The sequence below is a fragment of the Schistocerca gregaria genome, chromosome 2, assembly GCF_023897955.1.
Source record: "Schistocerca gregaria isolate iqSchGreg1 chromosome 2, iqSchGreg1.2, whole genome shotgun sequence".
NCBI classification, from domain to species: Eukaryota; Metazoa; Arthropoda; class Insecta; order Orthoptera; family Acrididae; genus Schistocerca; species Schistocerca gregaria.
This window is the reverse complement of record NC_064921.1, coordinates 551,513,584-551,585,672: the sequence shown is the minus strand read 5'-3', so window position 1 is coordinate 551,585,672 and position 72,089 is coordinate 551,513,584. Positions and strand designations below refer to the sequence as shown.

At 40.4% G+C, this 72,089-nt stretch overlaps 1 protein-coding gene across 1 annotated transcript; it reads right to left on the bottom strand.

The window, feature by feature from the left end:
- Positions 1-33,226: 33,226 nt before the first annotated feature.
- Positions 33,227-56,591, bottom strand: LOC126336207 (uncharacterized). Its single transcript, XM_049999714.1, has 3 exons — positions 56,550-56,591; positions 47,257-47,421; positions 33,227-33,527 (listed from the first exon to the last, which is right to left on the bottom strand). The coding sequence occupies exons 1-3, from the start codon at positions 56,575-56,577 to the stop codon at positions 33,292-33,294; spliced, it is 429 nt and encodes a 142-aa protein (XP_049855671.1). The 5' UTR covers positions 56,578-56,591; the 3' UTR covers positions 33,227-33,291.
- Positions 56,592-72,089: the final 15,498 nt, after the last annotated feature.

Here is a 72,089-nt window from a genome sequence, read left to right as displayed (position 1 = left end):
AAATATTGTCATCAGAAATGTACTCACCCTGACACTTTACCAGAAAAAGCTACAGCCTTAACGCACATAATATAGCCTATTCCAGATCCTAAGGAAATTATGAAGCTGATAATGGTCGTATTAAAAAAATGCTGTTTACCTTATTCTTCGAAGAGAGTAGTTCATCTATTAGATATACATAATACAATTGCGGAAAACACAGTGGTATCAAGCTTGATTAATGCCTGTATAAAGTACTTAAGATGTTCATTGCTGTCCATATAAATGATGTATTTTCTTGGATGTGGAAGGAGGGGGTTTGGGAATTGCTATAGGCAAACTTTCACTCTGTTGTAATTGAGTCCACTGGGGCAGGGAACTTTCAGTAAATAAAGTGTTTGGGCATGTGTAGTAAACAGTGTCTATTCGCCAGAAGTGAGCAGCCAGACTATTGTGCAACGCAGATAGCCACACTTTGTGTAGCATGCTTTTTAAGGCTCTGGGAATTGTCACTCCTCAATACGTATACTCCTTAATGGTTTCTTTCACAGACAACGGTTTCTACTAATTCAGAAGAAAATTATACTTAAATTCGTCATTACTTTTATTACTTGAGGATGCAGATTTAATAATTAAAAACTTCTAATGATTACTTGGTACGAACGAATGTGTGTTGTAAGGCTGTAAGTCAAATAATAACGCGTTGGAAGCAAGACTAAGTCTTCACATATATAAGCAGCTGTTTTGTTTGAAAAATTCAAGTGTAATCAAGTTAGTATGAAGCTAAGAGTGGAAAGGAAATAGCACGTATTTACTGTAACAAGGATGCAGCAGCTATTTTCAAAGTAGCAACTTTCTTTTTTACTTCAGTTAATAAGCTGCTGAAGGTATGAAGCTATGCAGTACAGAGATAGGTACTTTAATGTTAACAGAGACTGTCTACAATTTGCTTATTGGCACTGTAGATCTTGACTCGTTCGACACCACTGAGGGTTCTCCATTAACAGTGTAATTTAGTTACAGATCAAACTTTGTGCTTTGTGTTAGCAGCGTAATTAATTACCTCCATAGATGCAGAGAAGTCTTCTTTTGACCCTGTACAATTCATAAACAGATGAAAATCTCATTCGTGAAAGGGAACTACACGTATTTCAAAATTCTTGCCGAGGTATTTCCACGAGTTGAAAGTTAGTGTGGATATCGATCCTTGGATGTAAAAATTAAAGAATGACTGAGAATCTGAGACGCCATATTGTCAGCATCTAGCTCAATACCTGAGTATAATCAATGTTTTGTAGTACATTACGCTTCCTGTCTTGATATCATTTCGGTATTGTACTGGATTAAGCACAGATTATAAAATATATGCGTTTATTTCGTGTAAATGCCTGACATTATGCAAATAAACGAATGTCCTTTCTGACAAAAGCATACTAAAACATTTTACACATATTCTCGTTTACTCGTTAAAAACATATGCTGCGTGCGAAATTGTTATTTTGTCTTATAAAAGCGATGAACTACAAGAATTTACAGTGCAAAAATAAGTATTCACTAAAAACAGTTATTCTGTCTCTTGTTAAAAAGAACTGGCAATATGTTTCAATACGACTAATCCAAAAACGATAACAATTTCATTACTATCAGGAATTTCAGAGAAAATAGGTTCATAGCACTGCTACATGTGTAACATTAGTACAACAGTTCGTTGGATTGCCATAAACAATGCTAGATTTCAACTACAAGTGAGAAAATCTGTAACTGTCAGATCCACTTCACACAGCGCGGAATGACAGGAACTGGGTTTCCTGCCCCCTGTCACGTAACTTAGACGTTGGTTTCAAGCCTTAGTACGGAAGAGATCGGGACATGCATGATCTGTGTTATATATGGTCTATGCTCCTAACTAAGAACAAAACTTTGAAGGCTACCCTCTTTTATTTCTACAGTTAACGCAGACAATAACTTATCAACTCTTTGGTGACAAGCCTTACAAGGAACGTTAGATAAAAAGATAATTTTTAGCAAGGGGTAACATATGAGTCACATTACTGTGTTGCGGCGTACATTTATTTTCAATGGCTAAATTCATGGTTTTATTATCTGGCACTAGAGAATTTGTATTTCCCCTAACATGGTGTTGTGAATTTATGTAAGTACATGACATTTTATGTGTATGTTTTCATTAACATATACTTTAGTTGACAGATTCTGGACAGTTTAAAAGGCTAGTCACGAATTATTTTAATTGGAGTACAATTAACTGATGAAAGTCAGTCAACAGAGTGCCCCCTGAATGAGAATGAGACAATTTGTTGCTTCCGCTCAAAGGAAAGAAAATATTCAGTTCTACATGTTCGAGAAAGAACAGTCCAATAGAACTAGTTCCCGACACTAGCTTGTTCATCAGTATACTTGTGCATCAGTATACGTTAGTATGACGATTAAGAAACTGTTGTTCTGTGTGCGAGGTCGGAATTCAGACAATTGTCGTTTTTACATATGACACAATGCAGGTCGTAAGTTCAGTGGACGTCAGATTTGGATGAAATTAACAGGCGGCGACAAGCTGGCCGGTATTATCTTCCTCAGTACTGCCCGCGGCCCATGTACACAGCACTGTTTTATTGTTTTTCACCCCTGCGTCTTCTCGGAATTGTGCCCCACTGGTTACGCTCAGGGATTCATGAAACTTTTGGACCAAGTTATCAGTGCCTTGAAAAAGAAGCACTACTACGGTGTATACAGAGTTAAAATATATCTCATACAAAAATAGATATACAAGACATAAAGCTTGAATAATAAAAGAGTTTGGAATTTTCATATTTTTTTCAAAATGAATTATTTCTTTCACCTTTATTTTACTTAATGGGGAGACTTGGACATTGCGCGATGTAAGAGTACAACTTTCGTTTAAATAAAATTAAGTGCTCATTTCTCCTTTTTCGTAATTAAAGTACTCTGCTTATGTACAAACGTAAAAAGCCGGCAAGTCCAGGCGAATATTTTCCATAATACTGTTCGGCGATTATCAAGTTTTACTGTAGACGTGAACACTGGACGCGGTGCACCGTGCTTTTATGATATGAAGTCTTCTCATCGGGGATTAGTGTCTAAGACGTGTTTGAGTTCCTGTACAGTAGAATCCAGCGATACCCCTCGGTTGCACATACCCTCTCAGGGAGCAGCTCCAGTTTCTCCACGATTTAAGTGCACACTTTGCGTCTGACAGAAATTCTGTTTAGCTATCCTGTTGTTCGAGTAGCACCCTCCATGGATCGAGATTATCCACAGGCACTAATTCTCCAGCAGAACACACGAAAGGGTACTGTTACTCAGACACGAACTACAACTTTATTTTCACAGTGATAGAACTTCAGGTACTAACATGCTCATTCGTTACTTACTGTACGCTTTTCTAGTTACGGACTTTGTTCAAGTTATTTTATCTAGTAAATTATTTTTTAACCAAGTACATAGTTCTTAAAATTTTCGTTTATCCTCTTTGTATATTTTAAAATATGCCTTAACATCTGAGTGTAGTTTTGATATATCGTGGACGTAATATTTCATTCACTTTTATACCCACAAAGTTACGTCAGACAAAAGTCACCACAACACAGCAATATGTAAAGTAACTGAGTGCAAAGTAGCAAAGCACCTACCAATGGCATCGATTCAAGTGCAAAACATACGGATGTTCACCTACAAGGAGTAGTAAATATATCACAAGTTTCGCGTCAGCATTACGGTACTATCTACGACGCTTGGTAGAATTTTTGTGTTAGTGTACTACTGATGTTTGCAATTGGAGTGATATAGGACCCGTGATACACCTAGATACTACTTGACAGGTGATACGTTCTTAAGAATCCTGTCTGATCACCTGCATCAGTTCATGTCCATTGTGAATTCTGACGGATTTGGGCAATTCCAGGATGACAATTCGACACCCCACACACCCAGAATTGCTATACAGTGGCTCCAGGAATACTCTTCTCAGTTTAATTCTTCCGTTGGCCGCCAAACTCCCAAGACATGAACATTATTAAGGATATCTGTTATGCCTTGCAACGTGCTATTCAGAAGAGATGTCCACCCCCTCGTTCTCTTACAGATTTATGGACAGCCCTGCAGAATTCATGGTGTCAGATGCCTCCAGAACTATTTCAGACATTAGTCAAGTCCATGCCACATCGTGTTGTGGAATTCAGCGCGCTCGCGGGGCCCTACAGGATATCAGGCAGGTGTACCAGTTTCTTTTTGGCTCTTCAGTGTATAATGCTCATTCCAAAACGAAGTCAAGATACGTGATATTTCAAGTGTTTTAATTCATCCAGTGATCTGGACGACGAACTTGCTCTTTCGTGGTAGTTACCCTTCATAATGTTTAATTATTGGTTTTTATGTTCACTGAAAGTTCTTCAAACATTTATACAGGTACAAACCTTGAAACGTATTGGTTCTAAGGTTTTTTAAGTAAGTAACACCCTGGCTGTGAAATGTTTTGCATGGTTTATGGTCCTCCTTAGGTAGCGCCCACTTACTGTTTTTTTTTTTTAAGATATGCATTGAGCTCCGAGTGAAACATTTTCCTGCTTCATAATTATGTGTGTCTTCGAGATTCTCGTCATACGGAGAGTTTCTAAGCTAAGCTTGACGAGAGAGTGCAATTAACTCAGATCTTACCTTCATTCGTAGGATTGTCCTTGCCTTCGTAATTTTAGAAGGTGATCTACCCACATGTTGCTTTCTTCGACATTCAACATCAAGTCTGCAGGAGTGCATGGTGTGTCACAAATAGGTAGGTGGTTGAATATCTGCTCAGACTAATCAAGATACTGCACCCAGCAAATGTGTTGCTTTTTATGGATAAGTGTCTATGAATCTGAATAATTCGCACAACACTCGTTCGCAAGAATTTGCTTGCGGTTTAAACTGTGATTTTACAATTGTATGCCATTTGGTCGTAAAAGCTCTCTCCGTTTGTAGCCAATGAAGTAAGATGTGTTGTTCGTCAGCAGCCACTTGGGTGATATGATCATCTGAAATTCTTTTGGAAACTACTCAATCTGTAGCGAACTTACGGAGTATAACTTCATGAACTTGGGAAAAAGTCATATAAAGCAATGACGTATTTAATTCCTCCAGGGGTGGTAGGATATGGACCGTCATTATCAACAACATGGATCTAGGCACTATGAGACTTAACATCTGAAGTCATCTGTCCCCTAGACTTAGAACTACTTAAACCTAACTTACTCAAAGACATCACACACATCCATGCCCGAGGCAGGATTCGAACCTGCGACCGCAGCAGCCGCGTGGTTCCGGACTGAAGCGCCTAGAACCGCTCGGCCACCGAGGCTGGCCGTAAGTATCAACAACTACGAGTTCAAGTGGTTTGTTAGTCATAAAAGATTGAAAATAATTCTCACTAGCTAACGTGATGGATGTTGCTTTTCGACAGATGCACAAGTGCTTACCTCTTGGTTTGCTTTTCATCGCATACTTGTTAAGTAACAACATAAAATAAGTTTCCTTACACACTTTGTTGTACCTTAGTGTCCCAGGCATGACGTATATACAGAATAAGTTTAACAAAAACTTTCTGGCAGTATGTATACACACCAAGTGTTCTTTTGTGGTACCATCTACAGGACAACACATTATTGTGTAAAATGTAATGTTGATGCAAATCACTTGCATTATTCTGTTCCAGCTGTCTTCTCACCTTATAGTAATGCGTCATTCTTTTGGTGGTTTCATGTTTCTGCACATGCCGGTATAGTATTATTGGTAGCATTGTCTTTTACGAGTAAGATACTATGGTCTGCTACTTGTACTAGAGTTTTTGCGTTTTTGGCTAGACCTTGTGGCAGTCTAGTCTATGCGTCAGGTACAATGTTTTGTTTTTCTGCCATGAGAATTACTCGAAATCAATATCCTGTAAAGATAATGCCCAGAGCAGTGCTAGGTGTGTGCATAAAATTTGCATGGCGTCAAAAACCCTTAAGTTTGGTGAGATGTGTATAGGTTTATGTCCCCACCACGATTGTGGTAACTTAATGTTTTGAATGTCTACACAGTTGATAGTGTTTCTAATCCTGTCGCTGAGTAAGATCGCTCACATTCCGTAAGTATTCCTATTGCAAAGATAATCACTCTAACTTCTTACTTACCTAGTTTTCATCAGTTTGAAACAGACACGACCCCAAGCTTGCGTATGGGGCATCTGTAACAACACAAACATCTTTTCTCATATCAGGGCGACATAAGATATCTGAATTAAGTAACACTTCTTTGATTGCATTAAAATCACTGACGAATTCCTGTGATAGAACCCATAAGGAGTTCTTCTCAAGTATAGCTACTAACTCTGTGATTTTTAATCTCAGAAACGAAACACCGGAAGAAAGAACAGAGAGCAAGAACTGCTTTTGACTGATTTTTGGTGTTTGGACCTGGAAAATTCTTGATTGGGCTGATTTTATCAGGATATGGTCGTATTTTCTGTGAGCATATCATATGGCCTAAATATTTGACTTCCTCCTTTAGATATCTGGATTTCTGTCAATTTGGAGTCACTCCTGTTTCTTAAAACTTCCCTAATGTTCTTCCTAGAGTCTGTTGGTATGAGAATGTCGTCATCAAAAAGTGTTGCACTCTCTAGCAGAACTGGACCTAGTATTCGATCCAAATAAGTGATGATCACTCCAGAACTAACATTAAGTTCGAAAGGCATGAGGCAAAACTGATAACTCCTATGTCAGAAATAAATTCTATATATTCTGAAGATTCTGGCAGAAGTGCTATTTTTGCACGTTGGATGCGAGCTTCTGTTAGATTTAGAAGATAGGGGACGAGGTGCTGGTGGGTGTAAGGTTGTTAAGATGGATCTTGAATCGTGCTTTGGTTCCTCAGCCGGTAGACCATCGTTCCCGAAACACTGAGGTCCCGAGTTTGAATCTAGTCCATTAGACAGTTTAATCTGTCACGAAATTTCATATCAGCGCACACTCCGCTTGAGACTGAAAGTTTAGTTGTGGAAAAATCTCGCAGGCTCTGGCAAAGCCGTGTCCCCGCAACATCCTTTCTTTGAGAAGTACTAGTCAGGCATGTTTTTCAGAAGGATTGCTGTGATGTTTGGAACCTAGGAGATTCTGTACTGGCGGAAGTAAAGCTGTGACGATAGCGCGTGAATCATGTTTTGGTAACTCAGTCAGTAGATCGCTTCTCCGTGTAACACAGAAGTCCCGAGTTCGAATCTCCCTCTGGTACACGGTTTTAATCTGCCAAAATGTATGACTATTGATATTTCGATAGTCACATATAGCTTTGTGGATTAAATCCAGTGAGTGAAGTACTGACAGAAAATATTATACGTCTTTCTCTGGAACTCGTATAAGATATTCACGTATCTTGGACGGTAGTTTTGGTTTTACAACCCGCAACGCATCAAGTTTGGAGACAGGACCATCCCAATAGTATGTCATATACAGATCCTTTCCAAAATAACGCCTCAGGCTACTCTGACGTGGATTAAAGAATTCTGGCTTAAGAACGTGTTTCCTGAATCTGTCCTGCGCTGAGCCTGAAAACAATTTCTTCTGGAAAGCCGCGCCAAAACTGTTTATAGTCGAAACAGTTATCGGCTGTTTTGTTTCTCCATATGGCGACCTCACCCTATATGTAGCCTAATACATAATCAACTATTTGTCAGTCAGTCAGAGTTACAGACGAAGCTGTTTTGAATGATTTAAGACAATCCAGAGTGTGGACAGTCGTTTTCTCTGGAGTGTGCACCTGAAATTGACGGTGTTTTAGAAAACTCTCGTCCAGAACACGGTTCACAGGTTAGGTACTGTCCGCGAATTGTACATCATGAGACAACCACACACATTCTCATAACCAAAATGGGTATTTTTCACATGATTTGAACTAGTTTGCGCACGTACAGCTGTAGGTGAGGAATGTGTTACAATTTCCTGTGCTTGCCTTAGTTCCTTCTTCAAATTAGAGAACTCTAAAAATACATTTTGTTGCCAAAATGGCAGATATTTGTCAAAAGTTTCTTTAAGTTGTCAAATTCATTAACTCGTTCTGGTTTTTCAATCTCACTGCTTGCAAAGTATTCGTTCATCGACCGTTGCACGCCTCGCGGTAACACTCCACTAACACATTTATCAACATGTCTATTTTTGCTCTGTGATAATATAATAGTTGCTGACGGAGGAATACATCTGGTCATCAAACTGTAACTTTAAACTATTTCCTTTTAGTAGTGAAATTTCTACTTGAGACCGACATAAATATGCAGAGCTATGGAGTGTGGTAGTTTCGCCAGTGAGTTTATCAATGTTAGTAGATAAAATCTGTCAATCAGCTGTTAATTTTGAGACATTGGTAGCTAACGTTTGTTGTTGTTGCTTCAAATTTTTATTCTCTTGGGATGTTTGCCTTACATCTAGGGCGTTGTTACTAAGCTGTGACTTTTGATCAGACACAGCCGATGGAAGCTTCGAAATATATGTTGTAATGATTTTTGTTGCTTCATCTGACCTTAAGATCATTTCATATGATATCATTATAGCAATTTAAAGTCTAAGGCTGGTCATTTCATCCTTAGTGGACACAGTGGACGTATTGGTTAATACGTTTTGCAACATTTGTCGAATATTGAATTCACCTGAAGCTTGTACGGGCGGGGATGCAGGGCAGTCAATGTGCGAACTATTGCGTGCGCGATCTGTTCATTATTAGTAGTTACTGCACCTATGATTCAAATGTATCACTTACAGATTGCATATATGTTCCACACACAGTAGCATTAATACTCCCTGTGTCAGTTTCTGCTTCCTTATTTTCTTCTTTAGAACAGATGTTACCAGAATTTGTTTTTCCCATTTATTGTCACTTACCAATTTTTACCATAATACGGAATGATTTAAAAAGCGCAGTAACTCCTTTTTTGACACAAATAGCATTAACTGACAATGGAAAACATTAACACAGCTGCTGAATGACCACAATACTGATTCATTCACTTCTATAATGGAATTCGATATTACACGCGAGATGCAACGATGTCATCCATCCTGGACCAACTGAACTCCATATTGTTAGATTTGCTACTGTTTACTGTATTATACCGTATGAAATTATGAGACTAAGTAAGGCAGAAAAAAATTTACTGATGAATTATTTAAATAAAAAAATATAATACTGCATCCTTACAGTCATAAATCCAAACAGTAAAGCACATTAATGCATTTTCTTTAACCTTAAATGTTTCCATTCTCCGTCGGCTTGTTAATTCTCCTTACATGATTCTTTGTCTTTTCGTTTGGTCTCCAATTCGCTGGGTTTTAGTTTCCAACTGATCTATGTATCCTTAGTGACGTTTTGAGAAACCGTTCGACAGTCAAAGAAAGACAAAAAAATGAACAGTGTAAAGAATTACAGTTTTATACATTAATAGCTGTATGAGGGTGGTCACCATTGTGAGTTGGCTTCCACCTCCGCTCACTAAAAGAATCACCGAAGTGTTTTTGAATGGGCGATGTGATTGTCCTAGGTGGTGTTCGAAGCAGCGCAACTAAAGATGTGAATCGATAGAATCTTGACATGTAAATTGCATACCGTGACCTGGTAATCGCTTCATGTTTTGAATTAGTTGAAATATTATAGAAGTGACCGCAATGGCAGATAGGTACCATGTCGACATTTTACGTCTCTCCCACAAAAGTCTGAGAAATGAAGTTGATAATACATGGTTAATTTTGCAGAAACAGACATAATGCCCGATGGGATACCGCAATCACTAGTTATACAATATTACTTATAATCCGTCTATATTGCAAAAATGTTTATTCACATGATCGGTTTCGGTTCCTCTAGAACCATCTTCAGATCTCAAATGATAATGATAATAATTTACCATTTCTCAAATGTAAACCTTTTTCACCCTATCCGATCAACGTCAAATGTACCAGAACGTACCTGCCATTTCGGTTACAGGAAAACCTGTCCACACACAGCAAGCTTCACATTTTGCGTTACATTAAATTGGTTGGCATAATGCATTTATATTAATTATAAAACTATTACCGACAGGTGGTGTCTGGTACATTTCTTGCATTAGATATACACATACTGTATTAAGTAGATTTTTCTACTTTACTTTTATGTCTAAAAATACTTAGTTAAAATCTGTAGTTGTCAGGGTTAACATCTGTGCTTGTCAAAATTAAAATATATAAATAATTATCATTTTTGTACGATTGAAAACAAAGGGTGATTTCTATATCCATGGCGCTTTTGTAGACTTATTTTCCACCATGGTCAGCTTCCGTGGTTGCCACTATTTCGGTGTTGTGCCGCGAGACGTTCAGTCGTCAGATGTCCATCGCCGTGGGTAAGAGGGCCGTCAACGACGTTAGGCACTGCACGCATCTTCCAGCTGTTTCACCGTGCCACATCTTTCTTCCTTCGGCTTGGACTTCTACACGCAACAATGATCATTTCAGTAAGTCGTCATACATACCAAAATAGTCGTTATAATTGAACTTTCTTTGCTCGTTGAGGATAAAATCCGGATCTTTATTTTTGTGGGTGTTAATTTTAACTTCTTCCAAAACATGAAGAAACTGTCCCTTATGAGCTCTCGTAGGATGCCTGTTTTGTTCAATGTTCATGACTGAGTTCTTTAAGGCAGCCATATGCGCCCCAAACGTTGTTTTGTTTTGAGAGTAGGTGTGCACCCTGAATGTGATTAAAAGTTCCTACCAGTCTGCCCTATGTATTGTTTACAGCAGTCATCACATTTGATGTTGTATACGCCTGAATCCTGAAATGTGTTCTTCGTATTACATAATTTGTGCCGTAGCTTCGATTTTAGCGTGTTATTGGTTCGGAACCATACTTTAACTTCGGATTTACGAAGGCATCTTTCACTTTTATCTGTAATTCTTCCAATGTAAGTGAGAGCCCTGTATTTCTTTTTTTCTTTTGGTACCTCTTAACTGCGACTTGACTTTCTTATGATTCTAGGCTCTCCAGTATGAAAGCGCGCGCCCGCTACATGGATGTGTGCTCAGAGGCATTTTTTCTTATTCTGATTGTTTCATTTGCCTCTTCTTTATGTTATTATAAATATTCATCACCTTCTTACACTTATATCCTTCTGCTGCGGCCGCTTGCTTTAAAATACTTAGTCCTTTTTCTACTTCCTGTTGGTTTAACGGCAATCTGAGTAGTCTGTGTGCCATCGAAGTAAAATGTGCCCATTTGTATAGCGGTGGGTGACAAGAGCTCTCATTAATAACAAAATCTGTACACGTATGTTTTTTGAATGTGTTAAATTCATGTTTCCCAACTTTCTCTGTTAAATCTAAGTAATATGTACGGTTGTCTCCTGGAAAGTCCAAAGTCAATCTAATTTTAGGCTGTTGAGAGCTCATTTTATTGTGCCACGTTTTCGATATCGTTTTTATCTCCTTTGTATAATAAAACAGAGTCATCTACATACCTCCTGTAGTATACAATTTTCTACGCATATCACGATTTGCGTCAAAGAATTCGCTTTCCAAGTGATTTACAAAAATGTCAGCCAGCGCCCCAGCCAAACGTTTACCCATTGCCAACCCGTCTTTCTTTTCATAAATTTTACTATTGAAAGTAAAGTAATTAAACGACAAGACATGTTCCAAACACTTCGACTAGTTCAATCACTTCTCCCAATGGCAATTTACCATGAGTGAGGAGATTATTCTTAATGATCTCAATCGTTTCTTTTACGGGGATGTTTTTGTACAGATTGGTGATATCCAATGAAGCTAGTGACGCCTCCTCAGGTATAATTACGTCTTTAATTTCCTCTGCAAATTCGTAGCTGTTCGTAATGTTAAAAGTCCGACGATATATATACGCCGCCTTCAATCTGTTATTTAGCTCTTTATTTAATTTATAACTTGGGCTACAGGTATTATCGATGATCGGGCGAATCGACTTTTCAACATTATCTAGCTTTATTTGTGACCGTAATTCGGGGATTCGCGGAATCATTACTTTCAATTTAAACTTCCCCACCTGCGCGACGAGAAGTACACTGTCATGTATTTGTTTCCTTATTCTGTTTGAAATTTTCTGGTTGGATCTTTCTTGACCTCTACTTTTCCGTTCACCATAAAGAACTTTTAGGTTTTCTGTATATAGTCTTTATCATGTATTATAACCACAGTGTCACGCTTATTTTCCTTTGTGGCGACAGACTTTTGCGATTATAACTCCATTTTCAGGCCTTTAAGAATAAGTAGTTCGTTTCTGTTCTTGTGAGTGACTATATTTCATCTACAATCGACTTCTTTACTTTAAATGCCATGTTGGTCTGTTCGTATCTGTTCTTATTTGCTATATCACATGCAACATTCATTTCTGCCACAGACTATTTTTTTATTGTGTTACAGTTATCTGCGGGATTTAGGTTATACTGCAGCCCTTTATTTAAAGCATTCTGCTCATCCCTTGTTAATTCTATCTCAGTTAATTTCACGTCAGTCTCACAAAATGTATGCAACTTTTTACGCACCGTTTCGCTATCAATATTAAAAATGACACCTAGTTTTAAAGGCTTCTTCTGATGTTTGTTTAGAGTTAATTCTGGCTCCCTGTCAATTCTGTTTTTAGTCTCTCCGAATACCATGTGAACTGCGGTGGAGATAAAATAATTCCTAGAATCAAGTGAAGATTAAAAGCTTCTCTATTTAACTGATCTTTCGTTTTATATACTTATCGAATTTGAGTTTTAACCCGTAATATTTCACTTTAAGTTTTACGATTTGTGCTACGTTTGACATATTCGTGATTTTTACTTTAGCATAATTAGGAGTAACCTCTGCATCTAAGCATGTTTTGTTTAACTTTATTTTTTTCTTCCATTATCTTTGTCCTAATACGTAGGCTGGTAGGAACATCGAAATCAGATTCAGGGAGCACAATCTACTCTCAAAACAAAGCAGCGTTTGGGGCTCATATTGCTGCCTTAAACCAATCAGTCACGAACATTGAACAAAACAGGCATCCTACGTGGAGCTCATAAAGGACGTGGAGCTCATAAAGGACGGTTTCTTAACATTTTGGAAGAAGTTGGAATAAACACCCACAAAAATAAAGACCCGAATTTAATCCTCAACGAGAAAAGCGAGTTCAATCATAACTCCTATTTTAATGTTTATTACGACATACTGAAATGATCATTGTTGCGTATAGAATCAAAGCCGAAGGATGGGAGATGGTGCACGGTGAAGCAGCTAGAAGATGCGTGCAGCGCCTATCATCTTTGGTAGGCCTTCTTACCAACGGCTATGGACATCAGACGACTGAACGGCGCCGGCCGGAGTGGCCGCGTGGTTCTAGGCGCTACAGTCTGGAGCCGAGAGACCGCTCCGGTCGCAGGTTAGAATCCTGCCTCGGGCATGAATGTGTGTGATGTCTTTAGGTTAGTTAGGTTTCATTAGTTCTAGGCGACTGATGACCTCAGAAATTAAGTCGCATAGTGCTCAGAGCCATTTTTGAACTGAACGGGTCGCGGCACAACACCAAAATAGCGGGAACCACGTAAGCAGACCAGGGAGGAAAACAAGTCTACACCAGCGCCATGGATATAGAAATCGCCCTTTGTTTTCAATTGTACAAAAATGATAATTTTTTGTGTATTTTAATTTTGACAATTACAGATTTATTTTATCCTTTGCAACTAAGTATTTTTAGAGACAAGAGTAAAGTAGAAAAATCTACTTAATAGAGTATGCGCATATGTAATGTAACAAATGTACCAGACGCACCTGCCGATACTAGTTTTGTAATTAATATAAAAGACGTGCATTCTGCCGACCAGTCTAATGTGACGCAGCATGTGAAGGTTGCTGTGTGTGGACGGGTTACTCCTGTAATCGAAATTGCACATACGTTCTGGTAAATTTGATGTTGATCGGATAGGATGGAAAAGGTGCGCATTCGTGAAATAGTAAATTTGTATCATTGTATTTCAGATCTAAAGATGGTTCTGGAGGAACCGAGACTGATCGTGTGGATAAACATTTTTGCAAAATAGACGGATTATAAGTAACATTGTTAATTAGCAGAAATATGTTAACCGGTATGACAAGAAATTTTTGGAACACATTGTGATTGAAACTTAGCTTAATGTATATTACAAATCACACAGAGCTACAGAGCAGGCTGCTTAAATGGTGAAAGTGAAATGGCAAAATATGAAAATACGAAAGATAATAGCTAGGCATCTCCTATCTATCCATGGAAAAGTGAAGAGCATGTTTCCTGTATTTGTTATTTGGACATATAACGCAAACATTTTCATATCGACTCTTTGGTCAAAATTTTCGCAAGGAATTTTACATTTTTTTTTTTTTTTTTTTTAGAAGGATACTACATGAGTACCATATGGCGTTGATGATTTTATATTTCGCCTAAATTGATACTGTGAATACTTTTATTTGAGTAGGTGACATTTTACTGTTAGAACTTTAAATTAACATTTACGTTGGTTAACAGATTTGTGTACAGCAACTTGATGGGGATCAGTCAACAAAAACTTGTTGAGTGAATAAGGAATTTTATCAGCGACTCATCTCGGCAACATGACATTTATCAAACAATTAGGAGCTGAGGGGCACCTGTACTTTTGCCATCTTTCCCTATGTTACCCTTTTCTTCCTTCTAGCCACATTGCACCTGTATTGCACTTCCAATTCTCCTAGAGGGCATTGAAACGTTTCACTTTGCTCTGAATGGTTCTTTTTTTCGTATTTCTTCCTCCATATTTACATTTACCTCAGTTCTGCGTTGACTTCTTTGAACTATGTCATTGGGTTTCTGAAAAAAAAATTAAATAATATTTGAAGTTATTCTTCTCGTATCTAATATTTTTAGGTGTCCATAGAATACAGCTTTTCTCTTCATCAGTGTATCTAACAAATCGTTTCGTTCTCTCAAAGAAAACATTATTTCTTAATTTCTATTTTACATTATCATATTTCGGTCTGTAAATAACGACGACATTCTAGAGCATGAAAAGAATCTGGTTTAATGTCAGTGTTTTAGAGCCAGAATTGTTGATTTATGGACAAAAACTTCTCTTTATGCAAGTTTCTTGTCAATTGAGAAACCACTTCCACATTTATCGTCCTTTCACCTAGATGTTTACAGTATGTAGCTCTTTTTATGCTGCAAAAATCATTTCCCACGTATTACAGTGCCTCTTTGACGGGAGTCATATTCTGTGTTTACTGCAAATGATGTTCATAAACCTTTCTTTGAACCTGTCTCTAGTATGAGACTTAACTGCATTGCTACATTCCCTATAGATTCAACTAAGAATGCAAGTCAACCTGCAGAAGCCAAGGAGTCTGTTCTAATAATGTCCACTCCCCCTCCCCCCAACTGTATACCTTTTTAATTTCTTCTTTTTCTTTGTCTTCTCCTCATGCGTTTTTCCTCCATTCTGTAATTACCTCTGCTAGTACGTAAATGAACAGCAGTGGATACATAACATCTGCTTTCTTACACCAGTTTTGATCTGAAATGCTTTGAAGGTTTTGCTGTTTCCTGCAGTTTCTTCAAAGTACAGCAAAACACCTTACTCTAAAAGCAAGTGAAGTAGAAGGTGACCTTCCAACAAGAGCCCCTGTTTTATTGTCTCCTGACGATCTTCAGCATATAAAACACCTTTCGGTTTTCTAAAAGATAGTAAACTATGTAAATTAAACTTTTTTCTATCTATGGCTGTATAACACTCTAATCTCCAGGGGTGTGCGTCCCAATCTCTGTTGAAGTAGCTTTGTTTTCTACTTTGTCTCCAGTTAATAAGTCAGGTCCCCTTAGCTATATGTGTTGTACCTACAAGAAAAAAGCCAAAAAATTATCAAAACCGTCCACCGCGACGCTTGATGCCGCCCGGTGGCGTTGCGGACACATGACGCGGTAACAAAAGTACGGAAGTTCGATTGAGATAAGCGACTTTGACAGAGGGAAGATTATTATTACGCAGAGCCTGTGAACAAGTATCTTGAAAACTGCAAAGCTGGTAGAATGTTCACGTGCTACTGTCGGAGCATCTACGGAAAGAGTTAGGACATTGAAGCTACCACTGCGCGCTAAATGCTTCGACGTCCACGACTCTTCACAGAACTTGGTGTTCGGAGGCTTGTCTGCTCCGAAAAGATAGAGGGTGGTAAGTGGCATCTCTACGGACGAGCAAGTGTTCCGGAGCACACCGTTGACCGTACACTGTAGAACACGGAGCTTCGCAGCAGACCATCCCTACGTGCACCCCAACGTGTTTACGAGTTGACTCAGCGACGTCGACAATTGCGGTCGCAGTGGGCACGAGACCGTCTAAATTCGACCGTCGACCAATGGAAACGTATCAGTTCTTCGGGTCAGTCTTGCTACACTAGTCGACGGTCGTCTTCACGAACTCGATCATCGACGTGAACAGTGGCACGAAAAGTGCATCACGCCACAGACGCAGGCTGGTGGGAGCAATATTACGCAACGGTCACATTTTCCTGAGCTTTCATGGAACTTGTAAACGAAGACACGCTGACAGCTGCGAAGCACCTGCATCCATTGAAGTTTGACGCCTTCCCCGACGGCGATGTCGCCGTTCAGCAGTTTAATTGTCCGTGTCTCGGAGCGACAATCATGCTACAGAGGTTTGAGGAGAATTATAGTGAACTGTCGTTGATGTCTCGGCAACCTCATTCGCCTGACATAAATGCTGTGGAACTCATCACGGTCGCTGTCGGAAGCCGTCAACGCAAACGCAAATCAGTGGCTCATTATTTACAATAATTACATAACCTTTGGGTAGACATGTAGTGCCACAGACCTCCACAAATTTACCAAAAAAAATGTCGTATGCCTGATCGGCAAAGTCAGTGATATATACCGTTCCAGAGACTGAAAAATAAGTTATTAAGCAGGTGGTCATAATGATTTAGCTCATCAGTGTACATGAACAGTATAACATTGTTTCAAATCATTTGTATTAATCTGTTCAATAAAGGAAAGACAAATAAAACACACCAACAGAAGGTACTCGAATGATGTCGTACTTCTAAGTAAATAAGCGTAAGTACACAGCATTAAATAAAAAGTATAACAGCTCTTGTGCCTAACATTTGACAGTTGAACACATGTAGTGCAAACAGAATGATGATGTTTATGTACTTGTACACATCCTTCTATTCTCATGTGCGAAAATTGGGAATCGCTAATTCAGTGGCAATCTTATTCCTTTTAATGCAAATATGACATAATTTTGCTATGGACACAATATTTATTTCTGGAACTTCACATTTGATAAGAAATCACCTTCTGCTCCATAGTCCGAATGGTCTTCGATGGAGTCGCAAGGAGTTAAAGTGGAGGAGGTTGTCTCCCAGCAGAGAGTCTTCGTCGCTGACGACTGGTGCCGCTTGCTTTCTGACACGGCAGCCTGTTTTATCAGAGGAGCAGCAATCGAAAGGAACCTCACGGAGCCCTGGAAGTAAAACGGTCACATGTGAACAACATCATAGCATGCACGGAAATTTACATGATATACCGATAGAAGTATTTAGAAACGAGTCAGGTGAGCCTTGTCTTGGAGAAAAGAAAACTCAATGTATCTGAGGATATAAACAAGTGTTTTAATTTTATACTCGTACGTTAACGTCGGTTTCACATGACTTCTGTATTCAATGAGTAAATAGGTGACATTTGTTTAACTGTGAAGAACAATCTTTTCAACCGTCTGCGGATTTTCTAACTTGAACAAAACAACGTAGGTTGTAAAAAGACGGAAGATAGGGTTTAACTTTCCGTCGACATGGACTTCGTTAGAGACGGATGTAGTTTTTAGATACCTTATTATTAAGCTTTTGGAGAATTAGCAGACAACATACCTTGTCGATTACATCTAACACCATGGCAAACTCTGAAACACTTCAAGCAGAATTTGTTCCATAAACTTAATGCAAAGATGTCAGAAGAAAAGAAAGAAGTATGGCTATGTTGGTTGGTAGAATCTGAGGGGCTTATTCAGGTGCCTATCCTAATGGGTTTCTCTTTCCATGCATGACAGTCCCTTTTCATGCGATGTACGAGACTTGTGAAATATAATTGCGTCTACGTCACAGTAACAGTTAAGCAGTATATTCGATGGTGAAAAGTGAAACCGAGACAAAGCCCGTTCCTCTCGAATAATGCCAGTGGGAACGCTCGGTTTAAGTCCCTCTTTGACAGATATATCACCATCGGCAGTGTCACACGCCTAAACTTCATAAGACACTGTGGGTGAAGGGTATTGCTTCAAAATACCTTCAATAAGTGTCGCAACCCTGTTTTTCCTCGACCAGTTTAGGAAGAAAAAAATGTGGAATTAGCTGTAGTACATCGTGGAACTTTCTTGCTTCAACTCCTACGGTTCCTTGAAGTTGTGATAGGTAGCTGCGCTATACAGACCCTTAATAGCTGGTTTCTGTAACAGAGATGCGTTCCAAGCAAAGAACTGTCATTGTTTTCTTTGGGGGGAAAATGGTTCAAATGGCTCTGAGCACTACGGGACTTAACTGCTGAGGTCCTCAGTCCCCTAGAACATAGAACTACTTAAACCTAACTAACCTAAGGAATTCACACACATCCATGTCCGAGACTAGATTCGAACCCGCGACCGTAACAGCAGCACGGTTCCGGACTGTAGCGCCTAGAACCCCTCCGCCAGCACGGCCGGCTTGGGGAAAAACAAAAGCATCGCACGTACTCATTGGCGCTTGCAGAATGTCTACGGAGACCTGGCAGTGAACAAAATCACGATGAGTTGTTGGGTGTTGTCATCGTCGAATCGACAATATGATCTGCTCATGCTGCCAGGTCGTACAGAGCTGCGACTCTGCAATATTGAAACGGAGGGACACACGCATTCGAGGTGATCGGTGGACCACACTCAAACACCTCGCTGCACAAGTGGACGTCTCTGTTGGTAGTGTCCAGGCACTCGTCCACCAGTTGGGGTATGCGCCTTCTGGGTTCTAGCTGCCTAACACAAAAGTATAAAGAGCAGCGAAGTACAATCCGTGCGGAATTTCTTGCACATTCCGAGGCTGATTGTGACCATTTTTTGTCGATCATCGTCACAGGCAGTGATATACGAGTTCATCGCATCGAACCATAAATATAATGGCGATCCATGGAGTGACACCACATCACCTCTCCTCCATAGGAAGAGTTCAAAGCTGGCCCTTCAGCTGGTAAAACCACGACGACGGTCTTCTGGGACTCTTAATGGGTAATTTTGTTTGATGCCCTCCCTCATGGTGCAACGATCAACTCTGAAGTGTATTGTGCTGCCCTCGGGAATTTGAGGAAGCTACTTCAGCATTTTTTTTGTAGTTACAAAAATGCAAAGTAACTTTTCCTTCTCCTCGATAAAGCAAGGCCTCACACATATCTGCGCACCCGAGAGGTCACAAAACTTCATGGGACAATTCCTCCTCATTTATCTTACAGATCGGATCTTACACCCTCCGACTTTCATCTGTTTGGCCCAATGCAAGATGCACTTCGCGATAAGCAGTATCATTGAAGAGCGTAGCACACATTTGGCAAAGTGAAGTAAGTGGCCCTGTTTCCTCATCACTCGCTATGCAAAGCATTTCGGCTTCAAGCGCACAGTAGTTCCCTCCCTCCCCTATATGTTGGCTAGAGACAAATGGCGTGTGGTCCTTGCTAGCCGATAATAAAAAACGGCTGTTTTCTACGTAACAGTGGAGTGTGAGGTATAAGTGACGAATAACGGAAGCGTTCAATGCAACTCTGTCACCTATGACCAAGCGAGTGAGATCTGCACTGCCCTTCTTGCTGCACAGGCTGCTGTGACATTAGGCAAATTTCGCCAAGTTATACGAAGTTTACTCTTTCACTCTGTCGCACACTGAAACCAAGACAGTGTCAGTGGGATCGATTACGCGCTTATCGTCCTCTAAACTACGTGAACCCAAAAATATTTTCCGCTTGTGACCAGTTATCTTAATTTGAAAAGCATTAAGATTTATGGCCAGCAGAGTAATTGCGTCATGTGTCATTTCGCTATATACAAACACGCTAGGGAAAGTATTCTACTATCAAGCTACTGTGAAAGTTATGAGCATAAATCTTATCTGTCTGTGGACTGTGGCGGACGGTGATAGCTATTGAAACGGTGCGCTATGTCCTGCTGTGCCTTGGATATGCGGTGGGTCATTGCAGCAAAATATTTGAGACATACAGTTACATAAAAAGGAAGGGTTGGGTTGAACGTCTAGTTGACATCTAGATCATTAAAGACGGAGCTCGCAATGATTCAAGGATGAGGAAGGAAATGGGCGTGCCCTTTCAAAGGAACCATTCCGGCGTTTTCGTGGATTGATTAGGCAAAATCTCGGAAAAACCTAAAACTCGATGAGCAGATGCATGTTACAAACCTAGTCGTTCCGAATGAGAGCGTACGCTGCCAACCAATGCACCACCTCGCTCGGTTACAGCCCCACAGAATCAACACCAAACTCTAGAGCTCGCTGAATCATCAGATTCCTATATCTGCCATTGTTATCAAATAGGAGTGAATATGTCACACCAATACATCGAAAATGACGTCGCAGGTATGTCTAAACTAACTTCACTCAGAATGAACAGAGTGGTACGCTAACGGACGTGTTTTCTTCCAATTGCATGCATAGGCTACCTAGAACAGTTACACAACAATCAGCTGAAGTGTAAAAGTATACTTCTGCGCCACGTGTCACAGTGAATAAAATTCTTTTGGGTTTGAGGATGCATTGTAAACTAAAAAATTCCGACGTTTCGGCAACTATTGCAAGACCCCTTCCTTAGGGTGTATTGCTAACTGCAGTTACTTTGCAAGTCACTGAAATGTCGGAATTTTATAGTACCTAATGCGCCCTCAAATCCAGAAGAATTTTACTGACAATCAACGAAAGTGTTTCAGAGCGATGGGGAAGCTAAATTACGGTGGCTGATTGGGACCTGGAATCTCAAGTAAGTAACCTGGTGAAATCTCGGTCGGTATGCATTGGAAGATCAGTTCAGTTTCTACGAGGGTTCAATGAAAACTAATGCACCACTTTCGTTAATTGAGTTACAATGGGAATATTTTAATAAATAAAACGGAGAAATAGTTCTTAGAATCTGATTTTTAATTGCCAATATTCACTTTTCCACATAATCACCAACCAATAGGATTCATTTCTGCCAACGGTAAACAAGTTTTATGAAGCCGTGATGGAAGAAATCGGCACTCTTTTTCTGGAACCACAGTCATACAGTTCTATCAAGGTCTTCATCAGAAACATAATTATGTCCCTGCAGATCGTCTTTCACTATCGGGAACGGATGGAAGTTCAATCTCCAGTAACAATTGAATGGAGAATGGCGTCACCTTTATTCCCGTAACGCGAGAGGAGTTCCTGGCAAAAGTCTGTGAGCTTTCATTTCCGGAGTCAGCATCCGGGGTACCTATCGCGCACAGATCTTACGATAGCCAAGCAAAGCAATAATGTGATCAACACGTTCTTGTGAAATGGCGATTGTGCTTGCATTTTCTCTGAGTGATACGACGATCGTCCTGAATCAATCTGTCAACATTTTGCTTGAGAAACTCGGTGGTTCTTGTCTCAGGACGTACATCTCTCTGTTTGTCACGCAGGTCAGATGTTCCCGCCTCAACATCTTTAAACTTACTCACCAACGACGCACAGTATTCACATCAACACAATCACCATAAACCGCTTTCATTCTCTGATGAATCTTCTTTTGGGTGACACCCTCTGCCGACCAGAAATCAGTGACTGCAAATTGCTTAAATCGCATTGACCGACTGTCTGCGCAGAGTTCCATACTTTACACTATAACAACACAACCGTTCAATGATAAACCTCCCCGCATACTGGAGCTGTACAGAAGAGGCTACGGATCAAGCCAGTACCTGCCACATACCAATGCTGACAACTGTTGAAGAATTACGAAGATGGAGGCATTACTTTTCAGTCAACTGTCGTACACAAATTAAATTCTCTCTGTAGTCACTTATAAATACAACAATTGGAAGACATCGCTTTCTAAAGAATTTTAGTCATAAGCCAAGGAGTACTGCACTTCGTTTTCTGTAATGTCTCCATTACAGAATGCACATGGACGAGTTCACTGCTCCAAGATCGAGAACTATCCCTCCAATTAAGCTGTTTCTTATTTTTCGTTCTGTTGCAAGTGTATTCATACGCCAAGCTGTTAGAAAGTTCGAGAAGTCACACGCTAGTCCTTCCATATGATACATTTTCCTCCCACGCCAGCATTCAACTCCTCACTGGTAGGCTTCGCCTCTCACCTTTCCGAACTACTACAAACATGTCTGCCTTGTAACCCCTTGAATTCTGCTGCTACAATATCTTCAGAATTGAATACTTAATGAAACCATAAGTCCCGTTTATATATAGTTTGCATCAATTAACTGGAAGCTTTCCACTACATCCCTCAAAGGCTAGTTAACAGAAATTAATTCGTTACCATAAATTAGGTTATTCCATAGTATTACAGTCGATAATCAGCAAAAAAGGGAAATGAAATACCGCTGGTATTCAAGTTAGTTTCCTGTTGGGATATTTTATGCAGATTCTGGGCACTTCTCACGATTTTTTTTTTTTTTAACGTTTCATTACACCAATTGGCACAAGCTTGTTTCTGAGCTTCTTAAAAATTTTACGCAAAGAATAACAAAGGAGAAATATTAAAGCAATAGTACGTCAGATCACATTAATGCCGTCCACGCTCATTAAATAATATTATGACTTTTGCAGTCGATTTGCAATACACATTGTTTTTACAGAGGGCCGTGGTGGCCGCGCGACTGCTACGATCTCAGTTTCGAATTCTGCCTCGGGCGTGGATGGGTGTGACCTCCTTAGATTAGTTAGGTTTAAGTAGTTTCGAATTCTGCCTCGGGCGTGGATGGGTGTGACCTCCTTAGATTAGTTAGGTTTAAGTAGTTCTAAATTCTAGGTCACTGTTGACCTCAGCAGTTAAGTCCCATCGTGCTCAAAGCCATTTGAACCTAAGTTCCATATTATATCGTCGAGCTAATGCGTTGTACCACCCCGACTTGATATCACATTCTTAAACAGCACCATAAAATGCCACCCAGTTAATGCACTGCACTATTCTGTCTGTGTATCACATTCAGGCGCTGTGTCATACATACGGTATTATCCTGTATGCAAAGATGCTACTCACAAAGGGCAGTCTCCCTGCATTCCGAAGGATTTTCTAAGGTTCACCTGTTCATATTTTATTTCCAATGTTTTTTATGGATACAACTCCAGCCATCCATGACAATTTTACGTCTTGTCACAAGGTGTAGGGCATATGTCGGGTAAGTGTACGTAGGATCAACCATCTGTCAGATGAGGTGTTCACTGCTGAAACTTTGGAATTTGTGTAATAAGGCTTAAAACATGAATACATATTTCACGTTGTCGAACAGGGAGAAGAAATCACGCTGTAAATAAAAATTATGTTCTTCAATTCAAAAAACAACTGCATGGATTTGGCTTCTTGTGCTGCATGTATTTCTCGATGGAAATCAGTGACCTATGATCATAGTAACTTCCACACACGTGTCAGATGCCTGTCCAAAATTTTGTCACCTATTCTGGATGGATACTATAGAAGTTAACTGTGGAGTAAACATTATGAACAAATATTTTATGTGTACTACACATCAGAAGAAATACCTATTAATTACGGCAAATGATGTAGCTAACATGAAACCACAGGAACAAGTAAAGCATCAAGTGAATCATCATTAGAACAGTGTGTGACTATGGACGCTTTCGAAAATATTAACCTGTGTTTAATTTATTCCTTCAAGAGCTGGAAGTGCTGTCTATTTTAATGAAGACATATTCATGTTTCTAAATATGTATCTCCTATTTCATTATGTGTGTTGTGTCGGAATCCTATTTCAGCTAAAGCATGGCTTCAGTGTAAGTGAAAAGTTTTGGCCTGTCAAATGTTTCACTGAATTGTTTCTATTCTGAATTTTTCTGTTCTAATAATAAACTGTTAAGTTAAACAACAACTGAGAAATGTGTAAACTGCTATGGCTCATGCTCTGCCATTGGAGCAGCTCAACAGTTAGGTTTCATCTCACGTAAAATAGTACTAAGTCTCTTCAACATGGAACAACTCTGTTATAAAGTCTTCATGTCACTGCAAATTCATGAATTACTAACTCTTTTTTTGGAGCTGCTGAACTGTTGATTCTCATTTGATATATGTGTGATGAAGTAAAATAAATTGAAGGTTGTGTGCGTGTATATATACATCATCTCTATTGTTTAGTCAGCTAAATTTTCTTAATAATTGGTTTTTATATGCTTGAATTTTAGGTGCTATTGCACACATATCAATTGGAGCATTAATAAAGTTAGTTATACCGTCCAGAGACTCCACTTGTCTAGAGTTTTAGTTTATGGGAGTAATACTAAAAGATCTAGAGTTTTAGTTTATGAGAGTAATACTAGAAGACAAACGCATGTCACATATACATGCACTTCTATACTCTTCCTCCTCACCAAGGACACACGCCTGACAACACCATCGAAGAGTTGTTAAATATCCGTCCACCATACATTTAGTCTGTTCATATCGATCAGTATTGCAATGTACAGGCCACACAGATTCATGGGAGAACCTGGACGAAATTCTGTCTGTGCTAAAATAAAAAAGGCGTTGCTTCAGGGAACTTGTCTTCATGCTTAATAGTGGTGTTGGAGGCTTTAGTGAAAACCCAAAGTCTGGAATCTGTTCTGCATGCTGCCTCGACTTCCACTCCAACATGTAAGGAGATGAGTCATGAAACATATCAGCATACTGATTTGATTTATGCTGCTGCTCGGATGTCTCAGATACTGCATCATCTGCATCAGGGTGGGTTTGTGCCAAGGGAGAAATAAAATAAAACGAAGGAAGCACAATGCCCATACAAACACGATAGAGGAAATGGCTTAGAATTTGCATCTGACGGTGTAAGTCAGTTATACATGTCCGGAGTGGTAGATCTCTGATAATGTTTCGTGATGGTGATCAAAGTTTCACTATGGTGTACAGTGCACAAGTGGTGATCCCACATGATGGTTGGTATGTTTGGATGCTAGGGATGAGTAATGGAGGGTAGGTTACTCCAGCGCAACGGAAACTGGAACAGCTATTTTCGGCTGGCAATGTTTCAGCCTGTGCTGATCTACACAGGCCTGTAATTTTTAATTGCCGTCTTGGGTTTTGGACATCATAAGTAATTTCATTGATATCCATCCTTTATTCTGACGTCATAGGTATGCTATCTTGGACTGACAACTTGAATTTTAAGCTTAGTGGCCACTTTGGATTCCATACGTACCACAAGAAAAATATTTGCACTGTGATATCAAGGAAACATGACGGAGGATACAGATGTGTTAGATCTGAGGGGTTCTAGGTAACAGCACGGAACGTTTCTCAAGGTTGTGACATTGCCTCTGTTAATGGCTTCCATATCAGCTAAATCAATATGCGAGCGATGTAGAACTTGTACTAACCTGTTACGTTAAGTTTGTAGTCTGCCGTAAAGCTCTCCTGGAATTCTATTGCTTGAATTTTACATGGTGTACCAGGCGATTTGTCACAATTTTTGCTGTTTATTAAGATTTTTGTAACAATTGCACCGTAACGTGGAACAGTTTGTGCAGTTTCCCTAAATCTGGGTATTTTGTTATAACTGCACTGCGGCAGGGGCATTCTGTTGCAATTTTACTGTAACATTTTGATGAAAAATTAAAGTTGTATTGAATTTCTACAGATTAAGAAATAAATTGTTCAGTTTCCCTCCATACTCTTACTTCACATAAAAAGCTTGAATTTCATCCAAAAAAACAAATTTCCCAGAATCTTGAACAGCTCTAAATTTTGCAATTGTTAGAAATTTTTCACAACAGTCAATCATATTTCATTGTGCCACAAAGGAGCTGAAATTCCCCCACTTCCCATGCTCTGTGTTTCACTACTCATTCCCAGACAGCCGCTAGTTGGACTGGCAGGACAGGTCCCGCGCATGTGCAGCTATTTATTAGAAAATAACTTAGCAATGCTATGGAAGCGTGGAAGCTTCTATATAGAAGTTTCACAACCCCAACAACCGGGTATGATGATGAAAACTGTTTTCCTATTGCTCACATTGTAAGGACCCTTAATTGTCACTACGTGGAAATTCGCTGGATTGTTAGATATCTTTTGTGTGACGTAAGAAAACTTCATTTTACGACTGGAAACTCTTAGAGGTAGCATCAACACTAGATCGTTTTCCGTTCGTACTACGGAGAGTTCAGTGTATGATAAACGTTGATATCAAGATTCCAGCACATCAAGGCCCACCTACAGCAAAAGTCGGTGTTAGTTAAGAATAATACTGATAGTTACCAAAAACGTCTGTGGACTTTGCGATACAGCTAGCTGAGAGTCTGTGACATGACAACAACAACAACTACTACTACAACTAGTTCTACTACTACTACTACAACTACTACATCCAGGTGAGAAACTGCTTGAATATTTAGGATGAATGTACTCGTACTACCTTACTCAATTCGCAGTGTGACCAACTGAATAAATCTACTGAATGAATGTACTACTATAGCATACTCCACCAATTCCACCACACTTACTATATATCTTGATGAACTATTACAGGGCATTTTCCTGTACGAAAATTGACAGTGGTATACGGCTTGAATCATGCTACAGTCGTTTGACAAGCAGTCACAATGATATCTGGTTAGTCATCGAACACGTCTCATTTGTTTGCATGTTTGACGCTACTGGATTTCAGTTCTGTAGGTGCTCATTACAGGGATTGAGTAGACATGTAATGCCAGATGCCTCAGTAAGCCTTGGAGAATCACCTGTAGCACTGTTTCATCTGCCAACAATCATGAGCCTGTATGTAGAATGCTGTGGAAATGTTAATTGCATATCACTCTATCATGAGCATCTCAACTTTGCCCTGCAAAAGATTTCCCATGCAAGCAACATGCTGAAGGAAGCACATATGCACATCTATCAGAAATAATTTTGACATTTAGTGGAAAGACGTGATGTGTGTACCATTGTGACAGAAGAATATCCAGCAGACCAAATGAACTAACATTAAGATGTGTGGAATTTAAAGCTTCCTACTTGCGACTTTGAATCTGTGATAAAGCAATGGGCAGTACTGCCACCTGGAAGAGAGACATCTACAGATTTCCTCCTGTTCTGCTAGTTGTGTTGTTCTCCAAGAAATACATATCACTGACGTCCATTGCCCAATTCTTCCGTAGTTGCCGGAATCCATGATTTGTCCGAGCTGAAGCTGTTTTCTCTATTAACTAAACTCGTCACCAACTCAGTAGTGCAGGAAGAAATTGAAATTCGGTTGGCGACTAATTTAATTAATAGAGATAGCGGATTCAACTTGGACAGATCACGGAATCCTGAAATTTCTGTTGGTAAATCACAAAGACGTCGAGACGGTGTACCCCTCCGTGACACATCGATATCACTGTGTGGATCGACTGCGCAGCCGTAGATTTAATTTCCATGTCCTGAAATTTTTGTTGGTAAGTCACAAAGACGTCGAGACGGTGCACCTATTCGTGACACATCGATCTCACTGTGTGGGTCGACTGAGCAGCGATAGATTTAATTTCCATGCATATGTTACACCTCCTTGCCGCCTATCAACGTCTCTAGTGCCATGTGTATCTTTGGTAACATACGCAGCGATTCGGTCCTCGAGTTTAAAAGAACTGAGCAGGTGATGGACCATTAGTCACCTCGGTTCACTCTGATGATGGCTGGTCGGGATTCAGTTGAAATATTAGAAGAAAAAGCTGAATCTATGATGCTGCATGCCAGAAATTTTATGGAACAGAAATACCTGTTCCACTATTTTTGAAAATTGGGAATGGAGATGTTTTGAAAATAAAGCAAAAAGTGTAGCTTGTTTTGTCGCTAAGAAATTAAGAGAATGAGCTTCAGCGCTTTAGGATAATTCGACCCCTAAGAGGGTGAAATAGAGGATGAAGATTTTTGTGTAAATATTTCATTAGGAATGTATTTTCGAAGATAATCTTATGAAAATTTGTATTGGCTTATTGAGCTGAAATAAAAAATTATGTGTCTGGGTGCTTTTATAAATACAACGCCGAACGGGATTGAATTGGAACTTACTGCTCCACTGGCTCAGCAGTGTCCAGTTGAAACCGCTAGACATAGGAACCTGAAATCTGGAGAGGGTGTTGATCTTGAACTGTTGGCATCATTTGAGAAGCAATTATTCGAAATTCGATGCCTAAGCGACAAAACCTGTTTTGAAAATACGTCTTTACTATGCCAATTTTGAACATAGAACAACGAAAATCGGAATTTCGTTTCTCCATAAGAAACAATGGAAAAATGTTTGCTTCTGCACTTTTAGAGATTCAACCACTAAGTGGGTAAAATAGTGTGTGAAAGTGCTTTTCAAAAAAATCATTATTACTGTACTAAAAAGCATTTTCAAAGCTATGTATCTGAAAAATGGTCTTGACTTTCCGGTTATAAATAAAAACAGTAAGTCTTTCAGTGTTTTGGGAAATATGATCCCTAAGGGAGTAATAAAGGGGATGTAATTTTTAAGAATATATTTCATTATGTAAGTATCTTAAACCGAAATCTAAGAAAATTTGTATTTCACTTACTGGTTGAAAATAAAAAACGTATGCCAAGTTTCTTTGGGAACTCAGTATCTGTGGGAGCGAAATAGGGTCGAAAATTTTTATCAAAACATTTCATTGCTGACATATTAAAACACATACAAGTTAAAAGTATGAAAACTGGTTAGGGACTATTGTGAAAATATGTTTCATGAGAACAAAATTGCTATCAAAATGTCACTACAAAAGCTCAAAAGGCAGGGTTAACAGTAGACTCTGACTCCAGTCACCAGAGTCACCTTTTTATAAGACAGATGTTCAGGAAAGACCATGATTGTCTTAGCTTAACTGTCGTGAGAAGTTTACAATGTGTTACAGATTGTGGACAACATAAAAATTTGATTAAACAAAAAGAATCTGTACAGACAACACAGTGTACACGATCGATACAGCGGGCTCTTTGCTATTTTATTATATCGCTGCAAGTATATTTGAATATGTTTTAGAGTTTATATGAGACTTTCACAATCTTTAATGTAAGGTTTAACTGTTAAGATCCAGCAGTATGGAGGTATTGATGTTCTGTCATCTAGCTAGGTGGATGCTGCGCTACAGGAACGCTCCGTAAGAGCATGAGCGAGCATTGGGCAATACCTCTCGCAGGTAGCTGAAGCTGGTCCAATATCTGAGCACATTGTGATTATGAATGTGCCGCTCTTTCCTGAGCAGCAGGCAGCAGAACAGACCACGCGCAGTTCTGTACCACTGGACTGTTTCTTCAACATTTCACTAGACGGCCATGCGCTCAGTTGAGAAATTTTGGTCATGAAATATCTCTTGGAAATAGGTTATTCTCTTTCCATTATATATACTTGTGATGTTCATCATTTTTATGATTCGATTTTCTGCTTACATCTACATCGACTTCTACATGGTGACTCTGTAATTCACAATTAAATACCAGGCAGATGTTTCGTGGATCCAACTTGAAGCTATTTCTCTACCTCTTCACTCTCGAAGAGTGCGCGTGAAACTCGTTCCGTACTAGCTCTGATTTCTCTTAGTTTATTATAATGATCATTTCTCACTACATAGGTAGCAACACCAAGATATTTTTCTAGTCTGAGGAGAAAGTTGGTCACTGAAATTTCATGACAAGATACTGCCGCAAATAAAATCGCCTTTCTATTAAAGACTGTCAGCCCACTTTGTGTGTCATATCTGTGCCACTCTATACTCCAATTCGCAATTATACAAAACGAGCTGCCTCTCTTTGAACTTTCTCGATATCTTCCGTCCATTCTATCTGATGCGGATCTCACAGCGTTCAGCAGTACCCCAGACTAGGGCGGACAGGTGTGTTGTAAGCAGTGTCTTTAGTAGACCTGCTGCATTTTCTCTTTTCCAGAAAGTCCCAGTCCTACTTTCCTCACAACATTCTCTATCTGATTGTTGCAATTTAAAATATTCAATTGTAATTCTTAACTATTTAGTGGAATTCACAGCGATTAGATTCAGTGAGTTACAATGAAACCAAAGTTTTGCGGATTTCTTTTGCTACTCATGTGGACGACTCCACATTTATCGTTATTTACATTCGGTTTCTTCGTACCATAGAGATGTCTCGTCCTAATCATTTTGCAACAGGATTTGATCACCTGATGACATTACAAGAGGCTAAATAACAGCATCATCTGTAATTCGTCTAATAGAGGTACTCAGGTTTTCTGCTAAATCGTTTGTGGAAATCAGGAACAGCAGAGGGAGTATAACACTTTACTGTGGAACGCTGATTATACGTCTGTTTTACTCGATGACTTTCTGTCGTTTAACCATTGCTCTGACCTTTCTCTGAGGAATTCACGAATACAGTTGCACAGAGAATACTCCATACACTTACAATTTGACTAGTAGCCGCTTAAAATAACTATGCCTAGTCCTCTAATGTGTCTGGTTGACTAAAGGTGCATATGCGACAGATGAGGTATTGGCAGAACTGTGGATTGCCTATGGCAATAGATGTTACTCCCTGGTTTAACAGCTGCCGTCCATCCCACATACCAATGTTTTATGTAAATTTTAAAAACACAAAAATTAATTTTTCTTGATTGTTGAAGGATTGCACAACTCTTTCCCAGAGATGTGCTTGTGTGGTATTCTCCAGGGTGTCAATGTTCCTGGCAGATGGTGGTAATGGTGAAGCAACATGACTCCACAGAATGGAACTAGGTGCTTGCAGCCTGTCTCTCCAGTGGTGGTGGTAGTGATAGTGGAAGCAGTGGTGTTGGTGGTCGTAGTGGTTGTGGTAATGGTGGTCATGGTGTGGTGGTGCCGGTGGTGGTGGTGTCGGTTGTGGCGGTAGTGGTGGTGGCTGTGGCAATGGCAGTGGCAGTGGCTCTTGTGGTTGCTGATTAGGATAAGTGTGCTTGGTGATAAATGACCTGGTGGCAAAAACGTGAATTGGCTTTGACCAAGTCATGCCAGTGCATGATTTTTTATAACTGCCATCAGTTCCATACAAAAATCTTTTGTGATGAATTTTATAAATATATTACATAAATACGCTCTGTTTGGCTCTTGCGCCACTGCACTGGTCTTCGCCAAGGAGAACTTATTTGCTTGTTCAGTTCCCTCCAGCGTGATGAGGGGGCTTGCAGCTGGCGTTGGCGTGACATTCCCAACAGTTGGTGACATGGATCCAGAGAGTAGCATACGCTGTCCACAACTGGACTCTGCAGTAGTTGTAGTAGAGATAGTGGCAGTGGCAATGGCAATGATGGTGGTGGTGACAGTGGAGGTGGTAGTACTGGAGGCAGTTGCAGCGGCAGAGGCAGTTGTTGCAGTTTAGATATAGCTAAGTAGACTGCAAGTGATGCAATGGTAGACCCAGGGGCAGGGCTGGGCTGTGGTGGCTCCGTATTTGTTTAAACAACCACATAAACATTATTGTACTAATTTTGCTACACAGTAGATGTGAACCCACAACTGGCATGGAGTTTTTTTTTAAGGATGGCAGAGGTCAATAGACATAAATTTGAGCAAGTCAAATTTAGGGTAAATGTAGGAAGGGGAATTCCTTAAACACACAGAAAGCGGTGTTTTTAACTTCCTAGTGAATCTCAGCCTTGTAGGAAAACAACGATTTTTTAAAGATTTGCCATCAGCATGGGATTCCAACGATAGAATAATGATGACATGAAGGCTTTACTTACCACAAGGGATCTGGCAACCATAGAAGGTACGCCAGTATCGAAGAAGTTCACCATCTTAGATACTTATGTCATAGACATGAGTCTGTAATCTGAGGTCAAATACCTTGAATCGTTATCTTGGATTCTGACGTCATACAGCTCGGATTATGCGCCATAGGGCTGTACAAATATCCCCACATCTAACATTTTGGATTTTCAAGCTCTAGAATAACTGCTCTTTCTGGGCGTTTGAATTCCCCACCAATCTACACTCATCACTGGCACCCACCTCTACAGGAGTAGAGGAAAACCTACTTCATAGGAGTGGAGGAAAGCCTTGCTATATTGAATGCCCCACCAATTTATGAATTTCTCACCATTTTGCACTTAGACAATTTGGCCTATTTAAGATGGTGGAGAAGAAGGAAATTTGGCAACAGTGCATGAATTCATAAATGATGTCATAGGGACATGGGGAAGGGACAGGAGGAGGAGGAGGGAGAGAGGCAAGGGGAGGAGGAAGGGGATGGGGAGAGGGAATATGGTGACAGGGGCAGTTCGAGAAACGGCTTAACCACTCTACTTTTAAGTGACCCGACATGATGGTAAGCATAAGCAATGCATCTGACTCTTTACAGCCCTGGCAACAAAGAGCGCAGATCTTTTTTGTAAAAGGGCGTTCTGTGATCTGTTTTAGTCAATGCCTTGCTTACTGACGCGTATTTACTATTTATTACTTTAAGAAGAGTATATTGTATAATAAGTATTATATCGTGAATGTCTTTAGTCCTATATTTGCGATTTACTAACTACAAGTTTTATAATTTTATATACGTTAGCATAAACACGAGTTCTACCTAATTCAAGTTCAGATATATACTCCTTGTGAGCTCGAGTGCTGTCGGCATAATATCGTAGTTCGAGTTCCAGTGAAAGAAGGTGCAGTCGATTTCATCTATCTCAACATTGCGCAGTAAAATTTAGCACTTTGTCTGGTAAAACTTTATCGTTGTATTCCTTTTTTACCTTTCGATCGTATTTGTACAGCTTCCAAAGCTTTCACATCTGATTGGTAATTCATGCCGTGACACAGTTGGGATGTGCAAATGTTGTAATGTGTTTTACCTGGTGTAAGACTGCCGCTACTGACAACTAAAGTTGATGTGAATGGAAAGACGAAATGTTGCCAATGACGTGGTCCTACTGATGCCCAGAGCGAATGTTAAGACAGAGTTCATTGCTGTACTACTCATTTATTGGCAGCGAGGCAGGAGCTTTTACATATCCAGTGTATTGCTTCAGTATCTGTAATCCTCCTGCCTGCTGGCTTTCTTCCTGAGTGAGTTGCGTTGCAGGTGGGCTTGTTCCAGGGAGTCAGCGGTGGCGGACTGCGAGTCTCCGTCACTGGTGTCGTCGCTCTGCGACTGGTTCTGGTCGCTGGCGACTTCCTCACCGGCGACCTCGTCGCTAGCGACTCTCAGAGGGCAACCGGGATAGTCGTTACGACACTTGTAGACAGACACCTCCTCCAGCCCTGCAACACAAGGCAATTCCGCTCACTGTCGGCACCAGTGTACACATGAGCAGGAAGCTACACAGGAATGAAGAACGAGCGAGATCAGGAGAGTCAGAGTACCAGGTCCGTGACCACAGATGGGGAAGGATCTCTGGACTCTACAAATGGTTAGTAACGACAGCAGCGGTGTCGCGATGTGATTTACGGAGTTTGCTAGTTATGGACGCGAATTTCGCTCCACTACAGCTCGCTGAAACATTCTATGGTTGTCATTTACTGTGCAAAACTGAAGCTTTTATGCTGTAAATACCAGAGACAATTGCCTCTGAAGCAAAGTGTCAAAAATTGCCCTTATGAAGAATGCAGAAGTAAAGAATATGTTAAATAGTGGCAGTTACATTGACGGAAAAAAATTGCAATACTAGAAGGGAGTTGTGTGACATAAACGGAAGATGGGAGGCATGTGTATACTTCTTAAAGATGAAGTTCATTCAAATTTCGCGCCAGTCGTATAAAAGTGTTACTAGAAGCGACACTATGTAAATGCATTTCAGGTTTGCTTTAAATACAAGCTATAACGATACTTAGCGTTAGTTAACTTGAGAATGGTCTTAGTGGTTTGATGTTAGTCAAGAATGCTTTAAGGCGATAAAGATGCCATTATTAACACCTAATTATGAACGACGTCGTGCAATAAGGTTACGAGAAGTTGGATGTTTCTTCTGCGATACTCCAAAAACAGTTGGCGGGAATGAAGCCACTGTGAATCATCCCGGCAGCGGTGGTCACCAGACTGTACGGTCGCAACAAGACCGTGCTCCAGACGGTCACGTGGTACTACTGGGAGCAATGATCATTTTGTGTGGGTGTACGGGTTTGGTGCATCGTACTGCATCTGCAGCAGCAATCTGAGCAGATGTTGTCACCACAGTGACACAAAAAACTGGTAAAAATCGCTTATTTGAAGGACAGTTCCGAGCCAGACGCCCTGTGGCGTGTATTCCATTGACCCCAAATCACCACCGCCTGCATCTTCATTGGTGTCAAGGGAGAGTGCATTCGAGGGCAGAGTGGAGGCCTGTTGTGGTGCCTAATGAAGGCTGGTTCTGTCCTGGTGCTAGTGATGGCCGTGTGTTGCTTAGAAGGAGGTCAGTTGAGGACCAGCAACCAGACTCTCTGCGTGCTACACACGCTGGTCCTACACATAGAGTTACGGTCAGGGGTGCGGTTCCGCATGACAGTAGGAACAGTCTCATGGTTATACTAACCATGCTGACTGCAAAACTGTACATCAATCTGATGATTCGACCTGTTGTGCTACCATTCATGAACATAATCCCAGGGGGTGTTCTCCTACAGGATGACTCTCTGTGACATACCGTCGTTGTAAGCAGACATGTCCTACAAAGTGACAACATATTGCCTTGATCTGCTCGATCACAAGATTTGCCTCCAATCGTGCACAAATGGGACATCATCGTGCGATTATTCTAGTGTCATCCACAAACAGCATTAACCGTACCAGTTTTCACCGACCGAGTGCAACAGCCATGGAAATCCATGCTTGAATTCAACATTGTTATTTCTAATGTAGCACCGTTTCATATTTTCAATTGATTATCTCGCGCTTTCATTAATCTATGATCCTGAAATCTTCATCAACTCTCGAAATTTTATTTCTCAGCATTAAATTTTTTTGCTGTTGCGATCTTTTTCCGTCAGTGCGTTAATGAGGAGGTACCCCAATTATGATGCGAATATGACAGAATGAAAAGGCAAAGCTGTCATTAAACGAAAAGTTTTTTTGGACACCATAGTGTTTGCCAAGACATGGTCCTGTTGGTGACGCTATGTCCCAGCCTTCTTCCAACTTCTTAACAGATTCAGCCAGCCAATTAACGGGAAACTTACAGCTTAATGAGGACTGCGAACTACGGCACATCTATAAAAATCCAAATACCGACCAGGGAAGGAAACCAACACATTTTGGTCAGTTGTCCGGAACGCAATACCAGAGCCATCATCCACACGTTACGTTGATTATAGACACAGTAAGTCAAATAAAGTGTAAGATACCTTTCATTTCGCGAAATGTTCCTCATATCGAAACGTGGTTTTCAGCAAATGTTAGAGCTTTGAGGGAAGTATCTTCGCTCTCAGCACTATTGGACTTAACTTCTGAGGTCATCAGTCCCCTAGAACTTAGAACTACTTAAACCTAACTAACCTAAGAACATTACACACATCCATGCCCGAGGCAGGATTCGAACTTGCGACCGTAGCGGTCGTGCGTTTCCAGACTGTAGCGCCTAGAACCGTCGGCCACTCCGGCCGGCGGAAGTATCTTTTTTGTGTGGTTAAGGATTTTTAGCGCTCGTATCAACGGAGATATAGAAGCAAGTATGTTTCTTAGGAAGGACACGTACGCTTTTTATAACTTCATTCTATAGCTACTGAGAAGACATTTACAGTGCTTAAGATTTTGTTAATGTAGACGTTGAAACCCTTCGTAAAAAAAAAAATCGAGAAATGTCCTGTAATTTCAGGGCACAGTGGCTGGAATCGCCGTTATCGGTGATTGTAGAGCTCTCGTGCTATACTGTATCAGAGTATCAACATATTTTCCTGTTTTCTTGTCTCCTTCAACATTCGTTCAGTGTAGACATGTACAACAATGAGGAGAAGTATGATATGCTACTTCAGTATGGTGAATCTAAAAGAAATGCCGTAAATCATTACAGTATTATTGGGCTATCTATTCTGATCGCAAAGTCCGATGCACCAGGTAATTGCGGGATTTACTACGAAGCTAGTGCAGACAGGCTGTTTGAACGTCAGAAAGGGGAGAAGAGGGAAAACTGCGACTGACAGAGAACACGAAAAATCTGTTGTGGCTGCGACGCTAATGAATCCGCACAGTGGTACGAGATGTATTGGCAAGGAACGTGGAATCAGGCAGACGAGGGTCATTCGCATCTTGCATCGATAGAATTTCCATCCCTATCATCTGCCACTACATCTGGCAATCGATGACAGTGATTTCGACAGTCGTACACAATTTTGTGAGTGTAAACGTATGGGGCTGCATCATAGGAAATTACGTTGTGGGACGTTACTTCACCTCAGTCGTTCTAAATGAATGTTAGTACGACCACTTTCTGACGAACGGTCTGCCGGTTCTTCTATAAAAGGTACCACTTTATATTCGACAGGGCATGTGGCTGCAACAGGAGAGTTGTACAGCAACAGCCTCATCAGGAACACCACTCGTCGCCTGTGCGGGTCGCGCATCATCCGTCACTGTCCCCCTGCCATCAAGAAAACGCCGATCACTTACGCACTGTTTTGTCTGAAATACTCTTCGTATCACATACACCCAGCATTCTCCTGTGTGTGTCCGCTGGTCAGACATCTTGAAAGCTTTTTACACACCCCACTGTTCTTCCTTCGTAACGATTGTCAGTGGCACCTCCATTGATCGGTCACACGTTGCGAGAAAGGAGCAGTGATAAATAAGTAACCTCTGCTAACGTGCAGCATCATGCGGAACAAATGTTTGATTTACTTTGCAACACAAATACAGAATGAGAACTTTTATGGACTTTGGACAGGACGAAATTCTGTTGTCAAATAACCTGCGAGGTCCTCCGACTTGACTCCTGTCGATTTCTTTCTGTGCAGAGCACTCAAAGATGCAGTCTATGACAAAGTCCCACGTCCGCCAGAGGATATGTGCCGTCGAATCCTCAGTCCATATTCTACCATATTACCCACTGTAATTACATCTTGTCGTCGTTCTTTCGGTCGGCGATTGAAACTGCGCCGTTCAGTCAATGGTAAACAATTTGAAGACATACTTAAATAAACCCCCCCATGAACCATGGACCTTGCCGTTGGTGGGGAGGCTTGCGTGCCTCAGCGATCCAGATAGCCGTACCGTAGGTGCAACCACAACGGAGGGTATCTGTTGAGAGGCCAGACAAACGTGTGGTTCCTGAAGAGGGGCAGCAGCCTTTTCAGTAGTTGCAAGGGCAACAGTCTGGATGATTGACTGATCTGGCCTTGTAACACTAACCAAAATGGCCTTGCTGTGGTGGTACTGCGAACGGCTGAGAGCAAGGGGAAACTACAGCCGTAATTTTTCCCGAGGGCATGCTGCTTTACTGTATGGTTAAATGATGATGGCGTCCTCTTCGGTAAAATATTCCGGAGGTAAAATAGTCCCCCATTCGGATCTCCAGGCGGGAACTACTCAAGAGGATGTCGTTATCAGGAGAAAGAAAACTGGCGTTCTACGGATCGGAGCGTTGAATGTCAGATCCCTTAATCGGGCAGGTAGGTTAGAAAATTTAAAAGGGAAATGGATAAGTTAAAGTTCGATATAGTAGGAATTAGTGAAGTTCGGTGGAAGGAGGAGCAACACTTCTGGTCAGGTGACTACAGGTTTATAAACACAAAATGAAATAGGGGTAATGGAGGAGTAGGTTTGTTAATTAATGGGAAAATAGGAATGCGGGTAAGCTACTACAAACAGCATAGTGAACGCATTATTGTGGCCAAGATAGATACGAAGCCCACGCCTACTACAATAGTACAAGTTTATATGCCAACTAGCTCTGCAGATGACGAAGAAATTGAAGAAATGTATGATGAAATAAAAGAAATTATTGAGATTGTGAAGGGAGACGAAAATTTAATAGTCATGGGTGACTGGAATTGGGCAGTAGGAGAGAAGGAAACGTAGTAGTTGAATATAGATTGGGGGGTAAGAAATGAAAGAGGAATCCGTCTGGTAGTGTTTTGCACAGAGCACAACTTAATCACAGCTAACACTTGGTTCAAGAATCATGAAAGAAGGTTGTATACATGGAAGAAGACATTTCCAGGGGCAGATGTGGATCTGACCACAATCTATTGGTTATGACCTGTAGATTAAAACTGAAGAAACTGCAAAAAGTTGGGAATTTAAGGAGATGGGACCTGGATAAACTGACTAAACCAGAGGTTGTACAGACTTTCAGGGAGAGCATAAGGGAACAATTGACAGGAATGGGGGAAAGAAATACAGTAGAAGAAGAATGGGTAGCTTTCAGGGATGAAGTAGTGAAGGCAGCACAGGATCAAGTAGGTAAAAAGACAAGAGCTAGTAGAAATCCTTGGGTGCCAGAGAAAATACTGAATTTAATTGATGAAAGGATAAAATATAAATACGCAGTAAATGAAGCAGGCAAAAAGGAATACAAACGTCTCAAAAATGAGATCGACAGGAAGTGCAAAATGGCTAAGCAGGCAAATGTAAGGATGTAGAGGCTTATCTCACTAGGGGTAAGATAGAAATAGCCTACAGGAGAATTAGAGAGACCTTTGGAGATAAGCAAACCACTTGTATGAACATCAAGAGCTCAGATGGAAACCAAGTTCTAAGGAAAGAAGGGAAAGCAGAAAGGTGGGAGGAGTATATGGAGGGTCTATACAAGGGCAATTTACTTGAGGACAATATTATGGAAATGAAAGAGGATATAGATGAAGATGAAACACTAGATATAATACTGTATGAAGAGTTTGACAGAGCACTGAAAGACCTGAGTCGAAACAACGCCCCCGGAGTAGGCAACATTCCATTAGAACTACTGACAGCCCTGGGAGAGCCAGTCCTGACGAAACTTTACCATCTGGTGAGCAAGATGTATGAAACAGGCGAAATACCCTCAGACTTCAAGAAGAATATAATAATTCCAATCCTAAAGAAAGCAGGTGTTGACAAATGTGACAATTACCGAACTATCAGTTTAATAAGTCACTGCTGCAAAATACTGACGCGGATTCTTTACAGACGAGTGGAAAAACTAGCAGATGCCGACCTCGGGGAAGATAAGTTTGGATTCCGTAGAAATGTTGGGACACGTGAGGCAATACTGACCCTATGCCTTATCTTAGAAGCTAGATTAAGGAAAGGCAAACCTACGTTTGTAGAATTTATAGACATAGAGAAAGCTTTTGACAATGTTGACTGGAATACTCTCTTTCAAATTCTGAAGGTGGCAGGGGTAAAATACAGGGAGCGAAAGGCTATTTACAACTTGTACAGAAACCAGATGGCAGTTATAGGAGTCGAGGGACATGAAAGGGAAGCAGTGGTTGGAAAGGGAGTGAGACAGGGTTGTAGACTCTCCCTGATGTTATTCAATCTGTATAATGAGCAAGCAGTAATGGAAACAAAAGAAAAATTCGGAGTAGGTATTAAAATCCTTGGAGAAGAAATAAAAACTTTGAGGTTCGCCGATGACATTGTAATTCTGTCAGAGACAGCAAAGGACTTGGAAGAGCAGTTGAATGAATGGGTAGTGTCTTGAAAGGAAGGTATAAGATGAACATCAACAAAAGCAAAACGAGGGTAATGGAATGCAGTCGAATTAAGTCGGGTGATGCTGAGGGAATTAGATTAGGAAATGAGACATTTAGAGTAGTAAAGGTATTTTGCTATTTGGGGAGCAAAATAACTGATGATGGTCGAAGTAGAGAGGATATAAAATGTAGACAGGCAATGGGAAGGAAAGCGTTTCTGAAGTAGAGAAATTTGTTAACATCGAGTATAGATTTAAGTGTCAGGAAGTCATTTCTGAAAGTATTTGTATGGAGTGTAGCCATGTATAAAAATGAAACATGGACGACAAATAGTTTGGACAAGAAGAGAATAGAAGCTTTAGAAATGTGGTGCTACAGAAGATTGCTGAAGATTAGATGGGTAGATCACATAACTAATGAGGAAGTATTGAATAGGATTGAGGAGACGTTTGTGGCACAACTTGACTAGAAGAATGGATCGGTAGGTAGGACATGTGTTGAGGCATTAAGGGATCACAAATTTAGCATTGGAGGGCAGCGTGGACGGTAAAAATCATAGAGAGAGACCAAGAGATGAATACACTTAGATTCAGAAGGATGTAGGTTGAAGTAAATACTGGGAGATGAAGAAGCTTGCACAGGATAGAGTAGCATGGAGAGCTGCATCAAACCAGTCTCGGGACTGAAGACCACAACAACAACAGCTACAACCAAATTTTTGTTCTCAAATTGTTTATTTTTTTCGTGTGTATGAAACTGTATTGCAATGTTAAATAAGTCGACTGTGTGTATTGTACGTGACACTTTTCATGACCTGCTTACGTCCAACATGAAACGACGTTTCAAACGTGTAAACGTGTGCGAAATCTTATGGGACTTCACTGCTAAGATCACCAGTCCCTGAGCTTACACGATACTTAACATAAATTATCTTAAGGACAAACACACCCCCATGCCCGAGGGAAGACTCATACCTCCGCCGGGACCAGCCGCACAGTACATGACTCCATCGCCTAAGACCACTTTGCTAATCCGGCGCGGCAAACGACGTTTCATTAAGAAGAATATTTATTTTGCGGTGTGCATGTGGTCTATAGAGTATTCTCAATAAAATGTTTTGCTCAATGAATGTTTCTCATAATATACAGTTTAGAGCAGTGTAGGTAGATGTAGTGTATATATTTTACGTCTAAGTAGTAGGTAGAAACAGTGTATGTATTTCACTTGTAAGAAGCACACAGCCGTGCAAAAGAAAAGAGACGTCAAGTCTTCCTTTTAACATATAGATATTTGATACAGTAGTGGCATTTTGCAAACTATAAGACCTCTTTATTTTTGAAGAATGTTTAGTTGATTTCATTGTTCAGCTCACGTAAATGTGGGAGTATACAATAAAGTGAAATGGTAGTGTGAAATAGTTTTCCTAAGTCCTTTGTGATACTCTTGATCCTAGCCTGTAGCGTAATCCCTATGCTCGTACAACATTCGTACATGAAGCTAAATCTAAATCGTAAGTGGTTTCAAGGGGAAATAAGGCTTTATTCTCAAAGCGCAGGCCTGCCTTACGTTACTCAACTTCACAGACTGGTTCAAAACGCCTCCTTGACATGCTTTGCACCGGCCATCGTGTTCTGGCATTCTAAGGCATTTCTCGAAATTTTTACGATATGTTTCTACTTCAACATTTAAGAACATTTTAATACTATAGTTGTGTCCTCAGTAACTACCGAATGTAGGGTATACTATTTGATAAAAAAATCCTTATTTCAATATCTCAGTTGATATCAGCGCTAAAAACATTAACCAAACATTAAAATACCTGTTCATCGACGTTGTCATATTTGCCGAAAACTGCCTTTCAATATGTGTAACCGTTCGCGAAATATGTGTGTGTGTGTGTGTGTGTGTGTGTGTGTGTGTGTGTGTGTGTGTGTGGATTCAGTCAAATGAAAAGGTTCAATTACAGACATCTTGACAAACGTTTTCAGGGAGGTGTTAATCCAGTATGCTGGTTATATCCACCTATACGTAGGCCATAGTAAATCTTACATTTGTTCCGCATGGTGTGGCACGTTAGCAGAGGTTATTTACTTATCACTGTTCCATTCTCGCGCAGTGTCACCGACCAATTGAGTTGCCGGTAACAATTGTTACCAAGGAAGAACAGTGAGGTGTGTAATACACTTTCTTCGTGCGGAAGAGGTCTGTCTAGCGGACATACACAGGAGAATGCTGGGTGTGTATGGTACGAAGTGTGTTTCAGACAAAACTGTGCTTAAGCGATGTCAGCGTTTTCCTGATGGCAGGGGGACAGTGACAGTGACCCGTACAGGGGACGACTGGAATTCCTGATGAGGCAGTTGCTGATATTGACGTTTCCAATATCATTACCAAGGATGAATCAATATACCATCTCAAGAATGAGATTTTCACTCTGCAGCGGAGTGTGGCTGACATGAAACTTCCTGGCAGATCATATCAGCGCACACTCCGCTGCAGAGTGAAAATCTCATTCTGGAAACATCCCCCAGGCTGTGGCTAAGACATGTCTCCGCAATATCCTTTCTTTCAGGAGTGCTAGTTCTGCAAGGTTCGCAGGAGAGCTTCTGTAAAGTTTGGAAGGTAGGAGACGGATACTGGCAGAAGTAAAGCTGTGAGTACCGGGCGTGAGTCGTTCTTCGGTAGCTCAGATGGTAGAGCACTTGCCCGATAAAGGCAAAGGTCCCGACTTCGAGTCTCAGTCGGCACACAGTTTTAATCTGCCAGGAAGTTTCAATATACCAACTGTCTCATCCGGAATCCAAACGTGAGAGTGTGCAGTGGAGCATGCAGGTCGCCTAAACGAAATAAAATCTGTTTCACAACATCAGCCGGTATGGTCATGGTGATCTTGTCCTTCGACGAGCGCCTCTGCTGGTGTAGTTCGTCCCGAAAGAGAAAAAACAAATGCCAACAAATACTGCGACGTTCTAAGTCGGCTGCGGCTAGCAATCAAGAATAAACGCCGGGGTTGCCTCACAAGGGGCATCTTATAGCGCAAGAACGCAAGGCCTCATTATTGCCGAACAAACACAGTATACAACGGCGTCGTGGAAGTGGGAGGTGCTAGACCACACCGCTTATAGTCGTGGTTTGAGTCCCTGTGATTTCCACGTTTTTGGGCCACATAAGAAACGCCTCTGGGGACGCCACTAAGAACCGGATGAAGAAGTGCAGCAGGGCATGACAAAGTGGTTCCATATTGAACTCAAGGAGGTCTTCATCCATGGTATTTATCGTTTCGTGCCAAGGTGGGCAAGTGCATAACAGCAATGGCCATTATGTACGGCTCTGACCAGTAATAGGGTTCGTACTTGGGAATGGACCTTTTCATTTGACTGCACATTATGAATGTGTTCAAGACGATTTGAGATAATCCAGTGCAAATATTAGGAGCATGAAGAAGCTAAAACACGCTTAAGCTGGACAGACACCACATTGCGTTAGTTACATTGCGCTAACAAGCATAAAGGAAAACGCTACCGCGCGACTGCTACGGTCGCAGGTTCGAATCGTACCTCGGGCATGGATGTGTGTGAGTCCTTCGGTTAATTAGATTTAAGTAGTTGTAAGTTCTAGGCGACTGATGAGCTCATATGTTAAGTCCCATAGTGGCCAGAGCCATTTGAACCATTTGTAACAACGCTCTAACTGTTTTACTTCACAAGAAAGGTGGCAGACAAAACATAAAATCCCATACTCTGTACACCAGTCGGTTTGCTCTTCGTAATACAAGGTTCTTCAAAAATTCGTGCTTAACGAGGAGTGAAAAAAAAAAAACAAAGGTCAATTTATTGTTATTCCGTGTTACTTTGGTCTTGGAGTATTGTGGAAATCAGCCAGCTGTGAGCACCTAAAGCATTTAAGTGAACGAATAAAGAACCATGAGGAGTGTGGAGTACATTTAGTAAATGTTTGTAAGCACAAAATCTTTGGGGACGTTGTCACTGTGGCACAGATTGATTCAGCATACACAATATCAGTTCACAACTACGAAGTATTAGTTACAAAAAATAGGCAAATACCAAAGATGGTTAACGTTATGTGGACCTCTTGAGCTAGCACTAGGGCTCACAATGAAAGTCGGGAGTCACTTAACCAAGTCATTTTCTTTGTTTCGTTATCTCTTCTAGGAAATTTTGACTGCTTGTAACAAGATAACCACTTAAACAGCTTTAGTAAATATCCGTCACACGTGATATAAAATTAAATTTTGTATTGTTTCTACTAAGTTTATGTTGAAGAACTGATTGAAGCCACTAGTGCGGCCATTTTTATTTCAGTGCCAACAGATACTGCCTGTAAAGTCAGTACGTCATTATACTGCGATATATTAACGGAAAGAAACCTGCTCACGGATTCCTTTCCTTTTAAAATGCTCATTATGGGACAGAACGTGAGCTTAGTGAGGTTCTAAACTGGAGTCTGAAACATGCCTGTGTTCAAGAAACACCCACTTCTGTAACACATGGTGGAGCCCCGGTAATAAACGGCAATCCTGGTGCTGTACAGTCTCTCGTACAAAGTATTTTCCCATGTGGCGCGTGTTCCGCCGTAAAATCAAGCGCCGGCACGTCGGCCTGGAACGTTACAGCAGACGGGGCTGTGAGACGCCGTCAGCCAACAGTATGCTGACTAGGACAACACCACCCCAAGAGCAGCCTCTATACGAGGAGAATATAAGCGTCTCCACGCCTAGCCACGGCCGTACTAGAAGACGAGCCGTCATCCAGTCGCTTTAGCCGTGACTTATGAATTGTTGCGGTTTAATTGCATTAAAATGGTGTATACCGAAGGACACTGATTAATTGCATGTCGCCAATCACTTGCGACACCTGTTTGTGAAAACACAAACTTAAGTATTGTCAATTTAACTTACTGTAATAAACTACATTAATGAGATTTGCTTGAACTGTTATCTAGCTATCCGAGAAAACAGCTTTCTAGGCACCCTTTATTAGACAAGTTTGCAGGATACGACAGCACGTACGATAACTGTTACGCACATCAAACAAATTAGATTATGCAATTACTCTCAGTGACAAAGTCAAGTCTGTTTGGTTTTTCTTTGCAAATATTCCTTAATTTGCGTTTTCCTCTTCATCTCATAAGAGAAGTGATTTGTGACAGACACACCCAACAATAAGAGAGTCCCTTGATTTTCTTCAACTACATGGAACTTCCAGTTTCACGTTGTTTACCAAGAAAACGAATTATACTTGTTGGAATGTTTTGGCAAGCCTGAGGAAGAGAATCGTTTCCTTAAAGAAATTTGGTTGATAACTCGGAATTTTCTCCCTTCTAAATTTTTTTCTGTGAGTTTATGAAACATGTTGATGTTGTGTATGACCCTGTTCAGTTTCAGAGTTCAAATTCCATTACCACATACAACGTATCACGTCACTTTTTCACTATTTCTCTGAAATACGAGATAATATTGCATGGTATCTATTTTCTGAAGATTAATGCTCTGATCCTAATCTGATGGCACATGCCAAAGAAGTGCGTTACAATCTGATCAGCTAACCGACTGGGCGATTGCAAACGACTCATATGTTTATCAGCCTTGAAATTATTTACCCAAAACATTTTGCTCCATTCGGGGACAATTTCCCAGTCATTTTACTCAATACCTTTTCATTAAGTTGCAGTCCATTTAATTGCCACAATAATCTGCGTCACACTTGATATAAAATTAAATTTTGTACTGTTTCTACTAAGTTTATGTTGAAGAAATGATTGAAGCAACTAGTGCGGCCACTTTTATTTCAGTGCCAACAGATACTGCCTGTAAAGTCAGTACGTCATTGTACTGCGATATATTAACGGAAAGAAAATTGTCCAAGGATTCCTTTCAATTTAAAATGCTTATTTCTGAAGATTAATGCTCTGATCCTAATCTGACGGCACATGCCAAAGAAGTGCGATACAATCTGACCAGCTAACCGACTGGGCAATTGCAAACCACTCATATATTTATCAGCCTTGAAATTATTTACCCAAAACATTTTGCTCCATTCGTGGACAATTTCCCAGTGACTTTATTCAATACCTTTTCATTAAGCTGCAGTCCATTTAATTGCCACAATAATCTGCAAAATAAACTGGCAGTGAGTTATCGTAACAATACGTTTAAGCATTACATCATTTACTAATCTGATCACTTTCCTTGAGAAATATAGTCTTGAACAATCGTTCTCTGAGGTGAAGAAATTCTTACCATCCGCGCTACGTAAACCTGTTTCAACAGCAAAAGCAAAGCATAGTTTCAGCACTTGAAAATAACTAAAGTCTTCCTCAGGAACAGTATGGGTCACGAAACGATGAACTCACTGGCTATCTGTCCCATTGGTAAGGAGGGAATTAGCGAAATTCCGAGCTTCAGCAACGGACTAATTCATATTGTCAAGTAACCTACCAGGACAAAGACCTCATTAGTTAACATGTTAGTAAGGTGAAATACATATGATAGCATTCCTAGTCAAGGTTCTTCTCAGAGTCTTTTGCCTTGGCCGTACTGAAAAAAAAGAGGGTCTTCAACATTTGGTCTCTGTTATATTCCCAACAGTACAGAAGTCACATGTTTCCTCCGACAGTTAACCATATCTGTTTTTTAGAATAAAATTACACGAGACACACACACGAGCACATTAAAATTGGTGAGCTTACTTCTGTAAGTATATTATTTATTACTAGCTACAGTATTTCGTGGATTATATTGCTAGTCCGCAGTTCGTGGTTGTGCGGTAGCGTTCTCGCTTCCCACACCCGGGTTCCAGGGTTCGATTCCCGGCGGGGTCAGGGATTTTCTCGGCCTCACGATGACTGGGTGTTGTGTGATGTTCTTAGGTTAATTAGGTTTAAGTAGTTCTAAGTTCTAGGGGACTGATGACCACAGATGTTAAGTCCCATAGTGCTCAGAGCCATTTGAACCATTTGATTATATTGATAACTCTGTAATTACCATTTTAACATAGGAAGTATGGCATAAACTATAGTCATATAACAAACAATTCGGAATAATTCCTTTATAAAGCATTCTAACGTTTTGTCTGGTCACTAACAAGGAAAATGAGCACCAACCGACACTGCTTAATCGACTATATTAACAGAACACGATCGTTTCGACTGAAACTAGTGGGGAATGAAGTACTGTTCGCCCTCCACTTTCTGTAGTTATCTCTGATGTTCCTGAAATGTTGACAGAATGTGGGGCAGGGACTGGGTTAGGCATTATTAGAAAAGTGAGATATCTGGTTATCACAGAAATGAAAATAACCTTGCGGGCCTTTTTGGAGGCGCCTTTCCCGCCAGTACCTGGATGTTACACTTAGTAATGTGTGATTTATGCTATAATACTTACACATTTTACAAGCGCACATCTGCATGTGGCAGTGGTTGGTGAACTTGTAGATGTTGCCCTGTTTGTCCTTGGCGCACACGAACCTCGGCGACGGCGGGCAGTGGCTGGGACACGGCATCAGCGTCGATGTGCGGTACGCCTCCGCGAAGGCGAGGGCGCCCAGGGCTGCGGCAAACCAACACCTCACAGCACGTCAGAGGCAGCTGCTGGCACGGAGGCCAGCACGTATTCCGTACCACAGGCGTCGGCAAGTCATGCGGCAACGGACACAGTAAAACAAACGACGCACTACGAAGGAATCATCCGAATGAGGTGGATATCGACAAATTTAATGCACATGTGCAGACAAACTAATGATTACAACTGCTGAATATCTGGAGCCTTATCCAAGAGGAAGAGAGTCGCCAATTGAGCAATGAGCCGCTGGTCCACTCCTGGTCCTTAGATTGTCAAAACCCTAAGAGGTTGGATAGCTTAATGCTCCAAATGTCCTCAATTCATAAGGGATCCGTTGTGGCTGAGGTAGAGCTTGGAAAGCAAGACGACCAGCAGTAAAAAATTCCGCGATATGAGAGCGGGCAATATCTTGCTGAAATATCAGCCCAGGATTACCTGTAATGGTGGGAAACAATACGGGGCTTTGCACAGTCAAGACGTTTAAATTCCTGTGTGTAACGTTCCAAAACGGTATGAGGTGGAACGAGGAAGTGAGGACGGCTTGGAAGGCGAGTGGTCGACTTCGGTTTATTTGGAGAATGTTAAGGAAGAGTGGTTCAACTGTAAAGGAGACAGCATGTAGGAAGATGGTGCGACCTGTTCTTGAACACTGCTCGAGTGTCTGGGATCCGTATCGGGGCGGACTGAAGAAAGACGTCGAAGCGATTGCGAGGGGGGCTGCTAGACTTGTTACCGGTAGGATAGAGCAACACGTAAGTGTTGATGCTTCGGTAACGCAAATGGGAATCCCAGAAGAGAAGGAGACGTTCTTTTTGAGATATACTATTGAGAAAAGTTAGAGACACGGCATTCTAAGCTGATTGCCGAACGATTCTACTGCCACCAACATACGTTGCGAATAAGGACAACGAATATGAGATACGAGAAGTTAGGGCTCAAAGGGGAGCATATAGATAGTCGTTTTTCGCTCGCTCTGTTTGCGAGTGGAACAGTAAAGGAAATTAGTAGGGTTACAGATACCCTCCGTCATGCACAGCACGGTGACCTGCGGAGTATCTATGTAGATGTTGAAACGTCCCCTTAGAAAAATTGTACAAGACTGTGCTTAAACTGACACACAATATTTTTAACGCAACGGAATCTGACTTTCAATAATCCCTACAAAAGAATGGCCCTGACTAACATTAAAATATACCTTTCACAAATCACTTACCTCACAAAAATCTTCGTCACTCAAGCTACTGCAATACAGCGAGGGCCACTACTGCCAGCTAAATAAAAGATTCAAACTACTGAAGGCACTATTTACTGATAGGCATAGTTAGCAAATGAATGATTTTGGTAGAGAAAAAACAATGTATTTACCTTAATATTGTTCAAAAGTCACATTATATATAGCAGTTCATGACATCCAGTCTTACAAAGTTACTGTCTCTGTCCAGATCATCGGCTCTCACAACTCCGCCATCTCTCTCCCCACGTCCACCACTGCTGGCGGCTCACCTCCAACTGCGCAACTCTACGCGCTGTTAACAGCCAACAGCCCAACACTACAATGGCAGACAACAATGCAAACTAGACACAGACTGCACAGAGCACAGCCAGTGATTTTCATACAGAGCGCTACGTGGCGTTACCAATAAGAAAACCTAAACAGCCTACTTACAATGCAGATGTGTATGTAGATGTAGACGTACCGTTGTGGTTTAAGTGCGTCGCTGTTGACAACCACAGGGGTCCTGCTATGAAAAGGAATGGCACCCCGGTTGTCGGGGAAGGGGGGGGGGGGTGGAAGAGAGCGACAGTCATGTCAGTATCCCACCGCATTCCGAGGCATCTCCAGATACGTTTAGGCATCTCCACATACGCTTTCGCCTTTCGTAGGGGCCCAGTTAGAGCTCATCACTCAAGACAGTTCCGCCACACTCAACAGATCCCAGGCCGAAGACATGTCTGGAGACGCCTCGGGCAGCGGCAAAATGTCATTACCATAGCCCGCCATACGGCCCTATACCCACAAGTGATGGTCTGGAGTTCCATTTCTTTACACACCTCGACCAATTAGGTTGCCATCCGCGGTACCCTTACAGCACATCGACTTTGTTGTAGGTCCCGTTTTGTTGCCCTTAATGGTGAGCCATCCTTGGCTGACATTTCAGCTTGATAATGCCCTCCCGCACACGGCATGAGTTTCTACTGCTTGTCTTTCTGCTTGCCAAGCGCTGCCTTGGTCATCAGTGTCTCCGGAACTTGTCTTGAGGACCCATTCGCGCGTAGTATGGCACGATATTCCTCAGTAGGAAATCTAGCAACTTTCTCAACCATTGTCATGGCGAATAACTGTTTGCGTAATGGTCAGAGGTAGACCAACGCCTTATTGACTTGTTCAATTTGTGAAGCTCTTTCTCGTGAATAAATGACAGAATTTTTTGTTTCTGGACTTGTAATCATTTGTTTGGCTGTGCGTGTATATTACATCTACCGATTTCCGTCACATTTGGTTAATACATCCGTGTTACGCGTCTCTTTCTGTCATACAGAGTATTGCCCATTTCTCTTACATACCACTCTGTCGTGATTCTTGAGATAACATCCACCCCTGAAACCCCGCGCTCCTTTGCTTCGAATTGTCAGTGGCGCCCGAAATAACAGGTGGCACTTTAGTTGGAAAATTTGTGAAGACTTCCAAAAAAATTATGGTTAACAGAATTTTGGCATTTTGAAGTGCATTCGATATAGCATAGAAAAATTCTTTCATGCTCTAGCCCTTTTAGTTCAAATTACGAGAAAAAAAGTGAAATATTGTGTTTCTAACATCGTGATTGTTCTGAGAATATGAAGATATATCTAGTGAACGGTGATACGGAGTACTGGATGAGGAACACAGATCTTGCAGGTAAAACGTGTTACATGGTGTGAGTCATTCATATTCATCTACATCTACATCAATACTCCGCAAGCCACCTGACGGTGTGTGGAGGTGGGTACCTTGAGTACCTCTATCGCTTCTCCCTTCTATTCCAGTCTCGTATTGTTCGTGGAAAGAAGGTTTGTCGGTATGCTTCTGTGTGGGCTCTAATCTCTCTGATTTTATACTCATGGTCTCTTCGCGAGATATACGTAGGAGGGAGCAATATACTGCTTCCTCTTCAGTGAAGGTATGTTCTCGAAACTTCAACAAAAGCCCGTACCGAGCTACTGAGCGTCTCTCCTGCAGAGTCTTCCACTGGAGTTTAAATATACCATCTCCGTAACCTTTTCGCGATTACTAAATGATCCTGTAACGAAGTGCGCTGCTCTCCGTTTGGTCTTCTCTATCTCTTCTGTCAACCCTATATGGTACGGATACCACACTGCTGAGTAGTATTCAAGCAGTGGGCGAACAAGGGTACTATAACCTACTTCCTTTGTTTTCGGATTGCATTTCCTTAGGATTCTTCCAATGAATCTCAGTCTGCCATCTGCTTTACCAACGATCAACTTTATACGATCATTCCATTTTAAATCACCCGTAATGCGTAGTCCCAGATAATTTATGGAATTAACTGCTTCCAGTTGCTGAGCTGCTATTTTGTAGCTAAATAATAAGAGATCTATTTTTCTATGTATTCGCAGCACGTTACACTTCTCCACATTGAGATTGAATTGCCACTCCCTGCACCATGCGTCAATTCGCTGCAGATCCTCCTGCATTTCAGTACAATTTTCCATTGGTACAACCTCTCGATATACCACAGCATCATCCGCAAAAAGCCTCAGAGAACTTCCGATGTCATCCACAAGGTCATTTATGTATATTGTGAATAGCAACGGTCCTAAGACACTCCCCTGCGGAACACCTGAAATCACTCTTACTTCGGAAGACTTCTCTCCATTCAGAATAAAATGCTGCGTTCTATTATCTAGGAACTCTTCAGTCGAATCACACAATTGGTCTGAGAGTCCATATGCTCTTACTTTGTTCATTAAACGACTGTGGGGAACAGTATCGAACGCCTTGCGGAAGTCAAGAAACACGGCATCTACCTGTGAACCCGTGTCTACGGCCCTCTGAGTCTCGTGGACGAATAGCGCGAGCTGGGTTTCACACGACCGTCTTTTTCTTAACCCATGCTGATCCATACAGAGTAGATTTCTAGTCTCCAGAAACTTCATTATACTCGAACATAATACGTGTTCCAAAATTCTACAACTGATCGACGTTAGAGATATAGGTCTATAGTTCTGCACATCTGTTCGACGTCTCGTCTTGAATTTGTGGATGACCTGTACCCTTTTCCAATCTTTGGAACGCTACGCTCTTCTAGAGACCTACGGTACACCGCTGCAAGAAGTGGGGTACGTTCCTTCGCATACTCTGTGTAAAATCGAACTGGTATCCCATCAGATACAGCAGTCTTTCCTCTTTTGAGCGATTTTAATTGTTTCTCTATCTATCTGTCGTCTATTTCGATATCTATCATTTTGTCATCTGTGCGTCAATCTAGAGAAGGAACTACAGTGCAATCTTCCTCTGTGAAACAGCTTTGGAAAAAGACATTTAGTATTTCGGCCTTTAGTCTGTAATCCTCTGTTTCAGTACCACTTTGGTCACAGAGTGTCTGGACATTTTGTTTTGATCCGCTTACCGCTTTGACATAAGACCAAAATTTCTTAGGATTTTCTGCCAACTCAGTACATAGAACTTTACTTTTGAATTCATTGAACGCCTCTCGGATAGCCCTCCTCACACTACATTTCGCATCGCGTAATTTTTGTTCGTCTGCAAGGCTTTTGCTATGTTTATGTTTGCTGTGAAGTTCCCTTTGCTTACGCAGCAGTTTTCTAACTCCGTTGTTGTACCACGGTGGCTCTTTTCTATCTCTTACGATTGTTCTTGGCACATACTCATCTAACGCGTATTGTACGATGGTTTTGAACTTTGTCCACTGATCCTCAACACTATCTGTACCTGAGACAAAACTTTTGTGTTGAGCCGTCAGGTACTCTGTAATCTGCTTTTTGTCACTTTTGCTAAACGGAAAAATCTTCCTATCTTTTTTAATATTTCTATTTACGGCTGAAATCATCGATGCAGTAACCGCTGTTCTGCGTTAACTGTTTCAAAAAGTTCGGGTCTGTTTGTCACTAGAAGGTCTAATATGTTATCGCCACGAGTCGGTTCTCTGTTTAACTGCTCAAGGTAGTTTTCAGATAAAGCACTTTAAAAAAATTTACTGGAATCTTTGTCCCTCCACCCGTTATGAACGTTTGAGTCTCCCATTCTGTATTTATTAGCGGCTCTACGATAAACTGAGAAACTGCAGCTTTACCTCTAATTTCAGATTTTGACTAATGACGTCATAGCCAGGATGTGTGTTTGTAAACAGTGGTAACGTCAAAAATACGGTTGCTAATAGTAGTTATGTGTGCAGTGTCCGTGCCAGTAAAATACTTTCCTGTGAAGATTAGTGCAAATCTGAGGATGATACGGGTAAGTACGTCTCAGACAGAGATACTAAATATGTTCCAGAAAGCAAATGTGCTCAAAAAAGTATTCTTAATGAGGTAAATAGGAAGAGTTCTTTAAGCAAGTAAACAATTCTGTGTTCATTAGAATTGTTTAGGTGAATTTATTTGTCATTTTGTGGCAGAATTGTTAAGGACCAGCTATAAAATTGGGCTGAAAAGTGGATTAATTTTTGAGTCTGTTATACCTCATTTTTTGTGGAATTGGTAATGTAAGTAGTAGTATCATAAACTGACACAATGAGAACCCTAAAACATGTATTTTTCAGAAGTTTCACAATAAAGGTTTGTTAATTCGCCCAGAAAGTAAACAGTGGCAGAGCTCCCAGCGTGCCAGAAAATAATGTTAAGGGATAACTAACATAGTTTTAAGTATAAAACTTTGAACGGAATTTACGATTTTAAAAATATTCTAGAAATATTTGCAATAAGAAAAGGCTTATCTTAAAAATATGAGAACACTGGACTATATTTGAAGTATTTTATTCATGAGAATTTGTTGTGAAACTCTACTGTGCTGCCAGCCGGGTTGGCCGTGCGGTTCTAGGCGCTACAGAATGGAACCGCGGGACCGCTATGGTCGCAGGTTTGAATCCTGCCTCGGGCATGGAAGTGTGTGCTGTTCTTAAGTTAGTTAGGTTTAAGTAGTTCTAAGTTCTAGGGAACTGATGACCTCAGTAGTTAAGTCACATAGTGCTCAGAGCCATTTGAACCATTTTTTTGAAGCACTTGCGGCACTGTTTCGGACTTTGGACCTACAGATCCTAAATGAGGCACTAGTAGGCCACCAAATGACATCCCACTCTAATCGCCGAAATAGTCTAAGGTAAACGGATACATCCAGTGATGGTTTGGATCAGTATCTGGCACTGAATCTTGATACATCACAGTTTCCGAACAATTCCTTCACAGACTGTAATATAAATAGTTTTATCACATACATTTTTTCCTTTCGCAAATATCTTTCCTCGTTTATGATATTACTGAACAATAAATTATGAGGAATAGGTACATCGTAGTAGTTAAATTTAATTAAATCGTAATTTATTGTAGTTGCAAAGGAAATGCACGAAATCTCAAATAGGAAAAATAGCTTCACGGAATTGATATTGTTGTGCCACGTAGCGGAGGCTTTCATGAGAAGGCAGTGAGAGTGAATACAGATACTGGGTGGAAGCGTTTGGTGGTATTGTCACGGCATCGTTCTTCGGTTCCATACAGGGTCGGCTGAGACAGTTCTCACGATCCCTAAAACCACTATGATGCTCAAACGATCTCCGCTGTGGTGCCTCAGAGGAAAAGTCTCGTACGCTTGCCACGTTTGCTGAAGCAGTCTTTCCCACGCCTGAACAGAGCGACAGTTGCCTCAATGTCGTCTACACAAGACATACTCTGTACCAGTTAAGGGTGTGCACTCAAAAGAAAACCGTGTTTTTGTGAACAAGAATTTCTCTGAAGTTCTCATTGACATTTGTTGTAACCTTTATAACCTTACGAGCAACTAAATGCCTCCTTTACTAAAATAAATGGTCTGCTATTGTTGGCTGTTATTAAATTTCAAGAAATAATTTCCCTAGTGCAGTGTCTACCAGAGCATTGTGTTGCCCATCCGCGATCACACCACATTACGACTCGTAAGTATTTTTTTCTTGCTTGCTACGATACACTCTTTGGCTACTTAGACATAATTAGTAATTCTAATTTACTGTTTCGATCAGTTCTAAGCCACTCCCATTCATATATTCAATTTTTATTTAGAACGGTCCAGCCAGTTTCTTACGTTTAATTGTCGTAGAGTTGCATAAACGTTTGGACAGTGATGGCTAAAGCAGTACAATTTATGAGCTAACTTAAGCAGCTGCATAGCAAACTGTCATTGTCTAACAAGACGCATCAAACTCTTAGATCCAACAGTGAGGAGAAAAAAATGTGGAATGGAAAAGCAACAAAGATTTCAGAAGACTGCTACATATCTTACACATCGATCACAAAACATAGATTTTGGGATGTGCTGTATGTTTTTCAAAACACAAAATCTATAAACATAAGGGATGTTGTACAACATATCGTGTCTTTGCATCTTCCTAGAGGTAGTTCAGGAAGATGAACTGTTGCGTAACCTATGAGATGATACTAAGGCGCGCCTGGCAGTCACGGCTTGTCAATAACTTCATTCTTCACGTCTGCGTTAGTCTTATTCCTTAGCGTAATTATAATCGCCAGTTTTGGATTGTTTCAGTCTTCAGCGATCAAACGTTTGTACTGATGAAATGTTACCTCAATATTGATCGGGCGCATAACTTTCAAACTCTCGTTAATAATGACCAACACGTTTCTGACAAAGATGAAAGATGAAAGATTTATAGCTGTCGTTTTAATTGCAGTACAGGCATGTAATGAGATCCTTAAAGAGGCACAGCATATAACTTCGTTAGCTTCTGTTTTTGTTCTTGTATCTCAAAATATGTAAGCGGTATCACTACGCAAACGCTCTTTATATATACCACCAATGAAATATCAAACATGATAAAATTTGACCTGTATGATAATATGAAGAACAGGATACCTCTTTGTTGAATTTCATGTTGCATAGTAATGAAGAATGTCGTCAGACGTGCTTATAGATCACGTTACAGAAGAGAATGTGCTACAAATTATTCAAAACTATATATCATCCTTTTTGAATTGTATATAAAGGCAGAAGAGGTGTTCAAGACGTGTCTCGAGAGTGCGAATGTAACCGTTATCCAGAAACCGATCTGTAGCACTTACGTGATTTGATTCTTTTGATGATTTGTGTGGTACAACCACAGGAACTCAGAATCTGGTATTCGATAATAGAAGTATTAAGACTTATTGAATATCATGTAATCTGCCTGCCCCGATACGTGAGTGGTCAGCCTGACGGAGTGCCGTCCTACGGGCCAGCGTTAGATTCCTGCCTGGGTCGAAGATTTTCTCCACTCAGTGACTGAGTTTTGTGCTGTCTTCATCATCATTTCATCCCCATGCGGTGCGCAGGTCGCCCAATGTGGCGTCGAATGTAATAAGACCTGCACCAAGGCGGCCGGACTTGCCTCGCAAGGGGCCTTCCGGCCAATAACGCCAAAGGCTCATTTCCATTTCCATGAAAAATTTAAGGAGATCAGTGCACCATGTATTATTGTTGTTCTTAGTCAACTGTGATTTATAAACGATCTGTTTTCAGGAAGAAGATTATAATATATGATACTACACAACGGCGTAAAAAGGGAAGAAAATGTTGTGTCATCAATCACACGCCGAGTCGCATACTATCAAAGCGTTTCGAACTTGTTTAAAAAGGCTGTGGACAAGAATGTATCCAAATTGTTTTGATACATAGGCTGCTTGTAATAAGTAATTTGTGATAACTCATAATATTGCACACTACAAGAAGAGGTAAGTAGGCCGGTTTTCTTTCTTATCAAATAAGACAATTTTTGGGAGCTCTCCTCCTTAACAGAATTTGTAAACAAGGGACTAACTCACGAGGCTCTTCAAGACTATGTAACCGTTTTACGTGACTAAGTAAAATTTTAATGCTCTAGTGACCCGTTTGGTGTTATGAACATAAGATTTTAACTTACCGGCGAAAAGCACCAACGCAACTTTCATTTTGTGAGCTGTATTCGCGGAATGCTACTCCACGTGCTGCCTTTATATAGCTATTCTCTGTATCAGTTCTGCTTAGTGTTAGAAACGTTATCGGCGAGAGCTTCCGTCGGGTCATGTTTCTGTCTGAGATAGCGGACTGTGACTCAAGAAATGTACGTCGACGTGGAAACTAGAGAATGCCGGTATTGATCAAAACATGTGACGATGTTAAATAAGAATGATAACGTATGGTCTACGACGTAATTTTATACCTGTGCGTTGTTTGTACTGAACCACTTACCTGGACCTCTATAAAAAAAAAGCAGATGGTTTTGTTGCAGCGAAAATCACGAAGAATGTGAGCTCGACATGGGTGACATTTTGTATATTCCTCAGTACCCATCCCCCATAACATGGCATGCGTTTATGATTCTGCGTCGAAGCAATTGTTTCTCGGTAAGATTACGCGCGAGGAACGCTCCGGTCGTTTTATTACAGAAAAGGTTTGAAGTGCCACCCGTAGTCTGCTAACGAATTAGGGTTGTCAGCGATGTCATTTTTCATTGGTCGCGTGTGAATCTTTATGTTCCGTCTCACTGCCACAGCGCAGTATCTTCGTGTTTTACAAATCACGTTTTACAATAAGCTTAGTGAATGGTAGTAGCAAGCAGCTGGGAGTGGAAGTGTCATGCACCCAAATAAACATCATTCACACTAAGAAAAATATTAAATTAAGGAAACCGTCGAATAATTGTACAATGAAATGAGAAAAGAAACTATCATGTCCTTTACAATTAAGTGATAATACACTGAACAAAATTTCGCCTCCGGCCATCACTCCTGGAGGCGTCGTCCCACACAACCTGTGTTTAGGTTCACGCAGCGGCTGGCCTTACAGGAACATCCAGAAATACACTCATTGTATTACAGACCACAATTTTAACTGAGAACCAGGGCCAACAATTGATTAACAAGTATAAACAGCGAGAGACAATACAGAAAGGGTTCTACAATGTGCGAACTACGCCAACAAAGCAAAGTAATTCAACTTAAAATAGGTTAACAAAAACAGTAAAAAGTTATTTAAATAGGGCAAGTAGTTCCTTTTAATGATCAGAGAACTTTGCAAAACAGTTAAGACGTGTAAGCTAAATTCAAAATAATTAGCTAGCGAAGATCCTGAGAGCTCAAATGATGATAACAATAAATTAAAATTTTTCTATGGAGCCGACAGGCTTACAAGATGAACACCAGATCTGTTATTCACGTTTCTTGATAACTCGTAAGTATGTTGTAGATGGGTAATTACCCCTGAGGGGTAGAATGAAGTTTTGTGAGGGGAGAAACTGAAAGATTCGATTCTGTTTTACTCACGAAACCAAATTACTTTCAAAAGATCAATACTGTTATCACAATATTGTACCACTCTAATAGTGCTTATACAAGTATCAAGAAATACTTTTTCTCAATTAGTAGCGTTCATGCGGTGAAGGTTACAGAATCCTCACATAGTCCATCCATTACACAGGTATGACGTGCTTCCTGCCTACATCGCAGATGATAAGAGTGTGACATATATGTAACAAATGCAAAATATCCCAAGAAAATACCTTATCCCAGTACCTGCAGTGGGCCAAAATTGCGTCATTGTCCGCTTCTAAACATGTAAATGAGTTAATTGGCCCTCAACACAGCAGTAACTAAATAAGGGACTATTATAGTGCTGTACACAGTCTTATTATTATTACTACTACTGTTACTATTAGTGGCTGTGCTCAGACGCAAAGCATTAGCAGCCTGATTGATGTCTTCCAGTTTCTGCCAGTTCAGAAATATGGAGTGTAACAATCAATTAATTTATTAACAGTAAGTACAGGGGACATATTTCAACGTCTCTGATTTTAAATGAGGTGCAGGTCAAGCAAGAGTGGCAATGGAGAGGAAATGCAGGGGAAATTTGTTTTGTTACAAATGTCTACCATAACTGTGGATAGTTATCTTTCTCAGATGAGAAGAAGTTGTGAGTAGGACTTACGATGCATCACGAATTCCTTTGTAATTCATTCTAGCGCGCACACACAAACACACACATATATATATATATATATATATATATATATATATATATATATATATATATATATATATATAAACTAAATGTCATTCATCTTGCCGTCATCATTTAAAAAATAAAAGTGTTCCAGATAAAGTATTACATTCCACGGTTTAGTTACGTGCTAAATTTGATCAAATGTGCCAGAGAAGGAGCAACAGACAACAGGGAAGAGGGAGGGTGGAGGGGGTAAGGCGGGGCTGCTAGCTAATGTCTCATTGCGCTCAGGGTAATGGCCTAAGAAAGGTTAGGAACCACTGCTCCAGAGGGACATGTCCTGAGTACCTGGCTGGCGGCTTTTCATGCTATGGACCCCAGTTCGAAAGAAAACTAATGTTCTTATTTTACACATACCGCCTACACCCATGTCTCGACCTAAGACAGTGTAGCTCAAAAACAGCTCTAAGCACTATGGAACTTAACATCTGAGATCATCAGTCCCCTAGGCTTAGAACTACTTAAACCTAACTAACTTAAAGACATCACATACATCCATGCCCGAGGCAGGATTCGAACCGCAGTACCAGTGCGCTTCCGGACTGAAGTGCCTAGAATCGCTCGGCCACAGCGGCCGCAGACAGTATAGCGCAGCTGCCAATTTTCACGACTGCCATGCTTCATGTCCTGCCTCTGAACTTTTTTTAAATTTTGTTGTATACAATGTCATTTAATAGTATATGTCATGCAAATCGATGCAACAACAGTCATTTCTGCCGTAGCAATTTCGTTAAAAAATCAATCATTACAGCACACTTTCTTCGGATGTGTGTTCTCTTTTTGGTTCTTAGTTAAAACTCTAAAATCTCCAAAGAGATCGCGACTATGGGAAGCTGTGGAAGGATTCCATATACAGACGAAAGTACTGATCCCTAATTTTCAGTTCTGCTACGAAATTAGCACCGATCAAATCTACTTCCAGAATCAATCGACGTATAAGTAATTCTTTGCGCAGAGAGGAGCCTAAACCGTCACTGCGCAAAGAAGAGATTGGAACAAGATCACTCATTCCTTCACAGTATAGTATACACTGTATCAGGAAAGCTATACCGTTTTGTTTCGTTACAAAACGATCTGGGGAATGAGGACGGGTTGTTCATAAGAGGGTTGACGAGCTGACTCACAAATTTAAAAATGTAATCGTTACCAGCGCTAAATAGGGATAGATCACAAAAGTGCTGCACGAAGAGCTTTTAAAACCTCTCATTCTTTAGTACGTGCTGCACGGAAAATTTCATTACATTGTTGATTATTGGGAGGACGTACTGATCACGCACTTTAAGATCCAATTTATGTAGATGAAAGTAAAGCGTACGCTTGGCTGGTAAAAATTTTCTCATCGAAATGTACTCGTGTTTGCCAACACTGTGATGTTTATTTTTAGATCTATACTAGAACAGCTACGAAAAAATTCAAAATGCTCCCAAGCCTCTATAGGCTAACACAGAAATCGCTTCGAGTTATGATTTTATAAAAATTCTTTCTTTAATTGTGCATCAGTTTAGTGAACCTGATATCACAGTAATTATCAAACACGCGTGGTTCGCGACGACGTTGATCGAAGGAAGAACAACGTTTTTGAATTCAAATGAACTATGTTATCCTCCTTTGCTTCTAAAAATTCTGTGGAGCTGTAAGGTAGTAACTTTCATAAAATGTGCGTGGTGCTCCACGAATTCGTGTTTCGGTAGCTTCTGCGACAAATACCATATGGAATTCTTTTCGCTCGAAACAGTTGATAGGGAGTAAGACGATTCTGTAATCCACTCATTAACAAACACATTTTAAGATATTTTGCTGTAATGACTGAGTTGTGAATAAAATTGCTGCGGCGAAAACGACTATTTCTGAATAATTTTGCTTGAGAAATACTGTGAATGATGTAATAGAAAAAAAGACGGTACACAGGCAGGATTTGAACCTGTACTACCAGCATCGTCGCTGCCTCGGCGTTACAATTACTCGATCGAAACAAAGCTATCGTTACGTTATAGGAGCTACGCGTGAAGATTTAACAACGATTCTGTTGGAAACTTGGAGCCGTCGCATGGAAATCAGCTAACTAGGTATGAGGACAGATCCCTCTAAAACCTATCCAAGATCCATTAAAATACGTGATTAACGGGTCTGATGCTCCCCTTTGAGACACATGGACTCACATTCTAAGCTAGAAAAAATTAAAAGAAATCTTGACACATAGAAGTAAATAGTTTAACACGTAAAAGTCTTAGGTGGCAAAACACGCCGATAAAAAATTCCAGCTCCCAGATTTACTCTGTCACATAAGGAGCGTAAGAATATGTGCAAAGATCCTCGTCTAAACTTGCTGTAACACTAAGTCCAACAAACTCGTACAGCCAGAGGTTTGCTTCCTACAATAGGCAAACGTTATGTTCAGATAGCTCACAAAATTCACGTGCTCCTTGTACACGTCTGGCTCAGACAGGAGTGCCCCTGTACGATTCCACAGTCAGAGCACTAGTGCTTCGAAAGACTGCTTGCGACCGATTGTGTCACTTAGTCCACTGCATACTATGACAGAAAATTCCCTAACTAGAACGCCCAAATCTTTTTTCAGCTCGATACTGCTCTCGGCTAGTGCACGACCAGTGTTGACTTTTCCAAACCGCTCCACTGTGATTCTAAATACAGACTGAATGCATCCGGCACGACTACAGCATTCAAGCTTCACGGGCGGAAAGGCCGCGCCCTCTCCGAAGACGCTTCTGAAACCATTGCTGGGCAACCAGCATAAATATCTTGCACTGAAGCAGTATCTTATATGAGGTGGGACGGCTCACTTACAACGAACTTTATGCATTCAGAAATTCAGTTTGAAATAAGACTCCTCAGGTTACTAGTTGATCTCAAGGGTCTCCACCCACAAACGTTGTGAAGCGAACTAACCAGAGGATTCCGAGCAAAGGGGCTCTAAAGCAAAAAATGCAGCTCATATTCGGAGTACTTTTGACGCTGAGGCAACACACCGAAGTGGCTACAACTGTAGTAGACATCCAAAATTAAAGTGATTCCTCTAAAATATACTCCCCTTCTACAAAATTGTGAAGTTTTTTTTCAAAGACAGGTAAAAATATCTAATTATATAAGTACAAAATTGCGCTTATCGGATTGAAAACAACAGAGAAATAAATTCGCGTGTACACTCTATAAACATACAATCAGTAGTGCATTTTCAACTGTCGCCGATAGTTTCAATGAAAAGATCCGTTATACCTGATGCCCTTCCAAAATTTCTGCTGAAAGATAAGTTTTCGTGAATGTTAACGAACTGTGTTTTCCAAAAGATCTTTTACAATAAGGTTGTTCGTGGAAATAACATTCTGCAAAACGTTGAAAGTATTTAGACATCTTGCACAATTTATGAAGAACCCATGTACCACACGGGCGATCCAGGTTCAAATCTACCTTTACCTAATTTTTATTTTGGTTCTTAATTGTTATAGAAACGACAACAATTGTAAGGAAAGTTAATAACCTAAGACATTATCAAATAAATTACGAAAAAGTAATTTTTGTTTTAATATTTGTATGATAATTAATCTTCTGGTGCTAGTCTGAAAGACATGAAATTGGCAAATAAATGTGATACGGTAAAAATTTTTATACACACTTTAGAAAATGAATATTGCTTGTAACTGAGATTTTATGTTAAGTAGTTGTAACATTCATTTCATATATAATTCTTTTTACTATTTAATTGATGATGTTTTACTGCATTAACTTTATTTACAGTTTTTAATCATTTTTAAAACAATTACAAAACAAAATATAAGATAAGTAAACGTAGGATCGAACCCAGGTTGCCAGCGTGGCAAGTGAAATCGCTAAAAGCACAGCAGTTTTACTGTGCTGCCACATTATAATATTTTAGTTTCGTTTTCCTCGTGTCTACCTAGGGTCTAGCTAGTGCGCTTTACAACTTTTATGAGTGAACATCTTTGTGGTTCCTGCTAAGCTACGAAGTCTTATACCGAAGTGAATTTCCGAGACCATAAGGTCCTCTGGATAATAGGAAAATATCTCAGCAGAAAGGATGGCAACAAAAGGAGACACCGATGAAATGGACTCCCATCAGTTTAGTGTGTGTTATAATCCGTAAAATATTAGATGCAGTGTAACTGAAAAGCTACATGTCAGAAGCTGACAATCGGAATGTTACTGATTGCCGGAAAGTAATAGGTGAATGGTCACAAATTAATCTACTGACTAGGGTACATCGCACGAAGGAAGATCGACTTCGAACTTTCATCTAAATATCGAAACTAGGTTACAGTTACAATATATCTGGATGCTACAGATCTGACAATGTGCTACACAACATTTAAACAAATTTTCCAACTTCCCAGAAAGAAATCGCGTACTTTATTCATGAAATTCGAGTAAGAATAAGAACTTTTTCACAACAGTACCTGAGACAGGATGCATAAAAGCCAAATTTACATGGTCATACTATTTCCCAGACTACGCAGTCAATCCTCAAGAATATACTAAGGTTCAGTTTTGAACAGACCAAGTTACTTATCGTTTCTGTGAAAGAGTGCTCAGGCTGTAGTTCCTAACATTACTGGTTGGTACACTACGTACTTACGTATCTTCTATAAGGTTCTTGTAGGTAAAATGTGTTTTGTATTACATCGGCAAAGAGAAGACAGGACAGTTCACATGTTGAAGACCATTATTAGGGACTGATTAAGTCATGCATCCATTCAATCATTCAAATATCGTGTTCTGTAAATGCGGTAATGTAGGAGGGCTCTCATGGATGTGGAAAGGGTAAAGTTATGTGTAACTATCATTACCACGGTAGAATACATACCCAGATGATTGGCATATGCAACAGCGGTCGAATCACTGATTTTTCATTTCGGTGTCTCATGGAAGGTGACTCCTGACGTACAGAAGAGCATTGATATATACATAAACAGGCTACATCTGTAAAATGTCGATAGTAGTTCTGTATCGATAGTATCGGAAAAGGTAACAATATTTATTTCTTCATATACGCCTAACCTCTGCCAAATTTTTTAAAAGTTCCGAGGCGTCAATTATTTCACTTTCTTAAATATGACGTGCTACTACCAGACCTTGATACTGGCTAATGAATAGCGGAAGTACATGAGCTTTCTGTCTAACCATGTGTGTTAGCAGTGGTGTGGAAAGGCGTTCAGACACAAAAAGTAGGGACTTGCCTCACGTTCTCGGTAACGCTGTTGTAGACAGTGTTACAGTACATAGAGAACAGGCATATTCGTAATTCCCACTTTCAAAGAACACTTTTACATGATGGATAAAGTGGAAGGAAGTTTTGGAAATGGAGGAATGCAGGATTAAGTTCGTCATGAACGATTAATGCCTTGGACTTTCGCCTCTGATGAGATTTGATGTTTATCAAACTTCAAGTTCCTTGAGAATTACAGGAAACAAATTAGTAGTGTTCTGTTTGTCATAAGTTGCGTTTTTACGATTTATTCAAGAATATGCTCTTGGTTTGATCAGAGGATTATGCCGCAGGGGATGGACCGGTTCCCGGCAGATCACCGAAGCGCTGTGGGGCGTGGACGGCCCTTGGGTGGGTGACGATATGGGCCGCCATGCGGTGTTGCCATTTTTCTGGGTGCCCTCAGCCTCGTGATGACAGTTGAGGAGCTACTCGACCGAACAGTAGCGGCTCCGGTCGAAGAAAACCATCATAACGACCGGGAGTGCGGTGTGCTGACCACATGCCCCTCCTATCCGCATCCTCGGTTGAGGATGACATGGCGGTCGGATAGCCCCGATGGGACACTTGTGACCTGAATACAGAGTGCTTGATTAGAGGATTGCGAACATACAAGGAAAGGTCTAAAGAAAAAAATTCCCACAAATATATGGGCTCACCTTTTTGAAAACATTCTAGATGTATTTTGATGAGGAACCAGACTTGAATTGTACCGGATGGATAAAGGATCCATTGTGTTGCATCATATGACAGATTTTCCTTGCAGATCATTTCAGGCTATTACAGAAATTATATAACTAAGGGCGAGATTAAAAGAGCACGTTTCATATCCACATTTGTTGAATTTGTTCCACAACCTAAGCGTAAATTTTAATGTGTTCCCTGTCCTTCTCTCTCTCTCTCTTTTGCTGAGCAACATTATGCTATGTCAATGTCTACTACTGTCCCGTTAAAATCTCTGAAGCACCCGGTAGCCCCTTGTGCCAAGCAAATTTCTATCGCCGTCATTTCGCGGTATGCAAATTGTGCGCTGGTATGCAAATTTCCAAATGGTAATTACATCTCTGACTTTGGAGTGAAATATGCAGTTACCCTTTGGAAATGTCATCAATACCGAACTCCAACACTGAATACCTAAAGACAAAACAGAATATCATCGCCTGAAGATGAGCGTAAACCATGTTTAGAGGTGACTTCCACCGAATTAGCGTCAATGTTATGAAGATCAGCATTCGACAAGATACTTGCAGTAATAACGAACCGTAACTGAGTTACACATGTGGCACGGTGTGGACTACTCCTAATTATCGGACAATGGTATGAGATCCTGTCACCTTTGTAATACTTTTTAAGTTGCCTGTCTAGGTTTTTATGTTGACAACGACACGTAGCGCTCTGTATGAAAATCACTGACTGTGATGTGTGCAGTCTGTGACTGGTTGGCATTGTTGGAATAGTCGCTAATGTAGTGGTGGGCAGTTGTATGTGAACACCGCGTAGCGTTATGCACTAGGAGGTGAGCCGCCAGCACTGGTGGATGTGGGGAGAGAGATGGCAGAGTATTGAGAGCGGTCGGTCTGGACGTGCGTCCGTCAGAAAAAGGAAATTTTTAAGACTGGATGTCATGAATGAATTTTGAGCACTCTTAAGGTAAATATATTGTTTGTTCTCAATCAAAATCTTTCATTTGCTAACTACGCCTAACAGTAGTTAGTGCCTTCAGTAGACAGAATCTTTCATTTAGCTGGCAGTTTTGGTGCTCGCTGTATTGCAGTAGTTCGAGTAACGAAGATTTATGTGAGGTAAGTGATTCATGAAAGGTAAATTTTATTGTTAGTCAGCGCCATTCATTTGTAGGGCTTATTGAAAGTCAGATTGCGTTGCGCTAAAAGAATGTTGTTAGCCAGTTTAGTGATGATCAGAATAAGTAAAGAGAGAAATGTCTGAGTACGTTCAGTTTTTGTCAGCTGTTTGAAAATCAAATAACGTAAGAGGTTTATCAGCACAGTCATTTATAATTTTTCTAAAGGGACTTTATGTATAATTTACGTATAACTTCTTGACTCATTTTGATATCTCTGAAAGGCACTTAAATCACTCACAAAAGCAAAGAAGGATGATTAATATTTAACGTCCGGTCGTCCTTCACGGACTACAATTTCTCTTTGAGGAAGATTGGGGTAGGACATCGCCGTTCCCGTTTGAGGGAATCACCATAGTATTCAGCTGAACAATTAAGGAGAATCACAGATAACCTCAATGTGGATGTCAGGGTGGAAGCTTGATGTGCTGTCCTTCTGAATACGAGTCGAGTGCCTTTCTACTGTGCTACCAAGATAGGTAAAGATCGCGAAATGTTTAGTCATGAATGACTTGCAATCTATAATGAATGTGTTTCGTGACCGAACAAAGGGTCTTGCACGTTATTACGTTGCCGGTACTTCTGGCACAGATGGTTTTAGTGTTATTGTTTCAGCCAATATATACGTTGGTGAGATTAGAGTCGTAACTTCATAAATTTTTCAATGTTTCCTAGGATTCTGAACTGTAGTAATGACAACGTTCTCACATTTCTTGAAATGTATCATTTAAAGCTTGCTTATATTTTTAAATACTCCACGCAGGGCAATTTCAACATGTAAAGTTACTTAGGCAGCAAACATTATAGAGGCACTAAGTTTTTAGAAGTATGAATAAATATTTCAAATAGTTTAGAGCTAATCTGGAGCCCAATGACTTCTGAATTTTTCAGAGTTGTATAACATGTATCAGGGTATTTTATTTCGGGTTTGCAAATTAGGCAGAGACAAAATGAAAATATGTTTTTAGCACTCTCACAATGAACACTTTCACAACGGGCACTTGCAGTTCTCACTTACGAACACAGTTGATGGAAAATGCTGAGTCGTTGGATTATGCGATTTCTGAAAAATGTGTGGAGATGTGCTCAACCACGACTCACTTCCTGCGCGAGGCTTCAGATGGTTCACACACAAAAAAATGAAGTAGTTCATAGGAACTTCAGAAAGACAACAATCGTTATTTGAAAGAATTCCTGCAAAATCCGTAGTTCCAGAGAATGGTGTTTCTACAGAAGTCGCCAATAGGAATGACATCTTCGTAGGCCGTTACACAAAATTTTAGGATTAGTCGCCACAGATCTCTAGTGAGATCTAAATTCAGAAGTGCACAACCATTCGACAGTCTTCGAGAGGGGTTAGTTAGTTCGGAATTGTGATTGTGTTTATTGGGCCCAAGCCAAAAAACTTAATATCATATACATCTACCATGGTCCACGGCACAAGGTTGGAAAAGCAGAAATAAACCGTATGCACCGATTAAAGTAATCCTCTCACAGCAGAAAAGCCGGAAAAATTTGATTCAATAAACACTCACATTGAAGAGAAAAATTTTATGAGACACAAAGGTGGCGCAATTTCCATTGCTTTTTTGTCCTATAAATGATTCGATTACTTAATCAGAGTCTGATCTACGGGTATTCGCAACGGGATTTTGACGCTGTGAACTGCGTCGCAGTCATGTTTCGACAACAGCCTTCTGCCGTCAGTCCTGTAGGTTGCTGCGAGTCCAACATGGCCTATTGGAACCATCCAAGTCGTCAGAGGCATCTGAAAACATGAACTTACTAAAAATAGATACCAGAACATATCTACTATGGAGTGTAAACGTGTGGAAGTGCACTGAAACGACGTTCTGAAAGGTTAAATAATACAACAGACAAAATAATGGAGGGCAAAATTTAAATGTTTGGAGAATTTTATTGCTTCCAACAGCCCATAATAGTTACCAAATCAAATCTTACAATTCAAGCAAGCGCAAAAACACACAGGACTCAGTTTAAATTCCACATGATGCTAATGTTTCTTTAATATTTGATTGCTTGTGTTAATTATGGTATTTGATTAATAAATCAGGTATTTGAAAATTTCTAGGAACTGCTGTGTTTCAATGCGTGATAATTTATTTTCGTGTCAAATCCCGTGAATTTCATGCTGTTTCATACACCACCACAAAGTCATTTCACGCTATTGATCTGACACAAATAAAGAGTGTGTTGTTTTCTATGTTTCATTATGTCAAATTTTAGTCCACCTTAACTTGACACTTAGCAAGGTAATTGCTAAATTAATGGGAGATGTTGAACATAATACACATGCTGGCGACGTCTCAGCCAAGTAAAAGCTATTTAGTCACGGAAATGTAAGTGCGGCTTTGGCTCGTGTAGTCAAGGCCAAGGGTGGCAGATTGTATGGCAACGTGAGCCAAGCAGTTGCCGGCGAGGAAGTGGCCACCGACGGGGAGTGGGGAAGTTTTCCGTACGCTGCACGAATTGCTTGGTGGCGGTTACCTATCTCCAGAGCATGGTTTCATAGTAAGTGGCTCCAAAGATGGCATAATTCGAAACACTGCAGAATATCTATTACTTCCATCATTCTGGAAGGCATGACGTCAACATGTCTGACTTGGAATGCTCACAAAAATAAGTTATTGCATTACTCAGAAGAAAATAACTATTTCAAATTACCAACACATTTAACTGAAAATTAATCTCCTGGCCAAGACAACAAATGACAATTCCGAAGGAATGCAAGGTGAGATCTACCCTGAAATAAGAATGACTTACCTCTTTCTCGGCATGATGTTTATGTGTCTGGAATACTGACGTTCTTCAAAACAAATACATATCAGCACATGCAGCAGCCAAACGATAATAAACCACTCACTTACAATTTCTTTCTTTTTGTTTGTAAGAAAAAATCTGGGACGTTGTGTGTCGTAAGGCGTAATACACACACTACACAATATTCAAAAATTTTATTATAACTCATGTATGTAGGCCTTACTTTAAAAAAAAAATCGTTCTCCTAAAATTAAGGGCTGCTATTGACATAAAACGAAGGTACAACTTAAGAAGACTAGAAAATACGAAATTTTCTCACTACAAAAATTAAGGACATTTCAACCACTTGCTTAATTTGTGACTTAACGAAAACATAGATAAAAATTAACACTAACCATAAAAGTTACTAGTTATCAGAGGCACAAATTAATAGTTCTGAGAAACAAACATTTAGTTCTTGTTCATGCCTTCGTTAGCTTTAAAAATCATCCAGAATTTTCTCCATCACCTTAAAGAGCGAGAAAGTATTATAAATTAGTTTTTATCTTCATAATATAGTATTCCAGCCCGCTTCTCCCTGATTCACAAATAAGAGGCCTCATACACTAGAAAACTTAACTGGTCGTTACCACATCTCAAACAAGATTGCCTCAGCGCTACAAAACTGACTGACCAACAAGTCAACCACAAGTAAAACCGAACACAGAGTTAACGATCTCATGCAGTGCGCTCATTCATCTTTCTTCCAGTAGAGTAAAGGTGAATTGCTAACAGCAGCAGAAAACATATGAGAACTTTACAATGTATTTGTCAGTTGGCTAGTATTTTGTGTTTAGTTTAACGGAATGGACCTCTGACGAATATTTTGTGTTTAATTTAAACGAATTGCTCACTGCTTTTTGCAGAACAGAGAAGAGTAAATACTATTTGAGGTTCCTGCTATCGTTTTAATTAAGCATTAAAGGGAATTTAACAGCTGTTGAATACTATTATTATTTTATTTTGACGTTTTTAGTGAATTATTGTAGGACCAAATAGTACATGTAAACGGATACTCTGGAATTCACACATGAGTGGCTCGCAGAGCTTGACTAAATAACTGTCAATTCACTCTACTTAAAACGTTTTGTGTCTTTTTTTCGCTATTATCTACTGTATTAAAACTTATTTGTGTTAGAAAATTTGCATTACATAACCATTTTTGGATAATTAAAGTGAAGAATCGCACTTACAAGTATAATTTGCTATGAGTTTAGCTATTTGGAGCGAAAGCGGACATGTATGACTCGACCATGTGGTTATATCGTACCACAATTCTAGACTGAGGCATTGCATCGCTAAACGACCTGCCGTGTTTAATCTCGTTTCAGGAATTTTATTTAGTAAAAAGGATTAGTACCGATATGTTGCAGGTGTGGACGTTGTCAGAAGTAAAAAAAGTGTACGGTAGTGTTGTGAAATTGAAACAGGTGATGTTCAGACAATTCGAATAGGTAATGAGATACTGAGTGGGTTTTGTTATTTTTACGGCATTGTAAGTGTCGACAGCTGAAGTAGAGAGGCTATAGTATACACAATGGCAACAGGTGAAAGGAGTTTCTGAGAAGGAGAAATGTTTTTACACGTAATATATACTGACGTTTTAGGAACTCTTTACTGTAACATCTTATCTCGATTATAGCCCCTTACAAGAGTGAAACATGAACGACAACCAATTCAGACAAGAAGAAAATGGAAGTATTCAAATGTGGTGCTGCAGAACAAAAGTAAATGGGTACACAGGGTGTATGTGGCATGTTTTTATTGCACACCCATTTCTGAGGAATTAATTAAGTCAATTTCATTTTCATACAAATTAATTAAATTAACATTTTTAAACTATCAAATAATTTTATTTTAATTTGTAATTAATTTTTACGAAAATTTTCTGGTGCCTGTTTAATGTTTAGTTGATTTTCGTAAAGAAAATTAATTATTATTAAAACAAAATTAATTTAATTAACTAGTACTAAAATAAAATTAATTTAATAAATTAGTAAAAAAAGTGTCCATTTAAATCATGCCAACTGCTCACAACGTACTCACTTGCTATTCAGAAGGAAGCTGAAGCTGATATAGCGTAAATAATGAAATTGTGTAGCGAAATGGAGAGGAAATGAATTTGTGACAAAACTTGACTGACTACACGACCTCTGACAAAAAGCACCGTACGTTGTTGCAGCTTCCGTATCTGTTCTATTATCGCAACTTGGTAAAAGTCCTACACATGAGTGTTTTATTGTGCGGTACAACTAGTCGCAATTTGGCCACATTTATAAGGATTTAACCAGCACTAATCTGAGTATGTAGTTCAGACTGGAAGTGGTTCTGTGATATTGCGGAGATCTTTTTATTACATTGACTTGGATGCACCGTGTAAGATCAGTTGGTTCGATAGTGTCTAAGTAATCGAAGAACAATAATTAATGTGGCGATGGAGGGAAGTGAGGGCGGTTGCAGTTGAAGAGGAAGACCAAGTCTTGCCCACAGCGGGCAGGTTTAATTAAATGCAACGAGGGGTAGCCATGCAGAGTTGAAATGGTTTCCGAAAGTTCGGTAAACCAGAAATATGCGTGTGTAGCCCTGTGAATCTTGGAAGGTGGCAGTGTCTACAGCATACTCATCACAAAGTTGTAGACGAAAGGTCTACATTCGCTCACTGCCAATGTTCTTGTGAGTCTGACACACTGCGCCCAAGTCAAGGAAATAAAAGCACCACCGCAATATCAAAGAACCACCTGCAGTAAGAACAATACAATCAAAACAGTGCTGGTTGAAGTCCTAAACGTCTTACGAAAATGGCTAAATTGCGACTAGTCGGGCCATACTATAAGACACTCGTGTGAGTGATACTTAACAAGTTGTGTTAATAGAACTGGTATACAAAAGGCAAAAAATACGGCGCTTTTGATCACGGGATCGTTCAACAGACTTGTGATCGTCAAGGGGAAGCTCAGACTCCTGTAAAAGTTACGAGTGCGTACATTGCTTTCTCCTGCAAAACATCGTCCCCAAGACACTGTGACTCGTGAACTGTGGATACACACACATGCTCATAAATTAAGGATAATTGCAGAATGTGGTGCCACACAACGTGGCACTACACAAAACTGGCGTAATAACATAGGCACATAGGGAACATACACGACACTGATCTGTAAGTCCACGGTATTGGTGATAAGTTGAGAAAACTGTCCCGAGACACATGTGCTACAAAACGCCACTGTTCCCTGAGTATGTAGCCCGCCATCAATATGGGATATGATCACCGCGCACACGTACACAGGCCGCACAACGGGTTGGCATACGCTGGATGAGGTGGTCGAGCAGCTGCTGAGGTTTAGCCTCCCATTCTAGCACCAGTGCGTGTCGGAGCTCCTCAAGTGTCCTAGGTGTTTGAAGACGTGCTGCGATACGCCAACTAAGAGCATCGCAGTCGTGCTCGATGGGGTTTAAGAAACAGGCGGGCAACTCCATTCGACTGATATCTTCTGTTTCAAGGT

What these genes read in the sequence shown, in the direction of transcription:
- LOC126336207 (XM_049999714.1), bottom strand. Translation starts at nt 56,577, where the DNA reads ATGAAAGTTGCGTTGGTGCTTTTCGCCG. An exon ending in TGCGTTGGTGCTTTTCGCCG is followed by an intron (nt 47,422 to 56,549) that starts GTAAGTTAAAAT and finishes GGTTTGCCGCAG; the next exon opens with CCCTGGGCGCCCTCGCCTTC. An exon ending in GATGTGCGCTTGTAAAATGT is followed by an intron (nt 33,528 to 47,256) that starts GTAAGTATTATA and finishes CTTGTGTTGCAG; the next exon opens with GGCTGGAGGAGGTGTCTGTC.